This window comes from Salmo salar, chromosome ssa01 (genome assembly GCF_905237065.1).
Source record: "Salmo salar chromosome ssa01, Ssal_v3.1, whole genome shotgun sequence".
Classification (NCBI taxonomy): Eukaryota; Metazoa; Chordata; class Actinopteri; order Salmoniformes; family Salmonidae; genus Salmo; species Salmo salar.
The window spans coordinates 83,637,667-83,698,614 of NC_059442.1; the positions used below are offsets into that span (position 1 = coordinate 83,637,667).

The following is a 60,948-nucleotide window of genomic DNA, read 5'->3' on the forward strand; positions in this document are numbered from 1 at the left end:
GTTTCGCTGCCAGACAAGGCTCCGCTGATAGCCAGTTGTAGCAGAGGTAAGGTGTTGGGACTCTGCTGTTGGCACAGCTTTATCTAGGCCCTAACAGTTTGTGGGACCGTTTATCACCGTATAGTGCAATTAATGTATTGTTTAGTGTTGTGTTGTGTAGTGGATTTGCTGGCATGCATCCCCCCCCAATAATTGTTTTTGCCCCACCAAGATTTACATGCTAAAATTGCCACTGAGTGCGCGTCAGATTTGGTTCTGTGTTGTGAGATGAGCTGTTCAGGGGATGACACTGTGGTTGTCCGTAGTAGCAGGACAGGGGGCTGTTGTGGTGTTCAGATGGTGCCCTTCCTCAAAGTCCTGCCGTCAGTAGAATTTCTCCCGTGGCCCTGCCTTCCCCTGGCTCTCTTCTCTCACAGGACCAGCTTTGTCCCAGACACACAAAGACCACACTGTTCATCTCATCTCCTCTGGCAGTGGAGTAGCCACAGATCCAAAATGACATCTTAGTGACACCCCAGACTCCTCACCTGTCAGGATGGCCACAGTGTTTAAAGCATGAGGGAGGATAGACAGGATTAGGGGAAGAGGAGGACACAGAGACCTGTCCTGAGGGGATATTTTTGAGCATGTCTGTTCCTACAGTAGTTGGCAGTATTTTATATTTTTTTGCATCTAGAGCATTCGTTTGGATTTTTATACAATGTGTGGGTATCTATTATTCTCATGCATCAAGACCATGCCATAGATATGTTGATATGGAATAACTCTGTGGTTATCACCCCACAGTTATGGGCTCCCGAGTGGCACTGCATCTCAGTGCTTGAGGTGTCACTACAGACACCCTGGTTCGTATCCAGGCTGTATCACAACCGGCGGTGATTGGGAGTCCCATAGGGTGGCACACAATTGGCCCAGTGTCATCTGGGTTTGGCCGGTGTAGGCCGTCACTGTAAATAAGACTTTGTTCTTAACTGACTTGCCTCGTTAAATAAAGGTAAAATAAAAAGATCCATCAATAGTGTGAAACAGTTAACGGTAATGACTGTGGTGGTGATGATCTGGTACAACAAAGCCCTTCTCCACAGAGAGGTAGAGCCCAGAGCAGATAATGAGGTAAACAAGGGAGGGAGTCATCAGAACACTCCAATTAAGCACATGAATAGAGAGACAATCACATGGACAGTTAGTAGTGACTAGAGCTAACCCCTGAAGGGATAGAGAGCAGAATGAAAATCCTCACAGGGATAGGTGTTATATTCCCCTGAACTTCTTTCTCCAAAAGCATCTGGTTGATTACCAAGGGTTTGCTTACAAAAAAGTAGTCTAGCACTTGGTTCTGGGTTCAGAGATGAATTAAAAATAGACTTGTTTTTATTGCTCTCTTTAAAATGAAAAAGCAGTTCAAGCATTTCAGTGTCAACTATACTGTATGACTCACTCGATATCACAGGTTCTAGTGTTGCTATGGTTTCCTCCGTGAATTGACTGTTCATCTCACAGGTGCTTATGTTTGCTGATACAGTGAGTGGAGTGCCCTTGGCCTTGACATAACCCTACCGTACTATCAACACAATAAGTCAAGTTACATACAGCTGATGTACACAGTAACAGCTTTAATGGACCATAGCCATATACACTGAGTCTACAAAACATTAGGAACACCGTTCCATGACAGACTGACCAGGTGAATCCAGGTGAAAGCTATGATCTCTTATTGATGTCACATATTAAATCCACTTCAATCAGTGTATATGAAGGGGAGGAGACAGGTTAAATAAGGATTTTTAAGCCTTGAGACAATTGAGATATGGGTTGTGTATGTGTTCCATTCAGTGGGAGAATGGGCAAGACAAAAGATTTAAGGAACCTTTGAACAGGGTACAGGGTACTGTACTAAGCCAGGCGCACCGCTTTGTGTGTCAAGAACTGCAATACTGCTGTGTTTTTCATGCTCAACAGTTTCCCGTGTGTTTCAAGAATGGCCCACCACCCAAAGGACATCCAGCCAACTTGACAAAACAGTTAACATGGGCCAGCATCCCTGTGGAACTCTTTCGACACCATGAAGAGTCCATTCCCCAATGAGTTGAGACTGTTCTGAGGGCAAAAGGGGGTGCAACTCAATATTAGGAAAGTGTTCCTAATATTTTGTACACTCAGTGTAGATTTGCACTGTATATGTAACATTTGGCTCTGATATGGACATTTAATTACTGTAGTTGTGAGACAAATGTGTACTCCTATATCACATGCTTCAACAGGTCTCTCTCTGTTTGCCTTGACCACAGAGCTGTTGTAACTGTCACCAGCTTTATGCAAACTTCTGGTAAATCATTCCTGAGGGTGAGAGACTTGCCTTCCCTCTAGTTCGTCTATGTCTTTTTTATTTATTTAACCAGGTAGGCCAGTTGAAAACAAGTTCTCATTTACAACTGCGACCTGGCCAAGATAAAGCAAAGCAGTGTGACACAAACAACAACACAGAGTTACACATGGAATAAACAAATGTACAGTCAATAGAAAAAATCTACAGTTGAAGTCGGAAGTTTACATACACCTTAGCCAAATACATTTAAACTCAGTTTTTTCACAATTCCTGACATTTAATCCTAGTAAGAATTCCCTGTCTTAGGTCAGTTAGGATCACCACTTTATTTTAAGAATGTGAAATGTCAGAATAATATAAGAGAGAATGATTTATTTCAGCTTGTATTTCTTTCATCACATTCCCAGTGGGTCAGAAGTTTACATATACTCAACTAGTATTTGGTAGTATTGCCTTAAATTGTTTAACTTGGGTCAAACGTTTAGGGTAGCCTTCCACAAGCGTCCCACAATAAGTTGGGTGAATTTTGGCCCATTTTTCCTGACAGAGCTGGTGTAACTGAGTCAGGTTTGTAGGCCTCCTTGCTCGCACACAATTTTTCAGTTCTGCCCACAAATTTTCTATAGGATTGAGGTCAGGGCTTTGTGATGGCCACTCCAATACCTTGACTTTGTTGTCCTTAGGCCATTTTTCCACAACTTTGGAAGTATGCTTGGGGTCATTGTCCATTTGGAAGACACATTTGCGACCAAGCTTTAACTTCCTGACTGATGTCTTGAAACGTTGCTTCAATATATCCACATAATTTCCCTTTCTCATGATGCCATCTATTTTGTGAAGTGCACCAGTCCCTCCTGCAGCAAAGCACCCCCACAACATGATGCTGCCACCCCCGTGCTTCACGGTTTCATCAGACCAGAGGACATTTCTCCAAAAGGTACGATCTTTGTCCCCATGTGCAAACCGTAGTCTGGCTTTTTATGGCGGTTTTGGAGCAGTGGCTTCTTCCTTGCTGAGCAGCCTTTCAGGTTATGTCGATATAGGACTCGTTTTACTGTGGATATAGATACTTCTGTACCTGTTTCCTCCAGCATCTTCACAAGGTCCTTTAATGTTGTTCTGGGATTGATTTGCACATTTCGCTCCAAAGTACGTTCATCTGTAGGAGACAGAACGCGTCTCCGTCCTGAGCGGTATGACGGCTGCGTGGTCCCATGGTGTTTATACTTGCGTACTATTGTTTGTACAGATGAACGTGCTTCCTTCAGACATTTGGAAATTGCTCCCAAGGATGAACCAGACTTGTGGTGGTTTCTGAGGTCTTGGCTGATTTCTTTAGATTTTCCCATGATGTCAAGCAAAGAGGCACTGAGTTTGAAGGTAGGCCTTGAAATACATCCACAGGTACACCTCCAATTGACTCAAATTATGTCAATTAGCCTATCAGAAGCTTCTAAAGCATGCAAGTAGAGATACTGGGGTGCAAAGGAGAATAAAAATAAAAAATAATAATATGGGGATGAGGTAGTTGGATGGGCTATGCACAGATGTACAGGTGCAATGATCTGTGAGCTGCTCTGACAGCTGATGATATGAGTCTCCAGCTTCAGTGATTTTTGCAATTCATTCCAGTCATTGGCAGCAGAGAACTGGAAGGAAAGTCGGCCAAAGGAGGAATAGGCTTTGGGGGTGGCCAGTGAAATATACCTGCTGGAGCGCGTGCTACGGGTGGGTGCTGCTATGGTGACTAGTGAGCTGAGATAAGGTGGGGCTTTACCTAGCAAAGACATAGATGACTTGGAGCCAGTGGGTTTGGCGACGAATATGAATCGAGGGCCAGCCAATGAGAGCATACAGGTCGTAGTGGTGGGTAGTATATGGGGCTTTGGTGACAAAACGGATGGCACTGTGATAGACTAGAGTGATAGAGTAGAGTGTTGGAGGCTATTTGTTGGAGGCTAGCCTGTTGGAGGCTATTTTGTAAATGGCATCGCCGAAGTCAAGGATCTGTAGGATAGTCAGTTTTTTGAGGGTATGTTTGGCAGCATGAGTGAAGGAGGCTTTGTTGTGAAATAGGAAGCCTATTCTAGATTTAATTTTGGATTGGAGATGCTTAATGTGAGTCTGGAAGGAGAGTTTACAGTTTAACCAGACACCTAGGTACTTGTAATTGTCCACATATTCTAAGTCAGAACCGTCCAGAGTAGTGATGCTGGACGGGTGGGCAGGTGCGGCAGCGATTGGTTGAAGAGCATGCATTTACTTTTACTTGCATTTAAGAGCAGTTGGAGGCCACGGAAGGAGAGTTGTATGGCATTGAAGCTTGTCTGGAGGTTTGTTAACACAGTGTCCAAAGAAGAGCCAGAAGTATACAGAATGGTGTCATCTGCGTAGAGTTGGATCAGAGAATCACCAGCCGCAAGAGCGACATCCTTGATGTATACAGAGAAAAGAGTCGGCCTGAGAATTGAACCCTGTGGCACTCCCATAGAGGCCCTCCGATTTGACACACTGAACTCTGTCTGAGAAGTAGTTGGTGAACCAGGTGAGGCAGTCATTTGAGAAACCAAGACTGTTGAGTCTGCCGATAAGAATGTGGTGATTGACAGAGATGAAAAGCCTTGGCAAGGTTGATGAATACAGCTGCACAGTATTGTCTTTAATCGATGGTGGTTATGATGTCGTTTAGGACCTTGAGTGTGGCTGAGGTGCACCCATGACCAGCTTTGAAACCAGATTGCATAGCAGAGAAGGTACGGTGGGATTCGAAATGGTCGGTGATCTGTTTGTTAACTTGGCTTTCGAAAACCTTAGAAAGACAGGGTAGGATAGATATAGGTCTGTAACAGTTTGGGTCTAGAGTGTCTCCCCCTTTGAAGAGGGGGATGACCGCGGCAGCTTTCCGATCTTTGGGGATCTCAGACGATACAAAAGAGAGGTTGAACAGGCTAGTAATAGGGGTTGCAACAATTGTGGCGGATACTTTTAGAAAGAGAGTGTCCAGATTGTCTAGCCCAGGTGATTTGTAGAGGTCCAGATTTTGCAACTCTTTCAGAACATCAGCTATCTGGATTTGAGTGAAGGAGAAATGTGTGAGGTTTGGGCAAGTTGCTGTGGGGGGTGCAGGGCTGTTGACCTGGGTCAGGGTAGGCAGGTGGAAAGCATGGCCAGCCATAGAGAAATGCTTGTTGAATTTCTCAATTATCGGGGATTTATCGGTGGTGACAGTGTTTCCTAGCCTCAGTGCATTCGGCAGCTGGGAGTAGGTGCTCTTATTCTCCATGGACTTTACAGTGTCCCAGAACTTTCTGGAGATGAACATTTCTGTTTGATAAAGCTAGCCTTTGCTTTCCTAACTGCTTGTGTATATTGGTTCCTAACTTCGTTCCTAAAAAGTTTCATATCGCGGGGGCTATTCGATGCTAATGCAGTATGCCACAGGATGTTTTTGTGCTGGTCAAGGGCAGTCAAGTCTGGAGTGAACCAAGGGCTATATCTGTTCCTGGTTAAATTTTCCTTGAATGGGGCATGCTTATTTTAGATGGTGAGGAAAGCACTTTTAAAGAATAACCAGGCATCCTCTACTGTCGGAATGAGGTCAATATCCTTCCAGGTCGATTAGAAAGTCCTGCTCGCTGAAGTGTTTTAGGGAGTGATTGACAGTGATGAGTGCTGTTCGTTTGACCGCAGACCCATTACGGATGCAGGCAATGAGGCAGTGATCGCTGAGATCTTGGTTGAAGACAGCAGAGGTGTATTCAGAGGGTAGGTTGGTCAGGATGATATCTATGAGAGTGCCCGTGTTTACGGATTTGTGGTTGTACCTTGTAGGTTCATTGATAATTTATGTGAGATTGAGGGCATCAAGCTTAGATTGTAGGACGTCCGGGGTGTTAAGCATGTCCCCGTTTAGGTCACCTAACAGTACGCGCTCTGAAGATAGATGGGGGCAACCAATTCACATATGGTGTCCAGGGCACAGCTGGGGACAGAAAGTGGTCTTTAACAAGCAGCAACCGTGAAATAGTTGTTTCTGGAAAGGTCGATTTTTAGAAGTAGAAGCTTGAATTGCTTGGGCACAGACCTGGATAGTATGACAGAACTCAGCAGGCTATCTCTGCAGTTGATTGCAACTCCACCCCCGTTGGCAGTTCTATCTTGTCAGAAAATGTTGTAGTTAGGGATGGAAATTTCAGGATTTTTGGTGGCCTTCCTAAGCCAGGATTCAGACACAGCTAGGACATCAGGGTTGGCAGAGTGTGCTAAGGCAGTAAGTAAAACAAACGTAGGGAGGAGGCTTCTAATGTTGACATGCATGAAACCAAGGCTTTTATGGTTACAAAAGTCAACAAATGAGAGCACCTGGGGAATGGGAGTGGAGCTAGGAGCTGCAGGGCCTGGATTAATTTCCACATCACCAGAGGAACAGAGGAGGATTAGGATAAGGGTATGGCTAAAGGCTATAAGAACTGGTTGTCTAGTGCGTTCGGAACAGAGAGTAAAATGAGCAGGTTTCTGGGCACGGAAGAATAGATTCAAGGCATAATGTACAGACAAGGGTATGGTAGGATGTGAATACAGTGGAGGTAAACCTAGGCATTGAGTGATGATGAGAGAGTTTTGTCTCTAGAGACATCATTTAGACCAGGTGAGGTCACCGCATGTGTGGTAGGTGAATCAAAAGGGCTAGCTAAATTATATTGAGCAGGGCTGGAGGCTCTACAGTGAAATAAGACAATAATCACTAACCAAAACAGCAATGGACAAGACATATTGACATTAGGGAGAGGCATGCGTAGCCAAGTGATCATAGGGACCAGTGGGTAGCTAGGCGAGCTGGAGACACGGCGATACATATTATTTTGACAGAGGTAACACTTACAGAAATCAGGAATGAAGACAGACTCCATCTATCTGAGCTTCTGTGTCCATCACACCACCACTTGTTGCTATGTTGGGCACCTACTGACTAAAAAAGGATGTTATTATGATCATTATTTTTCGATTACATGTATTGCTCTAATGAAGTTTTAAGGAAATACAGGCATGCTCCACATTACTACAAGACAAAACAGCCCAATCAAGCCAGATGGTCTTGTAAGTATAAAAGCAAAGCTTGCTTAGGTAGCGTAATGGGATAATGTCTTACTGTGGTGTGTGAAGGATCCAATACTTGACCTTGTATGTGGTACAAATCACATTATTGTGGAAGCATCTCCTCTACGAGTATGAATTAGGCTCTTTGAGGTTTGAATCCTAAGCAACCTGCCTACAGTGTGAAGTACAATACCAACATAGCTACTGTAGCAGGTCAAAGCTGTGTGCTGGAAAACCTTGGTAGAACATGGGTGGAATTGTCATTGTGGTGCTCATGTGAATTTGGGCTGGGTAGTAGCCTAGCAGTTAAGAGGTTGGGCCAGTAACCGTAAAGGTTGCTTGTTTGAATCCCTGAGCTGACTGGGTGAAATCTGTCGATGTGCCCTTGAGCAAGGCACTTAACCAACCTTAATTGCTCCTGTAAATCACTCTGGATAAGAGCATTTGCTAAATGACTAAAAGGTAAAATTTCCTTTCTTTTTTGGCTTCAGACCAATGCCTACTTCTCACTTGAAACCAAAAAAGATATAACATTTGGCTCTGATATACACAATTAATGACTGTATTTGTGAGGCAAATCTGTACTCCTATATCACATGCTTCAACAGATCTCTCTCTGTTTGCCTTGACCACAGAGCTGTTTTAACTGTCACCAGCTATATGCAAACTTCTGGTAAAGCCTTCCAGAGGGAGAAAGAGTCGCCTTCCCTCTAGGTTGTAACTGAATTCCAAACCGATCCCCTTATTGTTTCAGCAACTCGCACTGAGGGGACTAAAACTCAAGAGTGTTTTACTAATATTAGTAATATGTTTTTTTTCTCATTCACGATTACATCTGCAACCCAGTGCATGTGACTAATAAACTCATCTAATCTAATACAAAATGGCACCCTATTCCCCATGATGTGGCTCATGGACCAATAGCTCCGGTCAAACCCAGTGTACTATATAGGGAATAGGGTGCCATTTGGTAAACATCCTATGTTTTTCCAGTGACGTACATGTTGACTAGTATTGTATAACCTGGTTGACCAGTGACCGCACAGCAGCCCTACATAGCAATGCTGTCAGTCGTCACTTCTCACACCAACAGTTAGTTCACCCTCGGGGGCCTCTGGCAGGGCAGGGGCCGCGTGGAGCAGCTAGTGGTAGTGATGTAAGCCTGTTGGTAAACAGGACAGAGGTTCAGGCCAGGTTCATGAGTCCATAATGAGAGGCTTTTTGTTTACATAGAGGGGGAACAGGTAGCCTATATGTTCTGGGTCGACAGTCAACGGTCCCGTGTGGCTCAGTTGGTAGAGCATGGTGTTTGCAACGCCAGGGTTGTGGGTTCGATTCCCACGGGGGACCAGTATGGAAAAAAATAAAAATAAATGTATGAAATGTATGCATTCATTACTGTAAGTCGCTCTGGATAAGAGCGTCTGCTAAATGACTAAAATGTAAATGTAAATTTTTTTTCAGGAAGAGCATTTGTCAAACACCACTATATCCCAACACCCTGCTTATACCACCCTGCTAACCTTGAAATCCAAACCGAATGTGGTATGTTTCACTGACATTTCAGAATTGTTTCTGATAAATAATAGATAGGATTAGTGGAAAAGCCAATAAAAAAAAATGTTAAAGTATTGGGAAGAAGAGATTTGTAAATCTAAACAATCCTATTACAATAAACAAAAACACTACAATCGATGTCTCACTATCACTGATTCATTAGTCCAGATTGTGCCATTTAGTTTATTGCCTGGCTTTATTTTATAGATCAGTTACGCCCAGGTTTGCAGTTGCAGAGGAGGACTGTTCATCCATCCAGAATGTTCCGGATATGTTTGCCTTGGATGTGTAGTGTATTAGCTAGTTCCTGATGTTACCACATTCATCAATGGCTGCTGGTGATTCTCAGTTTGTTTGCTGAGGGGCCCTCGGCCCTGGCCTTAGGCCTGGGGCAGTGGACAAGAGGTGGGCTGGAGGCTGGCTGAATGGGGGCTGGCCTGGACGGGACTGTTATTGCACTGGGACAGAGGGGCTTTGATGGGAAGCCTGGTCCTGCACTGCCATAGATTCTGTGCGTGTGTGTATGTGCGTGTATGTGCGTGTGTAGAGGTGCAGGTGCCTGTGTGTGTGTCTTACTCTCAGTCAGAGAGAGAACATGTTCCTGAACTAAGTTTATCAGGCAGAGCTCTACCTGGGTAAACGTCAGACCACAGAGGCAAAGGTCCTCTCTCACGTAGGCCTACACTCTTAGAAATAAGGGTACGGTATTGTTCCCTGGGGTACAAAAAGTATCACAATACACATAATGTACCTTCAGAGGTACACATAATGATGGCACATGGTACTGTTCGGTACCTTTTAGGGTACATGTGTGGATAAAGAGTATAATGGTCCATTTTTGTAACCCATATTTTGAATATAGTACAATATAGTACAATCATCACACTCTCACTCTCATAAGGTATAATGATGCATTTTTGCTAACTTAAAGGAACTAACAGCTTTGTCACTGGGGTGGTACTCTAAAAAGGGAAATTTGTGCCATAATTATTATTCTCATCATATTACCCAGCATGCTCTACTGCAGGTATATTATTCTGAATTGGTTTTAACATCTGTGTTTTTCCATGTACATTGATTGATTGATTAATCCAATGCTACACAAAGATAAATAACATACATTTTTCTAAACTAATCCAATCAATTAAATGTTTTACACCTGTTACTGAAATGGTTGTTCCATCTCTTACATCTAGATGTTCCGCTAGCAGAACACCTTGCCATAATCCAATGATAGGGTGTGGCGTGAATGACAAACTCCTCAAAAATCCCAAAACTTCCATTTTTCAAACATATGACTATTTTACACCATTTTAAAGACAAGACTCTCCTTTATCTAACCACATTGTCCGATTTCAAAAAGGCTTTACAACGATAGCAAAACATTAGATTATGTCAGGAGAGTACCCAGCCAGAAATAATCACACACCCATTTTTCAAGCTAGCATATAATGTCACAAAAAACAAAACCACAGCTAAATGCAGCACTAACCTTTGATGATCTTCATCAGATGACACTCCTAGGACATTATGTTATACAATACATGCATGTTTTGTTCAATCAAGTTCATATTTATATAAAAAAACAGCTTTTTACATTAGCATGTGACGTTCAGAACTAGCATACCCACCGAAACTTCCGGTGAATTTACTAAATTACTCACGATAAACGTTCACAAAAAACATAACAATTATTTTAAGAATTATAGATACAGAACTCCTTTATGCAATCGCTATGTCAGATTTTAAAATAGCTTTTCGGTGAAAGCACATTTTGCAATATTCTGAGTAGATAGCCCGGCCATCATGGCTAGCTATTTTGACACCCACCAAGTTTGGCACTCACCAAACTCAGATTTACTATAAGAAAAAATGGATTACCTTTGCTGTTCTTCTTCAGAATGCACTCCCAGGACTTCTACTTTACACCCAATGTTGTTTTGGTTCCAAATAATCCATAGTTATATCCAAATAGCGGCGTTTTGTTCTTGCGTTCAAGACACTATCCGAAGGGTGACGTGCCGGTGCGTATCGTGACAAAAAAATTCTAAAATTCAAAATATTCCATTACCGTACTTGTTTAAAATCAATTTTTATGCGATTTTTCGCGTAAAATAGCAAAAATATTCCGACCGGGAGACGTTGTTTTCGTTCAAAGACTGAAAATGTAAAATGGACTCTTCACGTGCACGCCTGTGTCATTGTTCTGAGATCGACCACTATCCAAATGCGCTACTGTTTTCCGCCCAGGGACTGCAGAGTCATCATTCCCCGTTCTGGCGCCTTCTGAGAGCCTATGGGAGCCTTAGAAAATGTCACGTTACAGCAGAGATCCTCTGTTTTTGATAAAGAGGCTATAGAAGGCCAAGAAATGGTCAGAGAGGGCACTTCCTGTATAGAATCTTCTCAGGTTTTGGCCTGCCATATGAGTTCTGTTATACACAGACACCATTCAAACAGTTTTAGAAACTTTAGGGTGTTTTCTATCCAAATCAAACAATTATATGCATATTCTAGTTTCTGGGCAGGAGTAATAACCAGATTAAATCGGGTACATTTTTTATCCGGCCGTGAAAATACTGCCCCCTATCCTAAACAGGTTAAATCACTTAGTTGGTCTACTCACAATGCTTTCTAACCCTGACAGTCACTAGGGATGTGGGTGCGTGTGCCCGGGCTTCAATGTTAGGCAAATTTTTCTTGAAAACAATCTCATGGAGAGGTTGGTGGTAAGATGGCGGACATGAGGAAAGTGAAACATATGTGTAAATATGGAGTGGGGGACAAGAAATAAAGGAGGAAAGTGGAATATGTTTTGAGTGAATATGGAATGGAGAGTAAAACAGAACTTTTGGAAGAGTTACAAAAGGAAATTGAATGTGGCAAGAGTGAGGTTGAATTAACTGCGGTGGTAGGTGCAGTGATGACCGCAGAGAAGGAGCTGAGTGTAGTGGTGCGGTGAGGAAGTTTGGCATCAAGAGCAAAAAGAGGAATGAATACACACTCCAGTAGCTTAGAGATGGAACCTGACGAGAGTAAGGTTGAAATACCTGAGGACTGCCGAGTTTAACTGTAATGATAATATATGCTTAGGAACTCACTACAAGGCTGTAAATAAATTAATTCAACAACCATGTCTCTGTCACTAACAAATACAGTCATGGATGGTAACTCTACAATTATCTTAAAGGCAAGGCATACTGGGAAAATATATTGGAGGCGTGGCTTTCCGATAGTTCTTTTTGGCCACCTGCGAGTGGAAGTGTTGTGCCACTTTAATTGTTCTATGATAGAGGTACATTTTTGTCACAATCAAGGAACATAGCTTTGTCACTGTGTTGGTACTCTGTAAAGGCAAAAAGTGTGCTTAAGTATTTGTGGAGAATGTTACTGTCTGAGAAATGAACTTGGGTACAATTAGGTACCTAAAAGTACAAAGGAGGATCCTACATGATACCACCCCAGTGACAAGCAGTTGTACCTCTTTAGGATCAATTCTATGGTTAAGGTGGTGCTAACAGAGAGGGCCTCGTCTTGAGCTCCGATAAAACATTTTTGTGTGTGTTTGCTGGTGTTTTTCTAAAATGTTCTTAATCAGTTTGTTTCGTGCATTACTACATACACTTGAATATAACTATTAGAACCATCCACCTGCCTCCCCAAATGTGACTAACCACCTGGATTCGGTCTTATGTAGCAAAATGGGTTTTTTACATTGGTAAAAAGTAGAGACTCAGAGCTACAAAATGGTATATCATTACACTGTATTTTTGAGGAACAATGGGAAAGTAATTCTGCTTTGAAAGTTGATACACTTGTAAACTCACTTTTGAGAAAAGGGCCTTTAAATGTTTTGGTACCTACTGGAGAGCTCTCCTTTGTCTACACCCATTCAGCGTTGTTCACACCCTCTTAAGCCAGCCCCACCCATCTCTTTAACGATTCACATGTGAGGTCATGTGCTACACAGTGAGTAGTGTAGTAAAGATGAAGACTAAAAGTGGTAGTAGCCTACAATAAGGAAAAATTCCAGGTAAACAGAAAGTGTCCGGATGTAAAGATACCTTAATAGAAAATGACTGAAGTAAAAGTAAAAGCCACCCAGTAAAATACTACTTGAGTAAAAGTCTAAAAGTATTTGGTTTTTAAAAATACTTAAGTATCAAAGCAAATGGAATTGCTAAAATGTACTTATGTATCAAAAGTAAAAGTACATGGAATTGCTAAAATGTACTTAACTATCAAAAGTAAAAGTATAAATCATTTCAAATTCCTTAAACTGGCCAGCCCAATTTTAATTTAAATGTTTTATTGACAGATAGCCAGGGGCACACTCCAACATTCAGACATCATTTACAAATGAAGCATTTGTGTTTAGTGAGTCTGCGTGCTATGTCCCAAAATTATGATACGACCACACATATCAATATTAATTTTATATATCAATATTTTGCTAAGTCTTGCTAAGTGGATGGGTCTCTACAGAAGGTAAAACGGTACAGCCAAATGGTAACTTGCATAGTAGCAATATCAGAATAGATAGTGTCAATATAAATAAAATAATATACAGTATGTACTCAAACAATATTTTCAAAAAAATGCATGAAATGTATGAACATGTATGCATTCACTACTGTAAGTTGCTCTGGATAAGAGCGTCTGCTAAATTACTAAAATGTAAAATGTAAATATCAATAACGATAGTGATAAACGAGGTAGTTGTATGCATACAATCAGGGGTAAAATGTCTGAGCAGCAGGATCATTTATTTTTGTAGCAGCAACGTATGGCGTGTGTGTGTTAGGCGAGAGTCATTTGAATAGAGGCACTGCAGATAGTGCTGATGACTGGTCCATCCGAACCACTCATGAAGAAGGGAATCTATATTTGGAAAGCCTGTTTCTGTCCTGCCCTTGACTTTGGTGCAGGTCATGTGATGTCCATAACCTCGTTTGCAAAACTCCTTGACCCTCTCAAAAAGATACGTTTGTCTAGCTGTGTCCAGGTGGTGCTTGTACAGGCAGACCATTTATGGGAGGAAGGATGTAAGCCTTGCGCAGCAGCTGAAACCTGGTCCTGACTGAGTCCGAACGCTCCTTGGCAACAACAACACCAGGCTCCAGAGCAATGAAGCTGTAAAACAGGGAATAACAAAAAAATTTTTGACGACATTACAACCTTGCACAACATCAATTCACCTCTCAAGTTTAGATAAGAAGAATAACCCCATACAATGCAATGAAAATGATATTCACCTGAAGTGCTGGTACAGCTTGATCTGTGGCAGCAGCCTGAAGTACGGAGTCGGGTGTTGTTGCCAGCCATAGCTTTCCATCAGCACCATTCCATCAGCACCGTACCATCCTCCAGTCCAACCAGCTGTGGGATGTTGACCTCTGTCATAGTGCTGTCCTTCACAACACCAGCAATCTCAGACAAAGTGTTCACTCTGGTCTTTCTGAAGCGCTGCTTGATGAGGCCGAAGCACCAGTCGAGGGCAAACTTGGTGTGGCCTGTGATCAGGAGGTGAAGGTCCAGACTGTGGTGGAGCTTGTGCAGGGTCCGCCAGGCACAATACCAGAGCACAAACTTGTTCTTGTTTTGGCCACTGCAGTTATCATAATTCAGATCCACACGTGTTTCCCCAACTCAGTAGTTGATGAAGAAATGGTGCATGTACTTAATGACTGCACAAGTGCCTTTGCTGGAAGACATGCCTTCATCAATCAAGTAGTTGAATTGTTATGGTATTCTTTCACAGCAGAAACCAAACAAGCCACCCTTGCGAGGAGTTAAAAAGTAGATGGGACCTGGCTGCATAGGGTCAGAAGGATAGTGCACCTGCAAACAACAAAAGAACATTAAGATAAATTACAATTAATTGTCTCACCCCTGTCAATCTGTCTTTACACCGCTCAGTGAAAGGTATTTGCCTGCCACCCAAAAATATATGTATATTTTTAAGATATATATATATCTATATATATAGATATATATATATATATATATATTTTTTTTTTTGAGTGTATGTCTATCTATCCATCTATGGTCTGTTGTTTAGACATGTAACGTTAACGTTAGCTAGCTAGCTAAAAAAGAAACTAAAATCCCAATCCATAGAGTAACGTTAGGAAGCCAGCCATCGAACTCCAGCTGACTAGCTAACAGCAAGCTTTAACTAGCAATACAAACCGATTGTCATAGCTAGATAAAGTTAATGAAACAGGTTCAATGTTAGCTAGCAAGTTAGCCATCTAACCTCCGCTAACATTAGTTAGCTAACAGTAAGCTTTAACTTGGTGTCTTTTGTTTAGACATGTAACATTAACGTTAGCTAGCTAGCTAAAAAATGAATTAAAATCCCAATCCATAGAGTAATGTTAGCAAGCCAGCCATCGAATTCCAGCTGGCTAGCTAACAACAAGCTTTAGCTAGCATTACAAACCGATTGTCATAGCCAGCTAAAGTTAACCAAACAGGTTCAATGTTAGCTAGGAAGCCAGCCATCTAACCTCCGCTAACATTAGCTAGCTAACAGCAAGCTTTAACTTGGAGTCTGTTGTTTAGACATGTAACGTTAACGTTAGCTAGTTAGCTAAAAAATGAACTAAAATCCCAATCCATAGAGTAACGTTAGCAAGCCAGCCATCGAACTCCAGCTGGCTGGCTAACGGCAAGCTTTAACTAGCAATACAAACCGATTGTCATAGCTAGCTAAAGTTAACCAAACAGGTTCAATGTTAGATTTTTACCCGTATACATGGATGAAAGCTTCACGGCAGACTGATTCATTTTCAGAGAGATTCAGCATGGCACGATCGTCCTCCAGAAAGTAGTCCATCACATCAAACTCATCTCTCCGCATGTCCAGCCCACTCATTATCTCAGCCAATCATGGCTAGCGGGAAGTTTGCTTGCTTTTTCTGTGGCTAAACCAACTAGGCTCGTAATTTAACAATATTATTTGTATTTACAGATGGCATACAAGTTTGATATTAAGGCTCATGAAAGTTTCATGGCCCAATTTTTTTTCACGTTCAAACGGCTAACCTGTGAAATCATGACTTGCGACATACACCTAGTTGCCTGAATCGGGTCACAAATTCCCTGAGACGTCAAAACAATGGACTAGCTTCTTCGACGAGGTGCAGAACTGCTTGGGACACCTACCATAGTGTAGGAAGGAAAGACAATGACCGAGAGGCAGCTGTTGCGGGGGTCTTAGTGAGATTAAGACTCCGGGCGACCCGTCTTCCATTATCGAGCATACTACTAGCCAATGTTTAATCATTAATGAACAAACTTGATGAACTCAGAGCGAGGATTTCCTTCCAAAGGGACATCAGATCCTGCAACATACTCTGTTTTTCTGAGACTTGGCTTTCCTCCAGGTTTTACATTTTTTCAAGTGGATAGGAAGCAGGCTCTCCCTGGGAAGAGCAAAGGTGGTGGGCTATGCTTTAAGACCAACAACACATGGTGTGACGGAGGAAACGAACAGGAACTTGCGAGCTTCTGATCCCCCAACTTGGAATACATGGTCAACAAATGTCACCCTTTAAAACCTGTTAAGGTATAGGGGGCAGTATTTTCACGGCCGGATGAAAAACGTACCCAAATTAAACTGCCTACTACTCGGGCCCAGAAACTAGATTTGGATAGAAAACACTCTGAAGTTCCTAAAACTGTTTGAATGATGTCTGTGAGTATAACAGAACTCATATGGCAGGCAAAAACCTGAGAACAATCCAACCAGGAAGTGGGAAATCTGAGAATTGTAGTTCTTCTCTTGAATCCCTATCGAAACTACAGTGTCTGTGGGGTCACGTTGCACTTCCTAAGGCTTCCATTGGCTGTCAACAGCCTTCAGAAAGTTTTTTCATCCTGTTACTGGGCAGAGAATAGTAGCTCAGTCAATGAGTGGACTGCCTGAGGACAAAGGGCTTGGTGATGCGCGAGCCTGCGAGCGCGCCGTTCCTTCTTTTTCTCCTGGAATGAATACGCTATTGTCCGGTTGGAATATTATCACATTTTTACGTTAAAAATACCCTAAAGATTGATTGTAAACAACGTTTGACATGTTTCTACGAACGGTAATGGAACATTTTGACTTTTCGTGTCTCGAATTACGCTCGCGCATTATGCCTTTGGATAGTGATCTGAACGCACGAACAAAACGGAGGTATTTGGACATAAATATGGATTATTTCGAACAAAAATAACATTTCTTGTGGAAGTAGCAGTCCTGGAAGTGCATTCTGACGAAGATCAGCAAAGGTAAGAGAATATTTATAATACTAATTCTGAGTTTAGTTGACCCCAGAACTTGGCGGGTGTCTGTATAGCTTGCTTTGATGGCGAGCTATGTACTCAGAATATTGAAAAATGTGCTTTCTCCGTAAAGCTATTTTAAAATCTGACACAGCGGTTGCATCAAGGAGTAGTCTATCTATAATTCTTTAAATAATTGTTATGTATTTTGTCAACGTTTATGATGAGTATTTTTGTTAATTGATGTGCTCATTCACCGGCAGTTTTGGTGGGAATACATTTTCTGAACATCACGCGCCAATGTAAAAGGCTGTTTTTGGATATAAATATGAACTTTATCGAACAAAACATACATGTATTGTGTAACATGATGTCCTAGGAGTGTCATCTGATGAAGATCGTCAAAGGTTAGTGCTTCATTTAGCTGTATTCTGGGTTTTTGTGACACATCTCCTTGCTTGGAAAATGGCTGTGTGGTTATTTTTGTCTATGTACTCTCCTAACATAATCTAATGTTTTGCTTTCGCTGTAAAGCCTTTTTGAAATCGGACAATGTGGTTACATTAAGGAGAAGTGTATCTTTAAAATGGTGTAAAATAGTCATATGTTTGAGAAAATTAAATTATTCGATTTTTGATGTTTTGTATTTCGCACCCTGCTGTTCCATTCCGCTAGCGGAACGCCTGTCCTCAATTAAACCTTCCGAGAGAGTTCTCAGGGATTATTGCCATGGCTGTGTACATCCAGCACCAAACTAACACCAAAAACACTCTCTAAGATCTTCATTGGACCCTGAACAATCTGGAGACTGCATTCCCGTGAGGCAGCATTCATTGGTGCGGGGGACTTTATCAAAAGCAATTTTAGAACCGTGCTTCCAAATTATTACCAACATATGGACTGTCTGACTCGTGGAAATTCTACTCTTGACTACTGCTACATGCCTTTTCGACATGGGTATAAGGCCCTCTCCCGTCCTACTTTCAGGTGAATCTGACCATGTCTCCATCTTGCTCCTCCCTGCCTACAAACAAAAACTCAAGAGGGAAGTTCCGTTGGTCAGGGTTGTACAGCATTGGTCCAACCAATCAGAAATCACGCTACGCTCCAAGACTATTTTGATCACGTGGACTGGAAAATGTTCCGGGTCGCCTCTGGAGAAAAAATCTGTGAATACGCCGACTCAGTTACCGGATTCATAAAAAAATGCATAGATGACGTGATACTGATAGTGTCTTTCAAGCATTCCAAAATCAAGAAACTTGGATTGATAGCAGCCTTGTAGGAAAACTGAAAGAGAGAGATGCTGCTTATAAATAGGGCAAGGTGACTGGGGACAATAGTTTTGTTTTTAGTTTTTATTTAACTAGGCAAGACAGTTAACAACAAATTCTTATTTACAATGACGGCCAACCAAAAAGTTAAAGGCCTCCTGCTGTGACAGGGGCTGGGATTAAAAAAATAAAAACACAAAATCACGACGAGAGACACCACAACACAACATAAAGAGAGACCTAAAAAAACAGCAGCTTGACAGCAACACATGACAAGACAACATAGTAGCAACACTTAAACAGTACAAGTACGACCTACACAGATTGATCAACATGGCAAAACACAAGTATAGGGACAAAGTGGAGGAGCAATTCAGCGGGTCGGACCCAAGGCATATGTGGTAGGGGATCCTAACGATCGCGGATTATAAAAAGAAAGCCAGCCACATCGCGGTCACTAACGCCACCCTACTAGAGGAGCTAAACACCTTTTTCTCATGATTCGACCACAATGACCCTGAGCTGCCGAGGAGAGCCTCCCCGATGACATCGTGGGCTACACACTCAGCCTCCACTGAGAATGAATGTAAGTCATTCAAATGTGTTAACCCTTGCAAGGCAACATTTTTTATAATAATACTAATAATAATAATAGTAATAATAAAAACAAATTAAACTTCGCAAGGCTCCCGGCCCAGATGGCATCCCTACCTGTCTGGGCCGGCTAGGGATGCCGTCTGGGCTGTCAGAGCATGTGCAGACCAGTTGGCTGTTGTGTTCTCTGACATTTTCAATCTCTCCCTAGCTCAGGCCGGTATACCCACTTGCTTCAAGATGTCCGCTATCATCCCTGTTCCCAAGAAAGGGAAATAAACTGAACTGAATGACTACAGACCAGTAGCACTTACTTCGGTCATCATGAAGTGCTTCGAGAGGCTAGTCAAAGACCATATCACCTCCTCCCTTCCCGACACACTCAACCCGCTCCAATTTGCCTACCGCCCTGACAGATCCACGGACAACACAATCGCCATTGCACTGCGCACTGCCCTTACCCACCTGGACAAAAGGAATGCATATGTGAGGATGCTGTTCATCGACTACATCTCAGCCTTCAATACCATAGTGCCCTATAAGCTCATTACAAAGCTCACAGTCCTGGGTCTGAACTCCTCCCCATGCAACTGGGTCCTGGGCCACCCCTAGTTGGTGAAGGTAGGCAACATTACCGGGGACCCCACAAGAATGCGTCCTCAGTCCCCTCCTGTATTCCCTGTATACCCACAACTGCGTGACCTCACACAGTTCCAACTCCATCATCAAGTTCTGTCTACACAACAGTGGTAGGCCTGTTTACCAACAACAACGAGACAGCCTACAGGGAAGAGGTAGGCACTCTGACGGCATGGTGCCAGGTAAACAACCTCTCCCTCAATGTTAGCAAAACAAATGAGCTGATTATGGACTTCAGGAGGAACCAGGCTGGACACGCCCCCATCCTCATCAACAGTGCCGCCATGGAGACGGTCAATAACTTCAAATTCCTTGGTGTACACAGCTCAGAGAAGCTGGAATTGTCTAACCACATGGACACCGTGGTGAAGAAGGCACAACAGCAAATATTCAACCTCAGGATGCTGAAGAAAGTCGGCCTGTCCCCGAGGGCCCTCACAGTGTTCTGTAGGAGCACCATCGAGAGCATACTGTCGGGTTGCATCACAGCCTGGTATTGCAACTCCACCACCGCGGGCCGCAAGGAGCTTCAGAGGGTGATATGTGCAGTCAAACGCACCATTGGTTGCAAACTCCCTTCTCTACCGGACACCTACTACACCTGGTGTCGCTGGAAACCCAAGAAGATCATCAGATCACCCAGAGCCACCAAGCCATGGCCCGATCTCCCCGCTTGAATCAGTCAGCAGTACAGGAGCATCATGGCAAAAACTGGAAGACTGGCCAATAGTTTCTACCCTCAGACCATCAAGCTGCTGAATAGCCACCACCACTCAGCAACCTGCTCCCCCCTCCCCCTGCTGCTCCCCCTATGGACATTTCCCCCCCGCTACTCCTCCTATGGACATTTCCCCCCCACACCCCATCAAACGTCACTTACCTTACATGCTGCTCCTCCAATGGACATTCCCCTCACCAACAGACCTTTATTCTGGCCCAACTCCAATGACATTCATCACTGTTGCAGTTGTTAATATGTATATTATTGATTTGTTTTTATTATACTTTCTATTGTTTTTATTTCACTTGGCCCCCACATCCCCTTAATGCTCATGCTGCTCCCCCTATGGTCATTCCCCCCTACCCCCTAAACAGTGCTTATTCTGCCTCCACCCCAATGGACATTTATTTATTCATCAATGCTACAGTTAGGATGTATATAGTGCTATTTGTATTCATATTGTTGTTGTTTTTATTACCATTTTCATTATTTTATTTAACTTAGTCCTGCATGTTGAAGCTCGGGGCCTAAGATTTTCACTATACCCTGCAATTCTCTATACATGTGACCAATAAACACTCTGAATCTCTGAATCAGAACCTTAACCTTTGTGTGTAGGCTGAAAACAAATATACCATATTAATATTTTTCAATGTGTTTATCCAAACTGTGTCCAATGTGGTGTGTGATATGTTGTCCAAGTGTACCATGTTTGAGGTAATTTCGCAGACACTTTCATTCAAAGTCTGTGTCTAATATGCTGTCAACTGTGGTGTCCAATACGGTGTCCAATGATGGTGGACTCAAATGAGGATATAATTAACATAGACAAAGATTGTATCCGTCTGACCTCTTTGCATGTGTTACAGTGAGTTGTGATGTAATACAGTATGCTGACACCTTACATTTCATGGGAACACAGACATTTGCACACAGTAAAAAAGCCAATTTAACCAATTGCTTTATCAGCGTTATTCTGTGAGTTGAGTGGACTTCAAAAGAACAACAATTTGAGCTAATGTGTTCAAGTTTGTTTACTCAACAAACTCTGCTCGAAGTGAACTGAATTTGAAAAAACGTGTGTAGTAAAATTACAAATTCATGTTTGCCTTTGGAAGGCAACACTGTAAAAAAGCCAACTCAACCAATTGCATAAAAGCCCTGTGTTTTATATATATTTCCACACTATGAGGTTGGAATAATACTGTGAAATTGTGACAACGACGATAATGCCCTTTAAATGTAAGAGCTGTTTGAAAAGACCCTCTGAAATTTCAGCCTGTTTAGTAGGATGGAGTTTTGGCCTGCATGGTGATGTCACCATGAGTTAATAGACCAATAAGAAAGAGAGTTTTCCAAACCTCTTTGCTAATAACAGCTAGTTTTCAGTTTTCCCCTCCCCACTTAGATCACTCCCAGACAGTCCAAGCAAACTTCTTGCTTGAGAAGTTTCTCTTTTCTAAGAAGCTATTTTGGTTTCTTTATGAAAAGTTTAATTGAAAACAATCACAGTAAGGTACTTAATTGTAACCCAGAAATGATTTGATATTGAGATAAAACGGCTGCATTGGACCTTTAGTCCGCATTAATATGTGAGTTGAGTGTAATTCAAAAGGACAAGAGTTTTAGCTAATTTGTTCCCGTTTGTTTACTTAACAAACTCTGCTCGAAGTGAGCTGAACTTGAACAAGCTTGTTGAGTAAAATTACAAATTCATGTTTAATCAAAACTACATCCATCATCATCATATTTCCCAGCATGCTGTATTGCAGGCTGATTTTCAGAATGGTTTCTTTCAATACCTGTGTTTTTGCATTTACATTGATTGGTTGATTAATCATATGCTACACAAACATAAATAACATACCATTTTCTAAATTAATCCAATGTGTTAGTAGATGGAAATATTGCACCCATTACTGAGAAGGTTGTTCCAGTTCATATGATTTAGGTAGTCTCAATGATCAAACTTAATTACCCTGGCAGTCATTCTCAATGTATGTTTCAGGGCCTGGATTCACAAAACCATCTTAAGTAGAAATGTTTTTTCCTAAAGTCAATGCTATTCCTCAATATAGTTGTTGGAAATGATCTCAAGTTTTTTTCATATGTTTATTTCTAAGAAAAAAGCAAAGAAATGGGGTTCTTGAAAATGTTTTAGGATTTCTTCTTGGAGATGTACTTAAGTTTAGGACAGGTAAACCCTTTTCTTCTGCAGACTGGTGTCAGTAGGTGAGCGTTTAAAAAATACATAACTAAAAACATCAATGTAAACCTTCATTTGAAAAACTTTGAATTACAAATTTGACTAAATAATGAATATTATAATAATAATTGTTGAAATGGTCATAAAATCAAATGATGACAAAGCTGAATGTATTGATTATAAACGTTTATTAAATTACAATAGTCAAACAAAACGGCAATAGTCAAAAATAGTGATAATCAAACAGGAATATTTTGTGATTCAAAGCTTACTATGATACTGTAATTAAAGGATGGAAGTTATTTGGGTAGTTGCTAGAGAGGGGGAGAGAGAGAGGGAGAACCCACAGAGACCCCTCAGAGATCAGACGGATCCTCTACATGTCCCTGAGCATGTTCTACTGAGGCAATATCGACTACCACGACACTCTATCATGTACTTGGCTGACCTTCTAAATGAAAACTTAAAAAGTAAGACCATGAGATCATGACCTTTTCCAATCATCCTAGAAATCATGATAGCCCTGAGATTCCTAGCATCGGGATCCTTTCAAGCCTTGCTTGCAGGGACAGTGGGAGTTAGAAAGTCATCTGTGAGTCAGGTGGTTAGGGCAGGTAGGATGCACTGTGTCATCATGTGCAACAAGTTATCAAGTTCCCATCAACTGTAGCTGAACAAATAAGCACCAAACAAGCGTTTTTTGAGGTGGCTAAATTCCCCAATGTCCTTGGTGCAGTGGATGGGACCCATGTGGCAATAAAGGTCAGTGACGATGACAAGCTTCTGTCAAAACATGTCTACATAAGTAGTTTGCACTCCATCAAAATGTATTATTTCAGCAGGCCTTATAAGTAGCTGATGTAGTCTTACCATTTCTCCTGATAGGGTCCACGTGATGAGGAGGAAATTTATGTTAATCGAAAGAACTTCCACTCTATCAATGTGCAACTAGTCTGCAATGCCACACTAGCCTTCACAAATGTTTTTGACAAAAGGTCCAGGAGCACACATGACTCCTTCATTGTATCAAATTCAGCCCTGGGAGTTTGAGGAAGGTCACATTGCAAATGTTTTAATATATATTTTTAAAATTTAACCAGGCATGTCAGATAAGAACAAATTCATATTTACAATGACGGCCTACACCAGGCAAATCCAGATGATGCTGGGCCAATTGTCCCTTTGGGACACCCAATCACAGCCAGTTATGATACAGCCTGGAATCAAACCAGGGTGTCTGTAGTAATGCCTCCAGCACTGAGCTGCAGTGCCTTAGACCGCTGCGCCACTCGGGAGCCCCCAAATGGCTGGCTATTAGGTGAAGAAATCTTGAAATCACTAACCCTTTCCTTCCTTTACCTGTTACGTGTGTAATTGTTTTGTAGTCCACAGCATACTTAAAACAGTGTTGCTTCTTATGATATCAATTTACTACTTTGTATGTTTGGGGTTTCAAGTGATCAATCAATCAATCAAATGTATTTATAAAGCCCTTCTTACATCAGCTGATGTCACAAAGTGCTGTACAGAAACCCAGCCTAAAACCCCAAACAGCAAGCAATGCGGGTGTAGAAGCACAGTGGCTAGGAAAAACTTCCTAGAAAGGCCGGAACCTAGGAAGAAACCTAGAGAGGAACCAGGCTATGGGGGTGGCCAGTCCTCTTCTGGATGTGCCGGGTGGAGATTATAACAGAACATGGCCAATATGTTCAAATGTTCATAGATGACCATCAGGGTAAAATAATATTAATCACAGTGGTTGCATGGGATACAACAGGTCAGCACCTCAGGAGTAAATGTCAGTTGGCTTTTCATAGCCGATCATTCAGGGTATCTCTACCACTCTTGCTGTCTCTAGAGAGTTGAAAACAGCAGGTCTGGGACAAGGTAGCACATCTGGCGAATAGATCAGTGTTCCATAGCCGCAGGCAGAACAGTTGAAACTGCAGCAGCAGCACGACCAGGTGGACTGGGGACAGCAAGGAGTCATCAGGCCAGGTGGTCCTGAGGCATGGTCCTAGGGCTCAGGTCCTCCGAGAGAAAGAAAGAATGAAAGAAAAAGAGAGAGAAAAAGACAGAGAGAGAATTAGAGAGAGCATACTTAAATTCACACAGGACATCAGATAAGACAGGAGAAATACTCCAGAAATAACAGACTGACCCTAGCCCCCCGACACAAACTATTGCAGCATAAATACTGGAGGCTGAGACAGGAGGGGTCGGGAGACACTGTGGCCCTGTCCGACGATACCCCCGAACAGGGCCAAACAGGCAGGATATAACCCCACCCACTTTGCCAAAGCACAGCCCCCACACCACTAGAGGGATACCTTCAACTACCAACTTACTATCCTGAGACAAGGCCAGGTATAGCCCACGAAGATCTCCCCCACGGCACGAACCCAAGGGGGGGGCGCCAACCTGGACAGGAAGATAGTGGCTATGGACAAAAAACGTGGCTCATGACACCAATCCTACACACTAACAACGATGCAGAAGAGATCTACAACCAACTCAGATGAAAATGAGGAGATTAGTAGAGAGATCTTCCCTGTGGCTCAGTTGGTAGAGCATGGTGTTTGCAATGCCAGCATGGTGTGTGCAACGCCAGGGTTGTGGGTACAAAAAAAATAAAAAGTACAAAAAAAATAAAAATAAAAATCCATGAAATGTATGAAATGTATGCATTCAGTACTGTAAGTCGCTCTGGATAAGAGTGTGTGCTAAATTACTAAAATGTAAATGTAAATCTATCGGATTCCTAAAATCCAGATACAGATGCATTGACTGCTCTGGGGGTGTTATTTCATACAGACCAGAAAAAACATGCAAGATCATAACCTCAGCATGTATTGAGCACTACATCTGCATACAAAACAGGATGCCACATCCCAATACACCTGACATTCCAACAGCTGTACCTGATCAGGATGATGCCGCTGACCACAATGCCACTGGTATATGCAGTGATGGCCTACAAACAAGAAATTACCTCATAAGGAGGTGATTCACATGACAAAAAGGTTTGTATGATATCGAAACAGAGTTATTTTAGGATATTAATCTTCAAGTCTTCTTCGCTTCTCCATGGCAAACTTCTTCTCCAGGGCTAGCTTCTCCTTCTCCAGGGCTAATCTCTCGCCTTCCACCTTTAGCAGCTCCTCCTGCACCCTACGCAGGGCTGTGACCTACCCCAGGAGCATCCTCTGGACAGCCACCATCTCCTCCACACCACCAAGCCTTCTTGCCCGGGGTGGTACTGGCTTGTACATTAAGGTGTCATGATGGATAAGGATCCAAGACAGGCGCATCTCTTCTGTGTCTTCAAGTGATATCTGTTGAGAAAATACATTGAATCTGTTATGGAAATTATATGTGTTGTAGTCCTATTATAGAAGAATAATAAACTTGTGAAATTAGAAATCAAACAAACACCTACCTCTGCTTGTTCTTCTGTCATATGATCATGATGATCCATGGCTCCCACATCTGGGCACAGGGGCATATGGATGAGGTCCAGTGTTATTTCTGGAAGGTCAGACACATCATGTCAGCATGACAACAACGTTTCAAGAACTGTAGACTTGATATGATGAGAGAAGTAACAAGTGTAACGTTAGCTGCATGACTGGATACCTTTGTAACCATGAACGTTTTCTTGCGCCACAGACACAGTTAGCTACCGGACATTTAAATACAGCAAGAAAACAAATGAAAGTGCATTATCTGGCTAGCTAGTAATTGACAATATATTACAATATTCTAGAAGTGTTAAATAGCTAGAGTTAACTTGTCAATTTGCAAAGAAGAACTTGGCTAACTTAGCTAACGTTGACGCCGTTAGCTATGTTGGCTAATTAGCTAATGTTGTTACGCGCTAGCTAGCTAACTTACTGGTCGCGCAGTCTGAGTCCACAGTCCCTCTACCGCGTTCTCTCCTATCAAACCCTTCTCCTACAGCTGGTCCACATGAATGGTCGATACCCCCCCTCCAGTCTTCTTTAACTCTCTGCTTCTCTCAGGTCCTTTCTTCTTAGCAGCTGACTTGATGTCGGAACACTTATTTTTTTATGGTGTCACTGTCCCTTCAAAGACAGACTTGGCCATTCTCGCCCATCCTCCCCAATAGCAACCTTTTCCTGGCTGCTATTTCCTCCACCATCACTTCAAGCTGTTGGCTGCTGAAGTTTTTATTGCGCTTTACTTATTTATCCATTTTGTTTTTGATATAGCTAGTCTGATGGCTAAGATGTGTGAAAAAAGTTTTTTATGTGTGTATAAAGGGTTCGCGAACCAACAAAAAATGTTTTATTCTCGAGACATAAAGCAGACAAATAAATGTAATAAAATGGAAATATCGATACTTTATTATAGTGGCCCAAATCCTATCATCCCTGTCACACAGGCTCATTTATTGGTTTCAAGCACATCACTAATGTCAATGCCACATAAGAAGATATTTACGAAGTTCTTAAGAAAGATATTTACGAAGTTCCTAAGACAACTATGAATTCCTAAGAACATTTTGAGGAATTGCACTTAAGAACTATCTTATGAACTTATTTTTTTTTCCTTAAGAAGCTTCTTACGTTTTTACGGAAGTGGTGTTGATTAAAAGTTACAGTTGTTGGATATCCTCATTCTGGCTGGATTCCAATAGGAATTACACATCACTTTGATAAAGTGGCTTGCTGTGGCCTCTAAACCAGGAGTTTCAGACCACTGTGTTAGGGTGTAACTAGGACTTCAAATAAATGCCTTACAGTGCTTTCAAAAAGTATTCACACCCCTTGACTTTTTCCACATTTTGTTGTGTTACAGACTGAATTTAAAAGAAATTACATTTAGATTTTTTTTTGTCACTGGCCTACCACATAATGTCAAATTGGAAATATATTTTCTGAGATTTTTACAAATTTGTCACGTCTGATTTGGACTGGCGTAGAGGCGGAATCAGATGCAGGAGACAGAGGTGCTGAACAGACAGACAAAATTAAAAGACACAGAAACAACAATCGGTGGCAGCTAATAGGCCGGCGACGACGACCGCCGAGCGCCGCCCGACCGAGGAGGGGCGCCACTTTCGTTGGATCCTGTGACAGTACCCCTCCCGCCGTGCGCCGACGCCGGACACATGAAACGAGGGGTTAATGCGGTAATACGAAGGAAGTTGTAACCTGTAACACACCTCGTTTATCCTCCTCAGGACTTTAAACGGCCCCACAAACCGCGGACCCAGCTTCCGGCAGGGCAGGCGGAGAGGCAGGTTCCGGGTCGAGAGCCAGACTCTATCCCCCGGGTTAAACGCGGGGGCGTCACTGCGGTGGCGGTCAGCGCTCTCCTTGTGTCGTTCGCTCGCCCTCCTTAAACATTCCTGGACCGCGTTCCAGGTCTCCTGAGAGCGCTTGACCCATGTCTGGCTCTATTGAGCCTCTGTCTGGCTCTATTGCCATGGCACCAGGACCGGCTGATACCCCAGCACCACCTGGAAGGGTGACAGGTTAGTGGAGGAGTGGCGCTGAGAGTTCTGGGCCATCTCGGCCCATGGCACGAACTGCGCCCACTCCCCTGGCCGGTCCTGGCAATACGACCGCAGGAACCTGCCCACATCCTGGTTAATGCGCTCTACCTGCCCATTACTCTCGGGTGGAACCCCGAGGTCAGGCTGACCGAGACCCCCAGCCTCTCCATAAACGATTTCCATACCCTGGACGTAAACTGGGGACCCCGATCAGATATGATGTCCTCGGGCACCCCATAGTGCCGGAAGACGTGGGTGAACAGGGCCTCCGCGGTCTGCAGGGCCGTAGGAAGACTGGGCAAAGGGAGCAGACGGCAGGACTTAGAGAACCTGTCCACAACGACCAGGATCGCCGTGTTCCCCTGAGACGGCGGGAGATCCGTAAGGAAATCCACCGAGAGGTGAGTCCAGGGCCGCTGTGGAACGGGGAGGGGATGTAATTTCCCTCGAGGTAGGTGCCTAGGAGCCTTACACTGAGCGCACACTGAACAGGAAGAGACATAACGCCGAACATCCTCAGCCAAGGTGGGCCACCAGTACCTTCCCTTCAGGCCCCGCACTGTCCGTTCCACCCCAGGATGACCCGAGGAGGGTAGAGTATGGGACCATCGGATCAGGCGATCGAGAACACCAAGCAGAACGTATTTCAGGCCCACGGGACACTGCAGTGGAGTGGGTTCTGACCGACCCGCCCGCTCGATGTCCGCATCCACCTCCCATACCACCGGTGCCACCAGACAGGAGGCGGGAAGTATGGGAGTAGGATCGATGGTCCGCTCCTCGGTGTCGTAGAGACGCGACAGTGCGTCAGCCTTCCGGTTCCGGGAACCTGGAATGTACGAGAGAGTAAAGTTAAACCTCGTAAAAAACATGGCCCACCTTGCCTGACGGGGATTAAGCCTCCTCGCTGCCCGAATAAACTCCAGGTTACGGTGGTCGGTCCAGATGAGAAAAGGGTGACGTGCCCCCTCAAGCCAATGTCTCCACACCGTCAAAGCCCTGACCACGGCTAACAGCTCCCGGTCCCCCACATCATAGTTGCGCTCCGCCGGGCTCAGCTTCTTAGAAAAAAACGCACATGGGCGGAGCTTCGGAGGAATGCCCGAGCGCTGCGATAGCACAGCTCCTACCCCAGCCTCGGACGCGTCCACCTCCACTATGAATGGCAAAGAGGGGTCCGGATGCGCCAGGACAGGTGCATTGGTAAACAGAACCTTCAGACGATGGAAGGCTCTGTCCGCCTCTGCTGACCATCGTAGCCGCACCGGCCCCCCCTTCATCAGTGAGGTAATGGGAGCTGCCACCTGGCCAAAACCCCGGATAAACCTCCGATAATAATTAGCGAACCCCAAGAACCGCTGCACCTCCTTCACAGTGGCTGGAGTTGGCCAATTACGCACAGCCGTCACGCGGTCACACTCCACCTCCACCCCCGAGGTGGAAATGCGATATCCTAGAAATGAGACGGCTCTTTTGAAGAACTCACATTTCTCAGCCTTGACGTATAGGTTATGCTCCAGCAGCCACCCAAGCACTTTACACACCAGGGACACATGCTCGGCGCATGTGGCGGAGCAGATCAGGATGTCATCGATGTACACCACCACACCCTGCCCGAGCATGTCCCTAAGGACCTCGTCCACAAAGGATTGGAAGACAGCGGGAGCATTCTTTAACCCATACGGCATGACGAGGTACTCATAATGGCCCGATGTGGTACTAAATGCGGTTTTCCACTCGTCTCCATCTCGGATACGCACCAAGTTATACGCACTCCTGAGATCCAATTTCGTGAAGAAGCGCACCCCGTGAAATGACTCCACTGCCGTAGCAATGAGAGGTAGCGGGTAACTGAAACCCACTGTGATAGCATTTAGACCTCTATAGTCAATGCATGGGCGCAGACCTCCCTCCTTCTTCTTCACAAAAAAGAAGCTCGAGGAGACGGGGGATTTAGAGGGCCGAATGTATCCCTGTCTCAAGGACTCAGCGACGTATGTATCCATAGCCACTGTCTCCTCCTGAGACAGAGGATACACGTGACTCCTAGGAAGAACCGCTTCAGCCTGGAGGTTTATCGCACAATCCCCTCGTCGATGGGGTGGTAATAGAGTCTCCTTCGTCTTACTGAAAGCGATAGCCAAATCGGCATACTCTGAGGGAATGTGCACGGTGGAGACTTGGTCTGGACTCTCCACCGTAGTCGCACCGATGGAAACTCCTATGCACCTACCTGAGCACTCCCTCGACCACCCCGTTAGAGCTCTCTGCCCCCACGAAATCTGGGGGTTGTGTGTGGCTAGCCAGGGGATTCCCAGTACCACTGGAAACGCTGGGGAGTCAATGATGAACAGGCTGATACGCTCCACATGACCCCCCCACGTCTGCATAACCAGTGGCACGGTGACCTCCCCTACTTGGCCTGACCCTAGCGGTCGACTATCTAGGGCGTGCACGGGGAAGGGGTGGTCCAGCTGAACCCGGGGAATCCCTAACCTCTTAGTTAACCCATGGTCCATAAAACTCCCAGCTGCACCTGAATCGACTAGCGCCTTATACTGGAAGTGAGGGGAAAAATTAGGAAAACAAACGGAGGTGTACAAGTGGTCGACAGGGGGCTCTGGGTGTGGCTGGTGCGGACTCACCTGGGGGGTCGAAGCAGTGCTCTGCCTGCCCTCCGAACTCCCGGAGGGACCTCTCCAGCACCGGTCCACAGTGTGTCCTCTGCAACCACATCGGGTGCAGGAGAGACCCCAGCTCCGGTACGCCACGATGCAGCCCCCCCTATCTCCATGGGCTGTGGAGCGGGAGGACTGGGAGGCGGAACGAACAGGCCCCGACTGGAACGTCCCCGGGCAGCCAGCAGGTTGTCCAATCTAATGGACAAATCCACCAGTTGGTCCAGAGTGGAGGTGTTGTCCCTACATGCCAGCTCCCGGCGGACGTCCTCGCGAAGGCTGCACCTATAGTGGTCTATCAGGGCCCGCTCGTTCCACCCCGATCCAGCGGCGAGAGTCCGGACTTCCAACGCGAAATCCTGAGCGGTCCTCGTCTCATGTCTCAAATGGAATAGTAGCTCACCCGCCGCCCTGCCCTCTGGGGGATGATCGAAAACCGCCCGGAAGCGGCGGGTGAACTCAGGGTAGTCACCCCGAGCCGAGTCTGGACCATCCCAGACCGCATTGGCCCATTCCAGGGCTCGACCCGTGAGACACGAGACGAGGACGCTCACCCTCTCTTCGTCGGAGGGAGGGGGGCGGACGGTCGCCAGGTACAGTTCCAGTTGGAGGAGGAACCCCTTGCACCCTGCGGCCGTCCCATCGAACTCCCTGGGAGGTGAAATCCGGATCCCGCTGGCACCCGCTTCAGTGGATGTGGGTAGGGGCGCAGGGTGAGGGACCGGAGCTGGTCCGGCTGGGGAGGCACCTCTCTCCCATCTCTCCAACCGGGCCAACACCTGATCCATGGCCGAGCCTAGGCGGTGGAGGAGGCCGGCATGTTGGGAGACCTACTCAGCCATGGATGGCGCTTCTGCTCCTGCTGACTCCATAAGTGTTCGGTGCGGGATTCTGTCACGTCTGATTTGGACTGGCGTAGAGGCGGAATCAGATGCAGGAGACAGAGGTGCTGAACAGACAGACAAAACTAAAAGACACAGAAACAACGATCGGTGGCAGCTAATAGGCCGGCGACGACGACCGCCGAGCGCCGCCCGATCGTTGGATCCTGTGACACAAATTAAATAAAAATGAAAAGCTTAAATGTCTTGAGTCAATAAGTATTCAACCCTGTTGTTATGGAAAGCCTAAATAAGTTCAGGAGTAAATATTTGCTTAACAAGTCACAAAACAAGTTGCATGTACTCTGTGTGCAATAATACTGTTTAACATTAGTTTTGAATGACTACATCATCTCTGTACCGAACAAATATAATTAACTGTAAGGTCTCTCAGTCGAGCAGTGAATTTCAAACACAGATTTAACCACAAAGACGAGGGAGGAATTCCAATGTCTCGCAAAGAAGGGCACCTATTGGTAGATTGGTAAAAAAAAAACAAGCAGGCATTGAATATCTCTTGGAGCATGGTGAAGTTATTACTTTGGATGATGTATCAATACACCCAGTCGCTACAAAGATACAGGCGACCTTCCTAACTCGGTTGCTGGAGGGGAAGGAAACCACTCAGGGATTTTACCATGAGGCCAATGGTGACTTTGAAACACTTACAGAGTTCGAAGGCTGTGAGAAGAAGAAAACTGAGGATGGATCAACAACGTTTTAGTTACTCCACAACACTAACCTATTTGACAGAGTGAAAAGAAGGAAGCATGTACAGAATAAGAATATTCCAAAACATGCATCCTGTTTGCAAAAAATCTAATCAAATCAAATTTATTTATATAGCCCTTCGTACATCAGCTGATATCTCAAAGTGCTGTACAGAAACCCAGCCTAAAACCCCAAACAGCAAGCAATGCATGTGAAAGAAGCACGGTGGCTAGGAAAAACTCCCTAGGAAAAACTCCCTAGAAAGGCCAAAAACCTAGGAAGAAACCTAGAGAGGAACCAGGCTATGAGGGGTGGCCAGTCCTCTTCTGGCTGTGCCGGGTGGATATTATAACAGGCACTAAAGTAATACTGCAGAAATGTAGCAAAGCAACACACTTTTACAATGTGGCAAGTAAATGTGTTATGCTTGTGGCAATCCCAATACAACACATTACTGAGTACCACTCTCCATATTTTTTCAAGCATAGTGGTGGCTGTGTCATGTTATGGATATGCTTGTACTCGTTAAGGACTGCAAAGTTTTTCGGGATAAAAATGTAAGGAGCAAAGCACAGGCAAAATCCTAAAGGAAAACTTGGTTCAGTCTGATTTCCACCATTTACATTTACGTCATTTAGCAGATGCTCTTATCCAGAGCGACTTACAAATTGGTGCATTCACCTTATGATATCCAGTGGAACAACCACTTTACAATAGTACATCTATATCTTTTTGGGGGGGGAGGGTAGGGGGGGAGGGTTAGAAGGATTACTTAATCCTATCCACCAGACACCGGAAGATGAATTCACCTTTCAGCAGGACCTAAAAAAACAAGGCCAAATCTACACTGGAGTTGATTATTAAGAAGACATTGAATGTTCCTAAGTGGCCAAGTTACAGTTTTGAATTAAATCTGCTTGAAAATCTATGGCAAGAACTGAAAATTATTGTCTAGCAATGATCAACAACCAATTTGACAGAGATTGAAGAATTTTCCAAAGAATAATCGGCAAATGTTGCAAAATCCAGGTGTGGAAAGCTCTTAGAGACCCAGAAAGACTCACAGCTGTAATTGCTGCCAAACATGTATCTAACATGTATTGACTCACGAGTTTGAATACTTATCTAATCAAGAGGTGTGTTTTTTCAACAAAAATCGTTTTTTTACAAACATCAGAATTTTTCTTCCACATCACATCACATCATCAGAGTATTTTGTGTGGATTGGTGACAAGAAATGACAACTAAATCAATTAATCCAACTTTGCAACACAATAGATTTGGAAATAGTAATGGGGTGTGAATACTTTCTGGTCAGAAAGAGAATACATTTAATGATGCAATCTTCACTTTGGACACACTTGGTGAAGGCTACAGTATTGAAATTATAGAGTAGAACAACCATGTCTCCGTCGCTAACAAATACAGTCATGGATGGTAACTCCTATTTAATTGAAAGACAAGGCACACTGGGAAATATGCAAATAAGGTAGAATACATTCTCAAGTTGAATTACATGTTCAATCAATCTAAAATGAAAAGTTGAGTGAACATACAATTCAACTTGAGAATGTATCTTGGTTCAGCTTCATGCCCAAATGTTGAGCAAACTCGCAGTCCCATTGCAGCAGGTTGCCTTACAATTGTACGTTGAATCAACATCCTTTTTGTTATTGTTGTTGTGAGAGATACTAAGGCTTCAGTGACCAGAATACACACAGTCACTTCTGATTCCTAGTAACGTAAGCTTATCCAGGAATGGTGTCGCTTTTCACATTGACGTCATATTGTTGTCCACTAGGGTTGAGGAGTAACTTATTTCATGTAATCAGTTACATGTAATCTGATTACAAAACAACTGTAACTGTAATCAGTTACATTACCAGCAAAAATATTGTAATCAGATTACAGATACTTTTGAAAAACTAGATCATTACTTCTTGGAATACATTTAAATTTAGAAAGGATGTTTGTTTGTGAAATAATACATTATGACACTTTTATGTTTTCTCAAATACATTTTATTCAGCATTGAAAATAGGTGCAAGTTTAAGTTTGTTCCTACTGAGTGAGTCTGACCACAAGTCAGAGACCGCTATTGCTTTGGCCCAGGCATGCTGAGATAAAATGATGATTAAAAGCATCATTCATCCCATTCTTTTCAGTTATGATGCCATATTTAGAAGGATCACCAGCAGAGTCTGAGATAGAGCTTAAAAAGTAGCTTGATTTAGCTTTCTTAATTGAGATAGTAAATCTGTTTCTCAATTGTCTGAAAGATTGCCTGTCCACAACAGAGTCAGTTTTCCTTACTTTGGCCCAGGCCTGAGCAAGGAATGAGCTCAGATAGCTGAAGCTCAGATAGCTAAATAGCCCTGAAGAAAACCAAAGGTTTGATATATCTTTGCCTTTGAATTGTTTAAAAGTGTCTTGTTTATCTGCCAGAGGAATAAATAATGGAGAACACATTTTCTAGAGCCAAGTCAGAGTCAGGAATACAGGAGATGGTGGCTAAATCATAGCAGAACATGTCATGTAAAAACCCTTGAGGAGAAAACATTTTAAAATGTATCTTCTTAATTAAACGAGGATTCGTATTTTGCTGTTTGGTATCTATAATACATGCTATGGGACAATGATCACTGAGATCGTATGCAAATACTCCACTAGACAAATATTTTTGGGGATTACTAGTAAGAATAAAATCAATCAACGAGGATTTCTACTAAAGTTTTTTTTCTTCACATTTAGCCGTATGGGTTTTGAGATCAACTGAGAGATTAAAATCAATGCACATAGTCTTAAATTGATCTGAGGGAATAGCCAATCCAGATTCAAATCGACATAAAATGATGAATTCCGAGGACAGAAAAGCTGTTAAACACTCGGATATAGCACCAATAGCATCCGCCATGGCAGAAGGTGTGCAGTAAATCCCAGCAATGTGTATTCTGGTTTATGGATACATCTACAACCAGGAGCTCAGATTTCTTGGGAAAAAAAATATTTCAAGATTGGGATGCCATGAAATTTGATTTTACATACAGTACCAGTCAAAAGTTAATGGGTTTTTCTTCATTTTTTACTATTTTCTACATTGTAGAATAATAGTGAAGACATCAAAACTATGAAATAACACATATGGAATCATGCAGTAACCAAATAAGTGTTAAACAAATCAAAATATATTTTATATTTGAGATTCTTCAAAGTAGCCACCCTTTGCCTTTATTACAGCTTTGCACACTCTTGGCATTCTCTCAACCAGCTTCATGAGGTAGTCACCTGGAATGCATTTCAACTAACAGGTATGCCTTGTTAAAAGTTAATTTGTGTAATGTATTTCCTTCTTAATGCATTGGAGCCAATCAATTGTGACAAGGTAAGGGTGGTATACAGAAGATAGCCCTATTTGGTAAAAGACCAAGTCCATATTATGGCAAGAACAGCTCAAATAAGGAAAGAGAAATGACAGTCCATCATTACTTTAAGACATGAAGGCCAGTCAATCCAGAAAATTTCAAGAACTTTGAACGTTTCTTCAAGTGCAGTCGCAAAAACCATCAAGCGCTGTGATGAAACTGGCTCTCATGAGGACCGCTACTGGAAGGAAGACCCAGAGTCACCTCTGCTGCACAGGATAAAATCATTAGAGTTGCCAGCCTTAGAAATTGCACCCCAAATAAATGCTTTAAAGAGTTCATGTAACAGACATATCTCAACATCAACTGTTCAGAGGAGGCTACGTGAATCAGACCTTCATGGTCGAATTGCTGCAAAGAAACCACTACGAAAGGACACCAATAATAATAAGAGACTTGTTGGGCGAAGAAACATGAGCAATGGACATTAGACCGGTGGAAATCTGTCCTTTGGTCTGATGAGTCCAAATTTGAGATTTTTGGTTTCAACCGCTGTGTCTTTGTGAGACGCAGAGTAGGTGAACGGGTGATCTCTGCATGTGTGTTTCCCACCATGAAGCATGGAGGAGGAGGTGTGATGGTGTGGGGGTGCTTTGTTGGTGACACTGTCAGTGATTTATTTAGAATTCAAGGCACACTTAACCAGCATGGCAACCACAGCATTCTGCAGCAATATTCTATCCCTTCTGGTTTGCGCATAGTGGGACTATCATTTGTTTTTCAACAGGACAATGACCCAACACACCTCCAGGCTGTGTAAGGGATTTTTCACCGAGAAGGAGAGTGATAGAGTGCTGTATCAGATGACCTGGCCTCCACAATCACCCGACCTCAACCCAATTGAGATAGTTTGCGTTGTGTTGGACCACAGAGTGAAGGAAAAGCAGCCAACAAGTGATCAGTATATGTGGGATCTCCTTCAAGACTGTTGGAAAAACTGGTTGAGAGAATGCCAAGAGTGTGTAAAGCTGTCATCAAGGTAATGGGTGGCTACTTTGAAGATATATTTTGATTTGTTTAACACTTTTTTGGTTACTACATGATTCCATATGTGTTATTTCATATTTTTTTAATAGTTTTTTACAATGCAAAAAATAGTAAAAATAAAAACCCTTGAATGAGTAGGTGTGTCCAAACTTTTGACTGGTAATATATATGGTCACTCCTCCACCTTTCTGTAATCTGTCAGATTTAAATATTTTATAATCATTCACTTCAATGTCTTTATCAGAGACAGAACCATTTAACCATGTTTCAGAGGCCAGAATGCCAGGACAAGAGTCCTCTACCCAAATTACAGTTGTGTAAATGTTTTTTTTTATCATAGCCCAAGCCCCACACGTGATTTAAAGTCAAATTGGATATTTAGCTCATTCCTATAAGCGCTAACAGGCATAGGGTCATCTGCAGCTATTTGATGAGAAAGTTTAAACTTTGCCAAGGTCCCTGGCCAACCACGTGAGAGCAGAGCAGGCTAAGCATTTGACAGACCTCCCTCAAGTCGCTGGATGCAGGGGCTCGGGCGGGAACTGGGAGAGCAGTGTTGCCAGAGCTCAGTTCACCCGGATGAAACTCCCAGCTGGCGAAGTGCCAAACTCTCAGCATATGAGTGCTGATGATGTGAATGATAGTGTACATGGTGTGGACTGCATCATGTGGTCCACTAACCATTGACAGTGTTTGCCAGACCCTAGGGTAATGGTTAGTGCTGTGTAGAGCTGGGCTAAGTTGAGGTGGGACTGGTCTGGTAGAGCTGTGCTGAGATGGCCCGGATCTAGTTGAGCTGTGCTGTGATGGGCCAGGTCAAGTTGAGCTGTGCTGTGATGGGCCGGATCTGGTAGAACTGTTCTGAGGCAGGCTGGGTCTGAGCTGTGCTGAGGCAGGCCTGATCTGGTAGAGCTGCGCTGAGGCGGGCCTGGTCTGGTAGAGCTGTGCTGAGGTGGGCCTGGTGTGGTATAGCTGTGCTGAGGTGGATCTGGTCTGGTAGCATGGGAGGAAGGTTGTAGGGGAAATTGAAGAGGGTGGTGTGGAGGGCAGTGAGGCCATTGAATGCTCCAAACTCTGCATAGGACCTCTTTGACTGCGTACTGCTTGGGCATAGCTCAGTGTATCTGCATGCAGGTCCTGGGAGAGAAGTGGTGTGGAGAGCAGTGTTTGCTGGCTGTTCTCCAGTCTCTGTTAGGTGTCACCGGATGCCGTTCCAAAGGAGCATCTGATTTGTCTCTGGGAGTTGGTGGCTGGTCTGCTGCTCCTGTGGGGTGAGATGGACTGGCCACCCAGAGCAACATCCTTTAACGTCCTGGCAAAGGTGGAAACTGTACTCTTTGTACAGGTGTACATTGTCATAAAGACAGTCCAGGCTGGAGGTAGGATGGTGGGCCAGGTGTACGTTGGGCCATAGCACACAGTCCCAAAGAGAGGCTGGCATTTACCCTCTGGATGGTGGCAGGGTGGAAATATCTCCTCTGGAGCAAGGACCTTGTGAAGATGCTGGAGGAAACAGGTACAAAAGTATCTTTATCCACAGTAAAACGAGTCCTATATCGACATAACCTGAAAGGCCGCTCAGCAAGGAAGAAGCCACTGCTCCAAAACCGCCATAAAAAAGCCAGACTATGGTTTGCAACTGCACAAGGGGACAAATATCATACTTTTTGGAGAAATGTCCTCTGGTCTGATGAAACAAAAATAGAACTGTTTGGCCATAATGATCGTTATGTCTGGAGGAAAAAGGGGAAGGCTTGCAAGCCAAAGAACACCATCCCAAACGTGAAGCACGTCGGTGGAAGCATCATGTTGTGGGGGTGCTTTGCTGCAGGAGGGACTGGTGCACTTCACAAAATAGATGGCATCATGAGGAAGAAAAATTATGTGGATATATTGAAGCAGCATCTCAAGACATCAGTCAGGAAGTTAAAGCTTGGTCGCAAATGGGTCTTCCAAATGGACAATGACCCCAAGCATACTTCCAAACTTGTGGCAAAATGGCTTAAGAACAACAAAGTCAAGGTATTGGAGTGGCCATCACAAAGCCCTGACCTCAATCCTATAGAAAATTTGTGGGCAGAACTGAAAAAGCGTGTGCGAGCAAGGAAGCCTACAAACCTGACTCAGTTACACCAGCTCTGTCAAGAGGAATGGGACAAAATTCACCCAACTTATTGTGGGATGCTTGTGGAAGGCTACCCGAAATGTTTGACCCAAGTTAAACAATTTAAGGCAATGCTACCAAATACTAATTGAGTGTATGTAAACTTCAGACCCACTATTATTCTGACATTTCACATTCTTAAAATAAAGTGGTTGATCCTAACTGGCCTAAGACAGGGTATTTTTTGTAGGATTAAATGTCAGGAATTGTGAAAAACTGAGTTTAAATGTAGTTGGCTAAGGTGTATGTAAACTTCCGACTTCAACTGTATAATTTCTTACCCTTTAGTGTGTGTACCTTACTGTATGTATAACCCAATGGACATAGAACACAGACTAGATGAGTCTAGCGATGCTTTTCTTAATGCGCTGACCACAGAATTAAAAGGAACACTACTACATCTCTATGGCTCCCCTGACCTTGTGTTCACAGACACGGTTTGTTTTTCTCATTGATCAGAATATTCCCTCTCACTTCCTCTGAGCCTATGGTCTGATCTCAAGTTGAGGTTTTTCCAATAAATCTATCCCTGCATCGCACACCAGACAATATGGAGGAGACTCCTCTGGGCGTTAGAAAGAGAACGTAGTGCACAATATAGGGGATAGCGTGCCATTTGGGATGCGCCCATTATGTAACAGAGTCATTTGAACTTAACCTATGTGTGGGCGCTAACACAAAGAACCACATCTACCTATTTAATCTACCTACCCTTACATAATATATCAAGTCTTTGTTATAACCACATTCCTGTACATACATCACAGAATGGGTTTCATAACCCTACATTGTTTTCATCAGAAAATGGGTTTCGTAAGCCTACAACCATTTCGTGATCCTACATTGTTGAGGTCGGATTGTCCTAGAAAATATCCTGTTCTCCTTCTTCTCTGCCAATCAAAGAAAACATAGCTTTTCCTCCTCCTGAGCCAGCAGCATTCAACAACACTTGATAGAGATAGTTTAGACTTGTGTGGGGGAGCCCTTCCCTAGCTATTTAGCGCTTGGAGGTTATCAAGGTCAACCTTCTGTAGTTGGAATCAGACATAAATCACATGCAGCCACCCTGACGCCCACTTACAGGAGAGAGAGCGAGAGCGTGAGACAGAGAATAGGGGCTATCACAATAGAAGGTTTGCGTTGATTAGCTTTAGTTTTCATGGTTGCAAGACTGAGGAGGCAGCAGTCGGTTTATGCCACGATGGCATGGGGCCAAGGCTTGAGGGTAGGCAGCTCATACATGTGTGCTTACTGACAGACTTCGATGCACAACACATTCAAAGCATACCCTCCTCTCAGTCTATCCCTATCCATTACAGCCCTAGGATTATAGCCCTGTATAGGGTGTTGCCAGCACCAGTAGTGGCCATCATAACAGACCTGAATAACCCATCCCAGATATACAGACCTGAATAGCCCATCCCAGGTATAGAGACCTGAATAGCCCATCCCAGATATACAAACCTGAATAACCCATCCCAGATATACAGACCTGAATAGCCCATTCCAGAGAGTGGAATCGCTCCAACTAACACTGGCCAGGATAACAGATAAACAACACGCAACTGCAATGATAACTTAGTAAGATAGTATGATGTTTGATTTGTACAGTATTATGCAAGCTCTATAACAAGGCACAAGTGGATATTCTGGATCACTTTAGGGCTCTCTTATGTCGTCAAAATTCAACCAGGGAGAGAACTCTAGACAGATATACTGTCTTACTTTAGGCCTCTCTTATGTTGTCATAATACAACCAGGGAGAGAACTATGGATACATAGTGTATACTGTATCTTTCATATCAAAAGCACAAAATAGATTATACAACAAACATAAATTTATTATTTCCATCCCCTTTGATGACTGGTATCGTTCCATCGATCTGTCAGTCAGTGTAACTGGATACAATATTACTATGACCACACACATGATCTAATGACATGCTATTATGAAAATAAGCAGAACTGTTTTTGGGTGTCTCCCAATTCTCTGTCCACTGGTGTATCAGAATGTCTGAGTATTAGAAGTATAGGTGTCATTAGACACCTATCAAATAATGGCATCATAGTAAACTATTTAGCCCAAATAATTATTCTATCATTTTTGATTATGTGAACAGTTTATTTTGTCCTTTTCCACATCAACCTAACAAAACCAAATTGCCCATGCAGTGGCCAGCTACTCTATAACACCTGATTTATCTCCTCTAACACACAACGGGCCTTTGTGGGAGCTTTGTGGTTTAGTACACGCTCTTATCCCGAGTGACTTACAGTAGTGAGTATATACATATTTGTACTTTTTCCCGTACTGGTCCACCGTGGGAATCGAATCCACAACCCTTGCATTGCAACCACCATGCTCTACCAACTGAACCACACGGGACCCCGTGATTAGTAAAATGATAGGCAAAACAAATGAGGGGTGTGAAGGTCAACACACCAGTCTCACTCATTAAACAATAGCACATTCTTGGCTGTGAATGCAACACACCACTCTACATCCTTTTAGCAATCTCACTATACCACTCTAATAAAAATAGTACTTAAAAACGGTGTTGTTATCCAACTTGTAACCCTGGCCTTAACTAACCTGTTGTTGTACTCTTATATCCCCCCTGTGCGTCCCAAATGGCACCCTATTCCCTACATGGTGAACTACTTTTGACCAGAACCCTATGGGCACTATAGGATAAAGGGTGCCATTTTGAATGAACACTCAGTGTGACACATAGAGACCCTGAGGGGAGTTCCACAGAGGCCCTTATCAAAGGTGGCTATGGAAATAACCCATGCAACAGGGAGCGAGAGAGCAGAGAATTAAGTACTTTTCCGCCACCAATAAACTGTGTCCTTTGAGATGGCATCTGTCTAGTCTGGGAAATCCCATACCTAGGGCAACAGTATGTTGGAACATTGTTAATGTGGGAGGCAACCCGTCTGCAGAGGGAAACTAGCATTTTTCCAGAGAGATCCTATTAATTTACTAATTCCTTATTCTATTGATGTCTACAGTCTCTTCACACAGCGGCAACAGACCAGTGACCTGACAACCCTGGGTTACAGCTTTGCTGTGCTATTTCCCCGTCACATGAATTTGCATGCAACACATTGTAATAGCAATGTTGACAACTATAATATAATATACACTGAGTGACCAGTTTATTAGATACACTCATCTAGTACCAGGTCAGACCCCTCTTTGCCTTCAGAACAGCATGACTTATTCAGGGCATGGAAACATTGCTCAATTTGTATCAAGGGACCTAATGTGTGCCAGGAAAACATTCTCCACACCGTTAAACCACCGCCACCAGCCTGTACCGTTGACACCAGGCAGGATGGAGCCATGGACTCATGCTGCTTTCACCAAATCCTGACTCTGGCATCAGCGTGACGCAACAGGAACCAGGATTCGTTGGACCAGGCAATGTTTTTCCACTCCATTGTCCAGTGTTTGTGATCAAATGCCCACTGGAGCAGCTTCTTCTTGTTTTTAGCTGATAGGAGTGGAACCCAGTGTGATCGTCTCCTGCAATAGCCCCTCTGTGACAAGGGAAAGGGGAAACCTAGTCAGTTGTACAACTGAATGCATTCAAATTAAATGTGTCTTCCGCATTTAACCCAAACCGTTGGACCAAAGTTATTTGCCTGTTTGTGGCTAGCTGTTAGCTTGCATGATTTTTGCCTTTCTCCTTCGACCTCTCACCAACAAGCTGTTTTTGCCCACAGGACTACCGTTGACTGGATGTTTTTTGTTTGTCGCACCATTCTCGGTAAACCCTAGACACTGTCTTGCGTGAAAAGCCCAGGAGGACTGCCGATTCTGAGATACGGGAACCGGTGTGCCTAGCACCAATGATGATACTATGCTCAAACTCACTTAGGAGAGTGCCCATTCTAACGTTCAGTCAAACAGTAGCTGAATGTCTCAATGCCTGTCTGCCTGCTTTATATAGCAAGCCACAGCCATATGACTCACTGTCTGTAGGGGCGAATCATTTTTGTGAACAGGGTGGTGTACCTAATAAACTGGCCACTCAGTGTATAGTATATTATGTAGTCTCTGATATGGTAATTTATTATAGTATAAGGGTAATATTGACAGAATAAGATATTAGCGGAATTAGAGTTTTATTTATGACAGATTCTCTTCGGACTATATGTATTTCACCAGTGAATCTTTATTATTTGGGACATCAATGGCTGTTGATACAGAATGTGCAATCAATTAATTAATTGTGGTTTTTAAACTTCATATTAGATTTATATTTCAGGATTGCAATTACAGGTGTAGGCTCAAATCTGATTTGATAAAAAAGTAAGTACTGTAAATAGCTATGTTAAAAATATATTTCAAATCCATACAATAGTTCATACAAGTGCTTCCATACGTACAGTATGTAGTGAGGAGACATTCATTGGCATGGTATTTACATGAACTCATTCAACACCCTTTAGCTACAACTGAAATAGCTATGTGAACTTTATGAAAGTGATATCCACAAGCTAAGCACTAAACATTGACATTTTAGGTATTTTCTTAAAACTGCACTGTTGGGAATGGGCTCGTAAGTAAGCATTTCACTGTAAGGTGTTGTATTCTACACCTGCGCTCGTGACAAATAAAATTATATTTATTTAATAATATCTGCCCTTACTTCATTTAAAGCAGGAAAGTGCACACTATTTGAAGGCTAAACCTATAACTAAGTGTATTCATATTAGGTAGGTATCCCAGTGACAGAAGAGTCCTTTCCCAAGATTCCATGGAACCATAGAGATGTTCCAGATATGGAATTTTCCACTCTTAATGAGTCCTCCACTGGGAACCCTGGGATGGCAGGTAAATCCCATGACACCGTCATACCTGTTGGCCCCTCGCTTGACTGATCCTGTCGTTGGCTGCACTTCTGTGTGTGTGTGTGTGTGTGTGTGTGTGTGTGTGTGTGTGCGCGCGTGCGCTCGCACATGCGAGCGAGCGTGCGTGCGTGAGAGTGTGTATGTTTACTATATAGCCACCTTTGTTGCCAAAATACCCCCCCCCCTCCATGCTAAGAGAAAGTCTGACTATTATTTTCCACCATTCCAGCATGCTCACAGTTCATCTGTCAAAGTACATCCAGCAGAGAGCTTAGCTCAGCTCACAGTGAGAGGAATGGTAACCTTTGCAAAATATATTGTTCTCTCCCTAAGCCATGGGTATACCGTCTGCTCTGTGGGTTGCTTTGACTGCAGGTTGCTTTGATCTATAGAGGGTTATGTCAAACACACACAGCAAATTGGCCAGTGTTGATTTTTCAGTGCAACATTTCTTGTGTTTATTCAGGAGATAAATTCACTCTGTAAGAGTGAAAGTAACACTCAGTTGAGTAAAACTGAGTGTTAGCGTTAATAAGCAGAGTTATTGTTTTACACTGTAGACAGTAAAACAGTCCCATCGAAAGCACGCTTATCATTATCATATTTCCCAGCATGCTCTACTGCAGGTTGATTTTTTTAGGATTGCTTTTAATGTCTGTGTTTTTACATGTACATTGATTGATTAATCTTAAACTACACAAAGATAAATAACATACATTTTTCTAAACTAATCCAATCACTTAGTCAAATTTATTGCACCTGTTACTAAAATTGTTGTTTCAGTTTAAATGGTTTAGGTAGTCTTATCAATTTTCAAAAGAAGAGGAACCCTGACAATCATTCTGAATACAGGTTGCAAGTGAATAACAATTTTAACTGTAGGATATCCCAACTTTGGTTGGATTTCAATAGGAATTACACATCACTTCGAGAGCCAGCATAATGTAATTTGCAGGCCTAATTTGGTGTGCAAACCATCACTTTCTTAACACCACTGTTTTAGGATGAAACTAGGTCATGATACATGGACTATCATAGAGTCATAGTTTTAGATACTCAGTAGGTAAAAGCCACAGGCCTTTTAAATGAAAGAATTCAGTAAGTATGTCTCTATCGATAACAAATACAGACATGGGTGGTAACTCTACAATTCACTTGAAAAGAAAAGGCACTCTGGGAAATAAGCAAATTAGTCAAGCGTTACGTTTTACTCTGTAGGTGTTGCGTATTACTCTACAGTAGAGCTATACAAACACCACAATCAAGTTCCTATGAACAGTTTACGAGTTGAAAGGGGAGCACTGCAACAGAGTTCAATCTTTAACAGTTTCAAAAGTGTTATATTAACACCAGTTCAGTGGGACTCATATGTTCACTGAAAATAGTGTACATTTAACATTTTCAGAGTTAAATGTACACCATTGATTTTGCTGTGCAGGACTGTCCATTTATAGATGGGCAAATTGTTTGTATCGATCACCCAAACGTCACCTCTGGAGTCTGATAGGCTGGTCGCTTTAGAGCCAGCTCATATTAAGAATCCAATGGACAACAGCAAATAGAGTCAACAGATTTGAATAAAATCGATGAACAAAAATGTCTTGAGGAGAGAGGTGTAACATAAAGTCTGTGTTCACCACTGGGATTTCTTGTGCAGTCCATTACCCTGAAAAAAATTGAAATTATATTGTTAAAAACTGTTTAGGGGCAATTCCATGGTAACGGAATTACGCTGGGACTCAGATTTTTCACTTTAAAATGTATGCCAAACAAAAAAACATTAATTTCAAAAGCTTAACAAACCATTCAACTCCATGCAGAAGGACTACCTTCAACAAAGAAGTGAAAAATCTGAGTCTCACCGTAATTCTGTTATTGTGGAATTGCACATGAGGCTAATGTCATAAATATGCATAGTGTAATGATAGTCCTAACGCAATGTGCATGAGAAAAAAGACTGAATTGATAAGAGGACTGTCCATAACACCAGAAAGAAGTAAGAAACCCACAGGACGAATGAAGTGAAAGATAAGACAGGCCCAAAATAGGAACATCACAATAAGAGAAAAATATGGAAAGAAAGAAACAAAAACAATATATTCCCTGGGAATGTAGAACTAAAAAACATCCAATGGGAATGTAGAACTAAAAACCATCCGATAGGAATGTAGAACTAAAAACCATCCGATAGGAATGTAGAACTAAACACCATCCAATAAGCGTGTACAAGAGCAGGAAGAGAATACACATGCTCGCCAAGGTGAAACATAGACAAAGAGAGAATTCATCAGGAGGAACCTGTAGGTAGAACAAGTTGCTATGGATACAGGTATACGGCAGAGTTGAGAGGATTGCTTGTGCTGTGTGCAGACAGAGGCTAGAGAAAGGTGAGGAGAATGTGTCCGAGTACAGCAGGTGTTCGTCCCAAATCGCACCCTATTCACTATTCAGTGCACTAATTTTGACCGGGCTCTAGTCAAAAGTAGTGTAATATAAAATGAATACTGTGCCATTTGGGACGCACTCCAGAGGACATGGGCTGTCTATCTCCACCTACACTGTGGCCCTGTTGTGTCTGCGTGTCTGCGGCCTCGTCGGTGCATACTGACAGGGTACTGCCCCCTCTGTGGGCCGGGGAGCTGTTGTTGATGGAGGCTCGGGGGATGCGAGACTCATAGGACATTTCCTGCTGCAGCTAGCGATACACATGGGCCATAACATGCACATCAGCATCCAGACAAAAGAGAAGTGAAGAATATTTAAACAAATGGATATTAATAAGGGTCCTCTTTCTTTTTAAGAGATAATTGAAAAACAAAACAACAACAATCTGAGGGTGTGTGCGTGCGTGCGTGCGTGCGCATATAGACAAACAACTGATGGCCAGTACTCACATTCCCCATTCCCTTGCTAATGATAGCAAGCTCTGTGGGCTGGTAGACAGAACTGCGGAGCTGACCACTGTAGCCGCTGTATGGGGACACAACCTTTGGATCTGAAAGGTACAAAAAGAAAACAGACATCTGAATAATATACGTAGGGACAATGGATACTTTCTTTATATAAATACATATTCAACTTCTAATCTCAATCAATCCAACTTAGTCAGATGTTCAGCTCTCAAATGTTGTCCTCCTCTAGGTCAGAGGTATTCAACTCTTAACCTACAAGGGCCGTCGGCTGCTGATTTTTTTGTTCTACCTGATAATTAATTGTGCCAACCTGATCAGTTCCTGATTAGAGGGGCACAATGAAAAACTCAGTGGAACTAGCTTTGAGATCCAGAGTTGAGTTTGAGGGCTCTAGGTATTCAGTGTTCCCAAGCAACCAGTCATGGTTTTAACCACCATGACAAGATCATAAACCACTGATTTAGGCTATAAGGGTGGAATTCAGACCCAAGTTATGTGCGCGTCAATGGAACTTAATTCCCGTTTTATGCAATTTTCTCTCTGTGCCTATTCTGACAATTTAAGCATGGGGAAATTCATGTGCCAGCCATGTATTCGTTTAGGGTGGAGATCACATAAATGGAGGTGTGGCAGAGGTGTGACTACAGATGCACCATAATTAGACCTTGACTTAATTCCCTCATAATTCCACCACCCTTATGCACGAGGAAACCATGAATAAGGTCTAGCTAACCTTTCAGTTCCAATTAGAAAAACAACTACTTTCATTTTCCCGATAGTATTAGCACCGTTCTCCCTGCACTGTAATTTATAAAGTGATGAGAACTATTGATAAGAGTTGGTAAATGAGTAATCTGTTTGGATAAGGGGATAAATATAAATACATTTGTAATTGTTTTTAGATCTATTTTACGCTATGATTGCTGGAGACAAATATAATCAGTCATATGGCGCTAAACTGAAAAGTACATCAACATGACAGGCATTTATGCCTCTTTGCCATAGGGAAGTATGAAATGCTGTGCTGTTATGCAGAATTTAAATTGTATGGCCTTATAACTTTCAGGGATGAAGTTGCACGGCATATCAAGATGCACGGCATATCCGAGCAGAATGACAGTTGTGCCAAATTTAACCTTTGTGCACTCTAGAAATTGTAATTATATTCCCCGACTTTTCCTGTTTCCTACAATTTCCTATTATGTTCATTGTTATAAGCCAATATCGGTAGCGACGGTAATTAATAACCACACATATTTAACTGCCAATTTAGTGTTAGTTCCTTTCAGTTGGTAGGCTTACCCTACATTTCATTACATTGTTTGATTTAGACCATTTTTATTTGTTTCCTCTGTAAACACTGTCACATCCATGTGGTTGTTGCTAGGAATAACGAATAATATTGAATTACAAGTTACAAGGGACATGTAGCCTATTTGAATCATTATGTAATGAAGACAAAATATGGCAGTTTAAACCTGAAGCCTGGAGCACGGTTCACGGCGACTGGACCATTGTCATCACAGTTCCATCATCAGTGAGGATTAAGGTAGATTTATATGACTCTTGTTCAACCACTATTGTACACTTTTCTCCCCTTCCAATATTTCATGGATTGAACTGAATATGGCAACTTTCAGGATGATCTGTTCTTTTTATGAAGTAGGTAGATTCATAAATACTCTCCTAAATCAGGGTTTCCCCAACATGGGGGGGTCGCCTTATTTGAGAATAGGGTCACTGGAGAAACAGGTTTATACTCAGACTCAGATGCAGCTAAGCTATAAAGCTCAATTTATAAGATGTCAGTATCGCTATCATCCATGTATATCTGGAATATTTACAATGAAACAAATACTAAGGGTGCAGTTCAGTTTTCAGTGGGAAACTAAAGCTGTCGCGGTCATCAGGTTTATATTTGGACTCAGATGCAGCTGAGCGATCAAACTCAATCTGTAAGACGTTACTGTCAAAAATACTGTCAGACTGACTTGTTATACTGTAATTGTCATAGCCACAAATCAAAAAATAAACACTGACTGTTGATTACATTACCTTTTTTTACATGGTGGGGTCGCAATACTTTTCTGATATCAGAATATTTTTTTTTATCAACTAAAAGGAGATTAATATGCATATTTTGATGGCTTTCTTTATTGATCCCTGTTCTCTCAATATTTTCTAGTGAGTCTGTCGAGAAAATTAAAAGGTACACTGTATTTAAAGGGATAGCTTTAGATAAATGTACTGAAAACCCTACAGAATGAAAATTCCATGACTAAATCTGTTGGCCAACAAGTGTGAAGATTTTTGCCGGTTTAACTAAATTTATTCAGTGCGCATAAGGGAGCCACACACAAAGAGCTCATTACGCACTTGCATAAGGTAAGTCTGAATAGCAAATACTGTGAAGTGCTTAAATCAAAACATGTAAAAAAATGTATAGATTTCCTAAGTCTGAATTGGCCCCTAACTCTATTATCTCCATTGTGCATTCAACTGTGCATCCTCTATAAACAATGGTAGTGCAAATCAGACCTGTGCAGGAAATAGTTATATTCTGTAGCTTGTTTGAAAATGCCAACTTTTGAAAAACCTCGAGGTAGTTGAATATAGAGAATCAACTATTGGCAACTATTTCCTTTGATATTCAAATACAGGTCTCAGAAAACCAAATAATACTTGAAAATATTTGAATATATGCAAGTTATTTGAAAACAACCAAAAATGATTAATTGGCTGCTAAATATTTGATGAAGAACCAAAAACTAGAACAGGTAGTTTAATTAGTCTAAATATATTATCATTAACACATGGTATTTATCAATCGAAATAATGGAAATAAATAATGGAAAGTAATACAAACTGATTTTGTTTTATTGGTTAACATTTATTTTTCAGGATTTCTTTACATCATGCATTACATTAATGTTTACATCATTGTCATAGCCTATGGTTCTTTAACAGTAATTTTAGATCTTGGTTAATCATTTAAGGTGTTGATTGCATGTGATGAACATCAGCGTATCAAATGTTTTGTCAATCATTGAGCAACAGTCAGGCCTGAACGTTCTTCCAGTGATGCTGAAACAAACATAATTTCCTTATTCTGTCCAATGCCATCAGTTATGTAGGTTCAGGTACATCCCTCATTCCCAAATTAATGGAAAAGATAAGCACAGAATGAACCAGGGAATTACATAGCACTTATCTTTCCATTTAGCATTGAAGGAATATACATGGATCTATCTACCGTAATTTCCGGACTATTAAGCGCACCTGAATATAAGCCGCACCCACTGAATTTAAAAAAAAAATATTATTTTGAACATAAATAAGCCGCACATGTCTATAAGCCGCAGGTGCCTACCGGTACATTGAAACAAATAAACTTTACACCGGCTTTAACGAAACACGGCTTGTAACAAAAATAAATAGGCTTTAACGAAACACGGCTTGTAACAAAAATAAATAGGCTTTAACGAAACACAGCTTGTAACAAAAAATGTGCAGTAAGCTTTAGTTGTCTTTTTGCACTGAGTCAATTCCTCACGCTGCTGTTTCCAACGTCTTATCATCGACTCATTAAGACCAAGCTCCCGTGCAGCAGCTCTATTTCCTTTTCCAACAGCCAGATCAATCGCCTTTAACTTGAAAGCTGCATCATATGCATTTCTCCGTGTCTTTGCCATGATGAATGTGACAAAATGACTACCGTAATCAGAATGATGGGAAGTTTGAGAGCGCTCGAATTAATCTAAACAGTAAACAAAAAAGTTGTTTGACCTTAACCCGTTCGGCAATTTCATTGGTCTAATGAAAGATTCATGCCGGAAAAACACTGAGCACGTCACAGAATGTGTTTTTTTTTAGAAAAAAAAAATTGAAAGCGGGAAAAAGCCATATATTAGCTGCGTCATTGTTTAAGCCGCGAGGTTCAAAGCTGGGAAAAAAGTTGTGGCTTATAGTCCGGAATTTACGGTACACAACAAATGACCTGGGACATGGACTTATAAGACACATTTTTGTGTTAAAAAATATAATTAATAATAATAAATCAACACTGACAGGGTTGAATCAACACCGAAAGTGTGGAGTTTGTGGACCCATATAGACACCAGAAAAGTAATAAATTAACACACTGCTTAGTGTAAAGCCTTATTCAAATATTTGGCAGAGTGCCTTTCGAGAAAATCGTACTGTTACCGTCCATGACTGATTTGTTAGTGACAGAGACATGGTTGTTTTACTCATACAGTACATTTTAGGTCCTATGGACTTCACAATGTGAGATCCTAAGTGAGTATGTTATCATTAAAAAAACTTTATTGAACCCAATACCATACGTATTTCATCAGGCCTTTTGAGAGCCTACTTTCACCGTAATAAAGGGGTCTGAAACGCATACACATAACTTTGCCCATCATTATATTATATTTCCCAGCATGCTCTATTGCAGGTTGATATTTAGAATTGTTTGTTTCAATAGCTATGTTTTTGTATTCACATTGATTAATCTTATGCTACAGGAAGATACATAACATACATTTTTCTAAACAAATCCATTCAGTTAGATTTTTTGCAACCTTTACTGAAATGTTTGTTCCAGTTTAGTTGGCTTAGGTAGTCTCTACCCAATATTTCTAACCATGGTGCTCATTCTGAATGCAGGTTGTAGGTGAATAACAATTCTAACTGTTGGGTAGTTTATCTCCTGCTGGATTCCAGTAGAAATTAGACACTCCATTTGCAAGCCAGTATAATACTGTATGACTTGCAGTTAGGATTACAAACTCTGCGAAATTCCGAGATTTTCCACAAGTCTTCTTTGGAAGTTTTCTGGAAATGGAAGCAGGATATCCAAAATCCTTCAAACAGGATTTTGAGAGCCTACTCACATGCCAATTATGCACTCATAACTAAAGGTACAAAGGATAACTTTACTGGGTAGTGTTTGTACCACTTTAAGAACAAATCTAAAAATATATATATTAGAACGCTATACAACAGCCTGGAATTCATAGTTTACAGGCCATAAAGTGATGTGTAATTCCTATTGTAATCCAGCCAGTGTGGGGACATCCACCTATTGGATGTTTTATTACCAGCAACCTGTATTCAGAATGACTGCCAGAGTTGGGAAGACTAAACTATGAGACTACCTAAAGCATCTAAACTGGAACAACCATTTCAGTAATGGGTGCAATAAGTCCAAGTAACATATTGCATTAGTTTAGAAACTGTTTACAATATATATGAGTAGCAACAGATAAATTAATGAATGAATTAATATATGTACATGCACAAACATAGATATTGAAACAAACAATTCTAAAAATAAACCAGCAATAGAGCATGCTAGGAAATGTAATAATGATAGGTGTGGTTTTCGTTCAAAGTGATGTGTATGAGTTTCAGGCCACTGTATTTGGGTAAAACAAATAAGGCCTTATGAAATAAGCATGCTATTTCGTTAACATTTTAAACAAACATTTTTTATGATAGCTTAGGATCTGACTTGGTGAAGTCCATCAGACAGAAAATGGATGAATGCAACAACCATTTCTCTGTCCTTAACAAATACAGGGCACTTGGGGAAATATTTGAATAAGGCTTTACACTAAGTAGTGTGTTAATTTAACACTGTTCCGGTGTCTATACCGATCCACAGACTCAACACTTGATTTAACACTGCTTAGTGTAAAGCTTTAAAAATGATATATTTTTTAAGTAACACACAGTACAGTGTCACAACTCATTTATACTTATCTGTACACAATATCATTGGTTGATTGGTTTGACTTGATTATCTACACCTGGGGCCTGTTCAAGAGAATGTAAATGTACAGAATGTTCAGATGTTCTAATTCAGAGGGGTTGGGTTAAATGCGGAAGACACATTTCAGTTGAATTCATTCTGTTGTGCAACTGACTAGGTATCTATGGAGACGGCACAGTAACGCAAACACAAGCATTGATATCGGGATTGAATCAGAGCTGAGGAGTGTGCTGTGTAAACATTTATGTATGCATGGGACACTGGTTAAGTCACTGTTCTATTCTAGACATGTACTAACGTGTGAGTAATTACAAACTCCCATTGAATCACCTGGTAGATCAGTGGTAATGGAACATGTGTGTGGGAGAGGCGACTCGGTAGCTTAACTTTTAAATAAGTCCTCTGGCTAAACATAGACAGTGACTGACTATTTCATGTTTTCATAGCTCTCTCTCATCATGAAGGACATCATCCTTCGTTCTCAGTCTCTACCAGAAAAGGTTCATTTGTTTAAAAACAAACATTCCCCTTTACTATTTAATATAAACTCCAAATATGGAAGGGTTATTTTTCTCCCAACATTCTCTTCTCATTATTAGTTTGATGGGCTAGGCCAAATGTTATTTTGTTTAATTTATTCAAACATGATATTCCAGTCAGTAAAAATGGTGTCCCTCTATCTTCTAATATTGTCTTGATAGGGTGCCAGCTGATCTCTCAGCAGACCAGGACATACAGTAAGCTAATCTCTCAGTCAGGACAGAGCTGCTAACTCATAAGGCGCCATCCGCCATCCACATTACCATGTGCTATTATCCCTCCCTCCCACTTTAACCTAAGCCATGGTATTCGTCCCAAAGGTCACCCTATTCCATATATAGTGCACTACGTTTGACCAAAGATCTATGTGCCCTGGTCAAAAGAAGTGTATGCACTACATAGGAAATAGGGTGCCATTTGGAATGGAATGCAACCCTTGTGGTGATGAGATGAGGCTAGGGCAGGCTGAGGGCAGGTAGAGCAGCATCAAAGAGATAGAGTGGGAGGAGGAGGGACACAGTGTCCTGTCTGGCCCGGCTGCATCCTACTAGATCAGATACGGGTCACCAACAGGATTAAAACCATATCAGCATATCAAATTCTGAAGAGTTTGGAGAACGTAAACTGGGTGTGAAATTCATTACCGTTTCGATGCCGTTCATTGTTACTTCTTCACTGATAGTGTGTGAAGATCGCTCCATGCAGACAACAATGTTCCCTTATTCATGTGCCTGACTGTACTGATGCAAGCTTCAGTGACCCTCTTAATGAACCTCCCCCTCTAATGTTTGCTAGGTGTGTTAGAATCATCCACTGTATGTGATGTGCCAGCAAGAGGACAAAACATCCTGTCGTCTAGTGAAGTGTACTAATTAGTGAAGCCAGGTAATTAGTGGGTCAACACGTGTCAGTGTGTGTTTGTGAATGCGTGTGCAGCTTACGTGTGTGTGTGTGTACGTGCACCGGTGTGTACGTGCACCTGTGTGTGCATGCATGAATGTATGTCTACATACCTGAGTTCTCATCCATAGAGAAAGCCTTGTTCTCCATAAACATATTCTGAGCTCCTTGATCCTTCAGGATGGTCTCGTAGCCCACCCCTCTACTGGGGTACAGGTCCTCTCCAAACCCCGGCGCCCCCCCATCCTCCTGAGTCAGAGTGCAGATTTCTGGGATGGTGTAGAGGACCAGGAACACCCAGGCATTGCTGACCAGGGCGATGGCCAGGGTAGGGTCATCCCAGCTGGGTCCACCAGTCATCAGGTTCCCCCAGATGTACATGGTGATCCAGGCCACCCAGATGAACACAGAGAGGAGACCCGTGATGAGGAGAAAGGCTCCCTCCTGGCGTCTCTGCTTGTGTTTCCCGCACAGGGAGGGTAAGGATGCCACTACGACAGCTAGGAGAAGATTCAGTACGTAGATCAGCGCCATTACGAAGTCCTGGTTGGCGATGTTACAGGGCACGTTGGCTGCCGTGCCTAATGCTGTCCCTGTAACATTGAGCGGTGACAGTGGGTAGCGAACAATGGTAATGATCAGCCACTCTGTGTTGATGACCACCTCCACCAGCCAGAGCCCCAGGGCTCCCAGACACAGAACCCAGGCCCGGGGCCCCTGATCCCCCCTGCGGGCCAGGAGGTTCAGCCTCACACACTGCATGAGAAGACACGCGAAGCACCCGGCGAACAGCACCCCGAAGAGGAAGCGCCGCGAGGCACAGGTGGCGAAGTCCTTCCCTACGATGAAGGAGAAAGTGAGGCAGAAGAGGCCCAGGGTACAGATCAGGAAGCAGGCATGGAGCCCCACGGATCTCCTCTTGTTCTTGTCTGTGATGAAGGGTAGGCTGGCCAGGAGGACGATGAGGAGGATGATGGAACCCACCACGCCGGCCGCCGCGAATGACTCCAGTACGATGCCCCATACGGCACTGAGGTCACACAGGCTATAGTACAGGGAGCCTACATTGGAGCCACACCCCCCTGGGGTCACGCTGGCGGCCATAGAGAAGGGGAGAGACCAGAAAGTGACAGCGATCGGGAGCAGAAGGAGATGAAGCCTCTCGTGTGTCCGATCCATGGAATTCAGAAGAACCTGTTCACACAGAAAGAGAAGAGGGAGAGTCTGAGTGTGTTGGCATCCGAGAAGGTTATTTAAGAGGATGAGAAGTGAGAAACTAGTGACTTTGTCATCCCTTCAAAAGAGTCACTCTCAATACACCCAACCAGCTAAATCTGAGTCAGGAGCAAACAAATAAAATCATACTGTAATCAGGATTTAATGGTGTCTAGCCCCATCACACAAGCAACTGATGGAGAGATTCTGTTTCTGTTCAAAATGGCTAGATTTCAATGTTTTCTGAGAAATCCTCAGGAGGTAAGAATAACCCAGCAACACAAAAACACAAGTGGAGGTATTGCTGAAGCTGGCATTGATCCCTTCTAAGAATCATTGAGTGACTTGCAGGATAAATTAGGGTTAAGTGCCTTGCTCAAGGGCACATAAACATATTTTTCACCTCGGAGAAACCAGTGAACTTTTGCTTAATGGCCCAACACTCTTAACCACTAGGCTACCTGCCGCACCAGTGATAACACTTAGGAATGTCAGTTGAGACACTCTTGTTGAGTCACACTCATTGGATAGCATAGTACATGAAACACACTCACAGCACATATTGTATGTGCTGCTCTAACTTTAAGTTGAACTTGAGATGAGGTGCCATGAGCCTTTCGAGGTTTTCTATTTTTATACCAAGACTTCTCCTCGTGAAGAGTTTGTCAAACCCATCTAAAAAACTGCCAAATTGTTTTATTAAGCATCCCTACAGTAGTCCCAGACGTCTTTTAGTGCTGTGCCATGCCGTTTGTCTCTGTCCCTGTCAGATTACATAATGCTGAGTTGACGTCAGCCATCTTATAACCAAATAGATGAAGTTGTTGTGGTGTTTAGTTTCCTGCCATGGAGCCACTGCTTAGCCATAAGATAAATACTTTCCAGGTGCATTAATTCAATAACCCTCATCTAATAACCTTTTCTGGCCGCAATTCTGCCAATAATCTAACAAAGCTGATGTTGGGGACTAGGGAGTAAGTAGCACAACATCCGTCAATTGTTTGTGGAGGGAAGTGAAAGACAATTGTTTTGGACCTCTTGATCTCACACATACAAACACGTGCACAGGCTAGTGCCACACACACTCACTCACACACGCACTCTCACTCACACACACACTCACTCTCTCTCACACACACATACACACTCACACTCTCTCACACACACACACACACACTCACACTCACGCCCACTCTCACACTTAACTCACACTCACACTCTCACTCTCACGCTCACACACACTCACATGCACTCTCACCCGCACACTCTCACTCTGTCTCACTCATACTCACACTTTCTCACACACAAATTCACACAAACTCGCACTCTCACTCTCAGTTTCACTCTCACTCACACTCTCACTCTCACACCCACACAAACATGGTCTCTGTTCCCAACCTTAAAACCAAGAAAAAGTATGGATATGTTAACCACTCTTCTTCTGTCATTAACTCTTTCAATCACCAACTAAGGTCATTCAACCTTAAACTGAATACCATGAAGAACGTTTATTTTTTATTATTTTTTTTGCCATGTATCAGTTTCTGTATACCTGTATATAGCTCCACAGTGATCTGGTACTCCCTCTATATAGCTCCACAGTGATCTGGTACTGGTACTCCCTCTATATAGCTCCACAGTGATCTGGTACTGGTACTCCCTCTATATAGCTCCACAGTGATCTGGTACTGGTACTCCCTCTATATAGCCTCACAGTGACCTGGTACTGGTACTCCCTCTATATAGCTCCACATTGATCTGGTACTGGTACTCCCTGTATATAGCTCCACATTGATCTGGTACTGGTACTCCCTCTATATAGCTCCACATTGATATGGTACTGGTACTCCCTCTATATAGCTCCACATTGATCTGGTACTGGTACTCCCTCTATATAGCTCCACATTGATCTGGTACTGGTACTCCCTCTATATAGCTCCACATTGATCTGGTACTGGTACTCCCTCTATATAGCCCCACATTGATCTGGTACTGGTACTCCCTCTATATAGCTCCACATTGATCTGGTACTGGTACTCCCTGTATATAGCTCCACATTGATCTGGTACTGGTACTCCCTGTATATAGCTCCACATAGATCTGGTACTGGTACTCCCTGTATATAGCTCCACATTGATCTGGTACTGGTACTCCCTGTATATAGCTCCACATTGATCTGGTACTGGTACTCCCTGTATATAGCTCCACATAGATCTGGTACTGGTACTCCCTGTATATAGCTCCACATTGATCTGGTACTGGTACTCCCTCTATATAGCTCCACATTGATCTGGTACTGGTACTCCCTCTATATAGCCCCACATTGATCTGGTACTGGTACTCCCTCTATATAGCTCCACATTGATCTGGTACTGGTACTCCCTCTATATAGCTCCACATTGATCTGGTACTGGTACTCCCTCTATATAGCTCCACATTGATCTGGTACTGGTACTCCCTCTATATAGCTCCACATTGATCTGGTACTGGTACTCCCTCTATATAGCTCCACATTGATCTGGTACTGGTACTCCCTGTATATAGCTCCACAGTGATCTGGTACTGGTACTCCCTGTATATAGCTCCACATTGATCTGGTACTGGTACTCCCTCTATATAGCTCCACATTGATCTGGTACTGGTACTCCCTCTATATAGCTCCACATTGATCTGGTACTGGAACTCCCTTTTGGCCTTTCTAGGGAGATTTCCTAGCCACCGTGATTCTACACCTGCATTGCTTGCTGTTTGGGGTTTTAGGCTGGGTTTCTGTACAGCACTTTGATATATCAGCTGATGTAAGAAGGGCTATATAAATAAATTTGATTTGATATATAGCTCCACATTGATCTGGTACTGGTACTCCCTGTATATAGCTCCACATTGATCTGGTACTGGTACTCCCTCTATATAGCTCCACATTGATCTGGTACTGGTACTCCCTGTATATAGCTCCACATTGATCTGATACTGGTACTCCCTGTATATAGCTCCACAGTGATCTGGTACTCCCTGTATATAGCTCCACAGTGATCTGGTACTGGTACTCCCTGTATATAGCTCCACAGTGATCTGGTACTGGTACTCCCTGTATATAGCTCCACATTGATCTGGTACTGGTACTCCCTGTATATAGCTCCACATTGATCTGGTACTGGTACTCCCTGTATATAGCTCCACATTGATCTGGTACTGGTACTCCCTGTATATAGCTCCACATTGATCTGGTACTGGTACTCCCTGTATATAGCTCCACATTGATCTGGTACTGGTACTCCCTCTATATAGCTCCACATTGATCTGGTACTGGTACTCCCTCTATATAGCTCCACATTGATCTGGTACTGGTACTCCCTCTATATAGCTCCACATTGATCTGGTACTGGTACTCCCTGTATATAGCTCCACATTGATCTGGTACTGGTACTCCCTCTATATAGCTCCACATTGATCTGGTACTGGTACTCCCTCTATATAGCTCCACATTGATCTGGTACTGGTACTCCCTCTATATAGCTCCACATTGATCTGGTACTGGTACTCCCTGTATATAGCTCCACAGTGATCTGGTACTGGTACTCCCTGTATATAGCTCCACATTGATCTGGTACTGGTACTCCCTGTATATAGCTCCACATTGATCTGGTACTGGTACTCCCTGTATATAGCTCCATTCTTTTATTTTATTTGTATTATTAAACTCTGCCTTGTTGGGAAGGGCTCATCAGCAAACATTTCACCGTAAAGTCTACACCAGTTGTATTCGGCCCGTGTGACCAATACAATTTAATTTGATTTGAAATGTCATTTTTCCTTTTACCGGTATTATTCTCAATCCATCACCAATACGAATCTCAAAACCTCGCTAAAGACTTGACAGGCAGCAGCTCTGACAAATCACTCCAGAATATCACTCTTTCAAACCAATGAAATTACAGAGAAGGCAGGAATATAATGTTGCAGAAAAAAGGGCTCACCTGCTCAGGTGTGTGCTGTGCATGCAACAAAAGTGACAGTCAGTGCTGTCTTCATCTGAAAATGTATCGATTAATATGTAAGTGTATATAAGCAGTGGTTCCTGGGGAACCAAAGGGTGCATATTTTTGTTTCTACCCACATGTACATACTGTATTACCTCAATTACCTAGCACACCTGCACATTGACTTGGTACTGGTATTTCTTGTATATAGCCTCACTATTGTTTTTATTGTTTTACTATTCCCTTTAATTTAATTGAGCAAATATTTGTCTTACATTTTAACTCTGCACTGTTGGGAATGGGCTCGTAAGTAAGCGTTTCACTGTAAAGTCTACACCTGTTGTATTCGGCACGTGATCAATACACATTTGATTTGATTTCACGGGTATGCTCGTCATCAGGCTTTGATGATTTGAATCAGGTGTGGTAGTTGTTTTGTAAAAATGTATACCCTCGGGATTAAGAAACACTGGGCTATATAGTGTTAATATTCCATATTTTGGACATCTATTAAAAATATGAATTTAACCTTTATATAACATGACATACATAACGTTTGCATGTGCTTCACCAAAGTTCGAATTGCAAAATCTCTTCACAACAGATACATGAAGCTCAACTATAGGCTTTTAACGAACTATTAAATATTTTTTGGAACAATTTACAGAAGCCCACGAAAGTTGTATAGTCTACTGGCTTTTGAGTGTCACTATTAGACCGTGCGTATTGTTTGTGTTACTAAACACTTAACACTTAACTGGAACCTCCATCGCTTCACAAATGAAATTAATCTGTTGAGGACCTTACCTTCAGATGTCTGACTGCTGTAAATCTTTGTTGTTCTTGGTGGTCCGTGATATTGTCGCTACTCGCAATTCACCTGTTCCAACCCACACTGAAAAAAAACCCGCGCTCTACATTGTCCACATGTAGCCTACATCCAGTGGGCTAAAAGTTGATAGCTCTTTGAAAATGTTGCCTATATTCCGTTTCTAGTGGTTTTCAATTACACTGCAATCTCTGCTTTTAGTCAATTCTGAAATATTGAAGTTGGGGTTGGATCTCACAATACTAGGCTTCTAGAGCTGTTCATGCACAATAAATACTAGGCTTCTAGAGCTGTTCATGCGGAGCGATTGGTCCCTGGATAGCCACTGCCTTCTCTCTCTCTCTCTCTCTCTCACACAAACAAACACCATTTTGATTAATACTAACAGGGTCGAGTGTTACTGTAAATAAAATAATACATGGAACTTTTTGTCTTGTTAACTCTACGAAGATAACAAATACAATGCATTACTTCGAAAGGAAGGGGAATGTGTGAACAACTTTCTAATTGACAATTTACAAAGGTGTCTGATTCGAATAAGTAAGCTTGCACCTAAATTACTGCACTGCCAGGAAAAGTATTTGCAAAGTCTATTTTCAAGGTCTTTGCGCCAGTCGTGAGTTCCATGTCCAAGTTGCTGCATTTGACCGTGGTGACCTCGAAGGTATTCAAAGTGTCTTTTCCCCGCTCCATGGATTGAACATTTATATGCAATTGGGTCATCAAGACTAGATGTAGACCATTGTAAATAAATTAGGCTATCTATTCATGCCTCTCCTCAAAACATTTATAGCCTATGATGAAATAGAGACTCCCAATGTGTCAATAGCCTAGTTTTGCATCTGCACACACAGATTATCTTTCTTAATGAGATCTAAAAA

The 60,948-nt window shown here is 42.6% G+C and overlaps 1 protein-coding gene and 1 long non-coding RNA gene across 4 annotated transcripts; both read right to left on the bottom strand.

Moving 5' to 3' along the window:
* Positions 1 to 24,981: 24,981 nt before the first annotated feature.
* LOC106613491 (uncharacterized) lies at positions 24,982 to 27,717 on the bottom strand. Its single transcript, XR_001330491.2, has 3 exons — positions 26,580 to 27,717; positions 26,125 to 26,213; positions 24,982 to 26,020 (listed from the first exon to the last, which is right to left on the bottom strand). It is a non-coding gene; the product is annotated as an uncharacterized lncRNA (long non-coding RNA).
* Positions 27,718 to 44,341: 16,624 nt separating this feature from the next.
* gprc5c (G protein-coupled receptor, class C, group 5, member C) lies at positions 44,342 to 60,505 on the bottom strand. 3 transcript variants are annotated; one of them, XM_045723438.1, is made up of 5 exons: positions 60,046 to 60,505; positions 54,157 to 55,237; positions 46,807 to 46,907; positions 46,470 to 46,601; positions 44,342 to 45,578 (listed from the first exon to the last, which is right to left on the bottom strand). In XM_045723438.1, exons 2-5 carry the CDS (start codon positions 55,220 to 55,222, stop codon positions 45,546 to 45,548), a joined length of 1,332 nt encoding a protein of 443 aa, XP_045579394.1. In that variant the 5' UTR covers positions 55,223 to 55,237; positions 60,046 to 60,505; the 3' UTR covers positions 44,342 to 45,545. The 3 variants fall into 3 exon arrangements, with proteins under 3 accessions (XP_045579394.1, XP_014068043.1, XP_014068049.1); XM_014212568.2 differs by having other exon boundaries at positions 46,470 to 46,607; positions 60,046 to 60,401; XM_014212574.2 differs by lacking the exon at positions 46,470 to 46,601 and having other exon boundaries at positions 60,046 to 60,504.
* Positions 60,506 to 60,948: the final 443 nt, after the last annotated feature.

Bases quoted from the DNA above. Each gene is read 5' to 3' on its own strand.
- gprc5c (XM_014212568.2), bottom strand. From the start codon at position 55,222: ATGGATCGGACACACGAGAGGCTTCATCTCCTTCTGCTCCCGATCGCT. The intron at 46,608-46,806 runs GTGAGTACTGGC...GTGTATCGCTAG, and splicing joins TTAGCAAGGGAATGGGGAAT to CTGCAGCAGGAAATGTCCTA. The intron at 45,579-46,469 runs GTAGGTGGAGAT...AATTTTTTTCAG, and splicing joins AGACACAACAGGGCCACAGT to GGTAATGGACTGCACAAGAA.